This window comes from Pseudoliparis swirei, chromosome 15, assembly GCF_029220125.1.
Source record: "Pseudoliparis swirei isolate HS2019 ecotype Mariana Trench chromosome 15, NWPU_hadal_v1, whole genome shotgun sequence".
In the NCBI taxonomy this organism is placed as follows: domain Eukaryota; kingdom Metazoa; phylum Chordata; class Actinopteri; order Perciformes; family Liparidae; genus Pseudoliparis; species Pseudoliparis swirei.
The window spans coordinates 15,342,110-15,409,263 of record NC_079402.1 but is presented as its reverse complement, the minus strand read 5'-3'; the positions used below and the strand labels follow the sequence as shown (position 1 = coordinate 15,409,263).

At 41.4% G+C, this 67,154-nt stretch overlaps 4 protein-coding genes and 1 long non-coding RNA gene across 9 annotated transcripts in view; 2 read left to right on the top strand and 3 right to left on the bottom strand.

The window, feature by feature from the left end:
- Positions 1 to 5,008, bottom strand: part of lhx3 (LIM homeobox 3) — a 9,913-nt gene extending 4,905 nt beyond the window's left edge. The window contains exons 1-2 of one of the 3 annotated variants that reach the window (XM_056432783.1): positions 4,933 to 5,008; positions 1 to 27 (exon numbers count right to left, since the gene is read on the bottom strand). The exon at positions 1 to 27 is cut by the window's left edge and continues 145 nt beyond it. In XM_056432783.1, coding sequence (XP_056288758.1) covers positions 1 to 27; positions 4,933 to 5,008 — 103 coding nt within the window. Of the gene's footprint in view, positions 28 to 2,132; positions 2,230 to 4,932 lie in introns of those variants that run through there. The other 2 variants (XM_056432784.1, XM_056432782.1) reach the window with 2 other exon arrangements.
- A 1,459-nt stretch (positions 5,009 to 6,467) lies between these two features.
- Positions 6,468 to 9,370, bottom strand: LOC130205590 (uncharacterized). The gene is made up of 4 exons (XR_008833955.1): positions 9,303 to 9,370; positions 8,563 to 8,628; positions 6,708 to 7,539; positions 6,468 to 6,587 (listed from the first exon to the last, which is right to left on the bottom strand). It is a non-coding gene; the product is annotated as an uncharacterized LOC130205590 (long non-coding RNA).
- Positions 9,371 to 11,511: 2,141 nt separating this feature from the next.
- LOC130205700 (N-lysine methyltransferase KMT5A-A-like) lies at positions 11,512 to 14,232 on the bottom strand. The gene is made up of 4 exons (XM_056433197.1): positions 13,748 to 14,232; positions 13,362 to 13,554; positions 12,186 to 12,251; positions 11,512 to 11,586 (listed from the first exon to the last, which is right to left on the bottom strand). The coding sequence occupies exons 1-4, from the start codon at positions 13,780 to 13,782 to the stop codon at positions 11,512 to 11,514; spliced, it is 369 nt and encodes a 122-aa protein (XP_056289172.1). The 5' UTR covers positions 13,783 to 14,232.
- A 20,913-nt stretch (positions 14,233 to 35,145) lies between these two features.
- gpsm1b (G protein signaling modulator 1b) lies at positions 35,146 to 59,071 on the top strand. 3 transcript variants are annotated; one of them, XM_056432652.1, is made up of 14 exons: positions 35,146 to 35,276; positions 44,155 to 44,376; positions 45,665 to 45,800; positions 46,203 to 46,345; positions 47,557 to 47,680; positions 49,305 to 49,420; positions 49,682 to 49,837; positions 49,936 to 50,044; positions 50,170 to 50,284; positions 51,846 to 51,916; positions 52,027 to 52,188; positions 56,574 to 56,736; positions 56,842 to 57,047; positions 57,154 to 59,071. In XM_056432652.1, exons 1-14 carry the CDS (start codon positions 35,215 to 35,217, stop codon positions 57,352 to 57,354), a joined length of 1,986 nt encoding a protein of 661 aa, XP_056288627.1. In that variant the 5' UTR covers positions 35,146 to 35,214; the 3' UTR covers positions 57,355 to 59,071. The 3 variants fall into 3 exon arrangements, with proteins under 3 accessions (XP_056288627.1, XP_056288629.1, XP_056288626.1); XM_056432654.1 differs by lacking the exon at positions 35,146 to 35,276 and adding an exon at positions 41,537 to 41,944; XM_056432651.1 differs by lacking the exon at positions 35,146 to 35,276 and adding an exon at positions 41,537 to 42,302.
- An 866-nt stretch (positions 59,072 to 59,937) lies between these two features.
- Positions 59,938 to 66,580, top strand: ak1 (adenylate kinase 1). Its single transcript, XM_056433331.1, has 7 exons — positions 59,938 to 60,065; positions 64,256 to 64,293; positions 64,770 to 64,805; positions 64,904 to 65,067; positions 65,315 to 65,431; positions 65,542 to 65,733; positions 65,824 to 66,580. Exons 2-7 carry the CDS (start codon positions 64,287 to 64,289, stop codon positions 65,887 to 65,889), a joined length of 582 nt encoding a protein of 193 aa, XP_056289306.1. The 5' UTR covers positions 59,938 to 60,065; positions 64,256 to 64,286; the 3' UTR covers positions 65,890 to 66,580.
- Positions 66,581 to 67,154: the final 574 nt, after the last annotated feature.

Genomic DNA, 67,154 nt, shown 5'->3' with positions numbered 1-67,154 from the left:
GATTGCAGCCGGCACATAACGGGATTTCTGCGAGGGGACAAGATGGAATCAGCAACATATTGTAGTCGACGAGCTGAAATAAAGATCAGCTGCGTGTATGAAATAATAATTATTCACTCTTTTTCCAGTTATTTTTTTGTTTCTACTATTTTAAATAGCCTACTATTAGGTAATATTGAGAAAAAAAATATTTAAAAATAATATGTGTATACTTTTCAGTAGGAGGTAAAATAATATTGATTTGTTATTCATGAATAGAAAGACCACAACGTCATCATCGCTCGTTTTGTCTCAGTGTAAATATTCCCCAAATGCAGTCAAATAACAAATTAACACTATAAACACAATTGCACACACGCGCGCGCACATGCACGTACACACTCAATAAAATAGAGAAATAGTAACAAAAATGACATGCAGAGTTGTATGAACACGTGCACCTACAGGCCTGTTAGTGTAAATTCCCCTCAAGAATTTGGAATACGTAAAAGGATATTAATTTATTTATATTCGGCCTGAAACACGAGAGCATTGTCCAAACTCATGCACCTCATCACCACATGCATGACACATTTGGATATTAAATGAATAGATTTTCGTTTTTGTTTTTTACTGGTATAACAGATATTCCTCCGTGAAGATGGTTAAATATGTTTGAAGTCGACTCGGCACTCTCGTTTATAATGAATACAAATTCACTCTAAACACACGTGTATTTGGCCTCGTGTATCTCACTAACCTACATAACATAAATAACACACAGTTTGAAATGTAAGTGTTGAATTGATAAGACGTGCTTTATAATTATTTGAAATAAATAATTATATCAGACACGTATATATAAACCGACAACTAAACTACTTTTTACACAATAAATGGCCATAGATTATTCTGAATAAAATAAACGACAATTGTTGAAGCTGAATTTTGCAGAATTCTCAAAATGACAATTAAATAAACAAATAGACCATATAAGCTAATGCATGATATTGGTCATTAATAGCTCGACAGTAGAATAGTGGCCACCTGCTTATTATTGTGTCACGTGTAATCAGCTTTAACAAGCAGCAGCAGCACTTATACATATTTCAGACAGACAGGCCGACAGCACGTTTCATCCCCAAACCACATTTCATATATTTTAACAACGTTGAAGCAACAGCGACGGATTAAAACAATAACTTTCTGAGACGTAAACAACAGAAAAATGAATATAGCACAACTGAAAATGCCAAGTAAAACGTCATCGGATCTCTTTATTACTAATTAAAAGAGGTTCAACCACTTCGTATTTCATCCGTGCAATGAATCGCAATCCTATTGTTCTGTTGTGGACAATTCATGAACCATTAATGAACCATTTCTCATGGTATCACCAGCGAAGCCCTGCGCACGTGGTGGTGGTGGGAGAGCCACGTCCAGAACAGGTGTATCAGGTCATCATTAATTCAATGCGCTCTGCACAACTAGCGAGCTGCGGCCTGAAGTCTCACCGACAACCAATAATATGTCCAACAAATTGCTCTCCTTATGGGGCCCATTTGGAATATTGAAAATAAAGACGCTTGCAAATCCCAAATGGAAGTCTCTGTATGGCGTTAATTCACAACTTTGGAGCAGGTCAGGCTCGGTACATCAATCCAACACACTCCTTATACCCATTCATTTGCATTCATTATACAACCAGTCAACACAAGTTAATATAAAACCGTTGTAGTTTACGCCTTAGCACGTGATTGAAACCGTGTTCTTTGGAATCATATAATAAAGTCAGACTCAAAAATATATATTTTTAAGAGTTTCTAAATTAATAGAGCGCGTAACCAAGTTACGTCTGCTTTACCAAAACAGTCCACTAAATATAAAATATAATATATCTACATTTTAAAGACCTTTTTATAGAACTCACTCTGCATGAAGCCTAAAACAACGAATATCGAACATTGAGGACTGCACGTGCACATCCATCCTCCATGACACACACAACTATTCAACAGGGACACACTAACAGACCAATGAAATCCTGTTTAAAGACAGTCAAACACGTGTGTGTGATCACATAATACACAAATGTGTGTAATATCGTCAGTGCAAAAAACCAATACATTGATGATATTGTGGCTTCCGGTTACCTTTCCGTAGCTCCTCACTGTGCGACAGCAGAGCGAGGAGCATCTCCGTGTTATGTGGTGCCTCTTTTGGAGAGTCGCGCTCTCCATGTCCATCCATTGCTCATGCTTTACGCTTACATGTATGCAAATGTTGTTTGTCATCTATCCACACTCACACGCCGGGCACGTGTTGTCTAAATGTGTGTGTGTGTGTGTGTGTGTGTGCGTGTGTGTGTGTGTATGTGTGTGTGTGTGTGCGCGTGTGTGTGCGCGCGTGTGTTTCACTAGGCCCGATGGCGAACACGAGTGTCCGGTGGAGTTCGCTGTTATGCTTGAAGCCTGTGCGGGATTACGCTGCGCCGTTTCCTGGGCGACAGGGAGATAGATTCACATCACCCACCCAGAGGGCCTCTCCCGGGAGAGGAGTAAACAGGAGGTTCAGTGTTGGGTGGTAACGTTACTCAGATATACGCGTTACTAAGCCTATACTGCTCCAAATAACACGAACAGACGATGTATTCACGTCCTCCTTAAAAAGTTCGTTTTCTCCAATTCTAAAATGAATTAATTCCCCAAAGTCTTTTCACTATTATATTGAACGATGTGATGGATTTGTAGTTGTTTTGTTAATTCAAACATAAATGGAAAAAGGGGGGAAAAGGAGGCATACGAATACTTTTGAAAATAAATTATTTTAAAATATTCTGCAAATAATTCTGATTACACTTTTTAATAATGCTATATGGCGAGTGAGTGCGTAATATTTCTTTCAATTGTTTTGAGTCAGGAGCCCATGAATTTAGACAGAACATTATTACATAAACAGTTTGCAGCATGCAGCACACCGAACTGATGCCACGAGTTCCCGAGTTCAACACAACGAACAGATTTACAACCTCTAAAAATATATATCTAAATATATCCAGAAAACTGGAAACCATCATGCTGTTGATGTTTTATGTAAATCGACCAGAGGGTTTTCTATCGGATTCGGATCCATTTTTAATTCAGATTCCAGTACTGCCATGCGTAAAGGACAGATTGGGCCCCGTGGGAGCACATTGTTTAGATTCTTGCCTTTTGGGTAAAACATGTAAATATAGAGGCCCAGCTGTGTTTTTTTAAAACTCTGAAATACTGTAATCGCTTGCTAGGGGAGCAATGTGTACAATATTGATTCTGACCAAAAGTGAAATATGTGTTTTTAAATATCTCTCTCTCTCTCACACACACACACACACACACACCCACACACACACACACACACACACACACACACACACACACACACACACACACACACACACACACACACACACACACACACACACACACACACACACACACACACACACACACACACACACACACACACACACACACACACACACACACACACACACACATGCACACACACTCTCCATCTCATGTGTGTTGAGTGCTCAAAGACAAGTGTTTATTTAGAGGAGATATTGGCTGTTCAATAACATGTTGATCGGGCCAACACCCCAATGAATTATATTGACACTGATCTTTGGCACAAAAGAGCGCCAGGGGAAATCACGGGTAGTGCCACAGCCGCCGGGCCGCTGATGAATCCAAAATCAATGTCCTATTTGCCTGTATTTCAGAAGTATATGAACGCCGTTTTGGAGAAAGGTGTGGGATTCATGGAGGCCCCTCTTGCTTTTTTAGCTTTGTCATATTTTTGTATGTCATATTGATAGCTCACTTTTGAGGGGGTGAGCCCGACAGTAATGTGACAACAAAGCCATAAAATGACCATCAGAATAATGTGAATGGTCAGTCAGTTCTGGAAAGTTGCAAAGACGATCATGTAATAATTAATTTTCGTTGGACTTTTTGTTTGTTTGTTGATGCTTGAATTACAATTTGTATATTTGGGTTAAATGATTAATGTGACCTGAATCAAAATCATATTTTCGCAGTTTTGTTCTTCATAATCCCATGTTTTTATAATACAATGAAAAAGTAGTATTGTGTTGTTAATGCACACGTATACTTTGACAACAACACGAAGCAGGCCTAACCAAATGTGTTTCGACTTCTTTAGAAGCCACTCAATATTTAATCAAGCCACTAATAATTCAGCTTTTACGGGGAGGCTTTGAATAGACCACTATAACAACATCACCTCCATTGGCACCACGCAGGTGTCCCACCTGTCGGGGTATGGAATGGCACCTGTTGCGCATATTGTGTTGGTGGTCTGCGGGTTGCAGGAGCAGCCCCTCTGCGCCTTCTGGCATGAGGCTGCTGTCGCCACAGAGGGGTCCGGCCTCTTCCTTCTCTGCATCGTGCACCCTGTGCACGCTCTCGTTACAACCGCGGGCGGCGGGTGTGAAATGACAGCACGCGCAGAACATCTGTTGGTGCGATTCTCCAACAATGAAGGCTCATTACATATTCATAACGTCTCCCACGCGCACCGCAAGAGAAGCGCCTCTAAACTGTGGACATCAACATGGTTCGATGACTAACAGTAGGGTTTTCTGCAACTGTTCCAGCGTCATATGACGTAATAATGTCCACAGTCCCGTTCGAGCGCATAGGATGAATTTAAAAGTCAGTGTCCTTGCTTTTTCGCATTACAATAAACGCAGTTTAACGAGGCCCATTTCACGCTTGTCAATAGTTCACTCAGCAAAACAAAAGCTTCCTTCTGTCCTGCTGTGCCGATTTGCTGTATTAGCCTCTATTTCACGCGTAATTGTAACTCATTGACTGACCCCAGGACATCACTTCAACCCGGCCACATGATGATGCTCATATATGCGCAGTGAAATAAGTTAAAAGGGGCTCTTACCTTGGCCTGAACTGTACCGGGAGAAATTCCCGGTGTTTTGACAGCTTGACCCCGGGTGTTCAAGCAACATTTTGAAGATTGTCCGCGATGTTCCAACCGGAGAAAGCAACGCCGAAACGCGTGCGGGAAAAAAAAAAAAAAAAAGCCTAACAATATGTATATGGATGATATCAATTCAAACCCGGATGTTCCTGGATATGTTATCCTCTCGAGAGTGAGTTGAGCTCTCTTCGATGGCAGCTGGATTTCTGACACTTGTTCAAAAGGACGCCCGTCGACCTGTCTCCTTTCGTCAGCCACCGAGGACGTGCACTTTGAATATTCATCAAGTTGCTCTTTTGATTCCGCGTTGATGAGCTGGAGATGATGCGGAGGCGAGGGGGCGGTGGCAGTGGACAAGTGTCTGACCATGAGCAGCGTCAGCTGACCTGACTGTGAGCCCGGCAGCCTGCGACTTTACTGAAGTACTCAAGTAGCCAGCGGTCAGCGCTGCCTCTGTCCAGGGTGCTGAAAGGGGAGTTCCTCTGGACTGGAGGAGGCGTGTGTGCTGTTCCTGTCGCCCCAGCCTATCTCTAAGCGCGCTCACACACACACACACACACACACACACACACACACACACACACACACACACACACACGTCTATGTTAACTGAAAGGACACTGCTCCCCAAACACGTTTTTTGCAGCATTAGAAGGACACCCCTTTCCACTTGTGTCACAAAGATGTGTCTAGTATCAAAATTTTTATTTTTAGCCGTACAACACAAATCTCACTTAAAATCTTGAATACACAAAACATAACTAAAAAAACACAACACCTGAAACCTTGCATCATTAGGAGGACAGTCGATAATGAAGTGAATAAGCCCCACCCATGACACACATGTACATAGTCAGGACTAACATTATTTGTCAGGACAGTAGCTATACACACACGTCACTGAGGTGCATTAAAGGGTCAAATGTGATCAAATGGGACATGGCTACACACAAGTGAAGGGTTGTGTATTAAAAGAACACACCTGCTTCAGGAGGACTGTGGATTGACAGACAGTATCTAGAGTATTAGTAGCCTAGTAGTGTGCTTGTCATAGAGTTATTGCCCGTTTCAAGTTTGCAACCTATTTGTCATTTTCATTCAAATGTACAACCTTATTTTAAGACCCTGCACCGAGGGGTTTCCTGTATTGTGATGTCTGTTTTAGTCAATTTGTCCCTTTGCTTACTTGTTCATGTACACACAAGCACATGAATGAGTGATTACACTTCAATGTCCTTTCTTGCAGTACACATGCAGCACTGTTCATTGTAAAAATATAAATTATAGAAAGACCATTTGCTAAAACTGGTGTGTCACTGATATAAAACAGACTATTTTTGTGATAATACTACTTATCTATATCCAGCAAGACCTTGAAAAAGCTGATACATAAAGACAGAACAATGCACAATTGGTGAACAAGAAGTTTAATCTTTTTTTTTTACTGATACATGTCCAGTATAGCTGTACATAATTAAAAAGAAACATTGAACTTTACACTTAAAAGGAAACATAGTGCTGCTATTGACTAGCATCAAAAGAGAATTGATGGTTAAAAACTATTCCCGTCATACCTTTAGATGTGCCTTCTTCGGCGGAGTCAATATCTGGGAAAATAAAACTGTTATTAGGAACACAGTACAAGAAACAGTAACATTGCTTAGCCTAGATGCATCAAACAAACACGCTGTGAGCATGCTAGTGGACAGCTGCATGCTGGGTCTCACCATCTGAGGTGCCTGGAGGTTCCTCAACAGGTCGCCTGCTTCTCTTCATCTCTGCAGAATGTAAAATAAAGCTCAATATAGTTGATGTGACAGATATATACATACATACATATACGTTAACTAAAAGGTTTAGGTAGTCAACAAAATTAAATATTAGTTTCATGAGAGGCAATGTAATGTGTGGTGCACTGTGAAGCATGCAAAGTAGCGCCGTGTATCTTTCCTAGTGATTCAATGTGTAGCTTGATGCATTCTCTGCAATATCATATAACAAGATAGCACTTCTTTGACATGATCCCATTTCATTTAAATTGTTATATCTAGACCATTATGGCTTAATACCATTGGCCATGGTTGTCATTTATTTTTATTAACCTTTAAAACTCAGTCTGCCTCAAATGATGAAGTCATGGAATATTATGAATAAGTGACATGGTGTCCCATGTTGTGAAACCAATAAAAAACATCATCGTTATTATGCATAACAGACAGCATTCTCGATCTACTTGAAAACAGACATAAGTGTGTGCACCCATCTAGCTGCTAAATGGCTGTTCAATGGGACACAAGGTGGTCCAAGAGGGCTTTACACCGACAGACATTTTCATTTTTGACCGATTACCCTCAAAGTTTCAACCAAATTCTGCTTCCAACTAATGCTATTAATATAGGTACGGCGTGATACTTAGTACCATCTTAGTTCTTGGTTTGGATGGGCATTCAAATGGGGAAAAAATGTAATTCAATTGTTGACAACTTGCCTTATTAATGTTGTCTGTGTGACAGTCAGACGTCACAACTGTTATGTCTGTGACGGGAGAATTCATCTCACCTAATGGCGACAAAAAATAATACATACAATAAAATAGAGTTCCAAACACAGAAGAGTTCAAGATAGTTATACATATATAAATATTTTTCAAGTTTGAATAATTTGGGGTCCTATACTGAAAAAACTATCAACACTTCTGATTACAAACCACAGTCCTTCTAGTGTCTCCACCTGTTCAATACAGGTGTACACAGGACCTGTGTATGTATACAACAGTCCTTCTAGTGTCTCCACCTGTTCAATACAGTTTTACACAGGACCTGTGTATCTCTACAACAGTCCTTCTAGTGTCTCTACCTGTTCAATACAGTTTTACACAGGACCTGTGTATCTCTACAACAGTCCTTCTAGTGTCTCCACCTGTTCAATACAGTTTTACACAGGACATGTGTATGTATACAACAGTCCTTCTAGTGTCTCCACCTGTTCAATACAGTTTTACACAGGACCTGTGTATCTCTACAACAGTCCTTCTAGTGTCTCTACCTGTTCAATACAGTTTTACACAGGACATGTGTATGTATACAACAGTCCTTCTAGTGTCTCCACCTGTTCAATACAGTTTTACACAGGACATGTGTTTCTCTACAACAGTCCTTCTAGTGTCTCCACCTGTTCAATACAGTTTTACACAGGACATGTGTATGTATACAACAGTCCTTCTAGTGTCTCTACCTGTTCAATACAGTTTTACACAGGACATGTGTTTCTCTACAACAGTCCTTCTAGTGTCTCCACCTGTTCAATACAGTTTTACACAGGACATGTGTATGTATACAACAGTCCTTCTAGTGTCTCCACCTGTTCAATACAGTTTTACACAGGACCTGTGTATCTCTACAACAGTCCTTCTAGTGTCTCTACCTGTTCAATACAGTTTTACACAGGACATGTGTTTCTCTACAACAGTCCTTCTAGTGTCTCTACCTGTTAAATACAGGTATACACAGGATATGTGTATCTATACTTATCAATATAAACCACAGACTTGTGATTTAAAAAAAACAGTGGTAATTAATGTACCTGCTGGATGTTGTCAAAGGGGGACTCGGATGTCACACCAGCATGAGGATCCGTCTCAGTAGGAATCTAAAAGGGGGAAGATGGACAAAGATGAATCACTAAACATAACATTTTGCACACCAAGGGTGTTCTGGATTAACAAGACATGCATCTATTGAAGGAATGAAAATACAGGTATGATATTGTGAGTGAACAACTTAAGTTTGAGAATTCATCCAAGCATTCAGAAGAGAACAGTAAAACCCAAATAGTATTTACCCAGAGTTAGGGCTGGGAACACCTGTTCAATACAGGTGTTCATAGGATATGTGAATCCATACTTCTGAATGTAAAACAGTCCTAGTGTCTCCAATACAGGTGTACACAGGATATGTGTATCTATACTTATGAATACACAAGAGTCCTTCTAGTGTCTCCACCTGTTCAATACAGGTGTACACAGGATATGTGTATCTATACTTATGAATACACAAGAGTCCTTCTAGTGTCTCCACCTGTTCAATACAGGTGTACACAGGATATGTGTATCTATACTCATGAATACACAAGAGTCCTTCTAGTGTCTCTACCTGTTCAATACAGGTGTACACAGGATATGTGTATCTATACTTATAAATACACAAGAGTCCTTCTAGTGTCTCTACCTGTTCAATACAGGTATACACAGGATATGTGTATCTATACTTATCAATATAAACCACAGACTTGTGATTTTTTAAAAACAGTGGCAATTAATGTACCTGCTGGATGTTGTCAAAGGGGGACTCGGATGTCACACCAGCATGAGGATCCGTCTCAGTAGGAATCTAAAAGGGGGAAGATGGACAAAGATGAATCACTAAACATAACATTTTGCACACCAAGGGTGTTCTGGATTAACAAGACATGCATCTATTGAAGGAATGAAAATACAGGTATGATATTGTGAGTGAACAACTTAAGTTTGAGAATTCATCCAAGCATTCAGAAGAGAACAGTAAAACCCAAATAGTATTTACCCAGAGTTAGGGCTGGGAACACCTGTTCAATACAGGTGTTCATAGGATATGTGAATCCATACTTCTGAATGTAAAACAGTCCTAGTGTCTCCAATACAGGTGTACACAGGATATGTGTATCTGTACTTATGAATACACAAGAGTCCTTCTAGTGTCTCCACCTGTTAAATACAGGTGTACACAGGATATGTGTATCTATACTTATGAATACACAAGAGTCCTTCTAGTGTCTCCACCTGTTAAATACAGGTATACACAGGATATGTGTATCTATACTTATCAATATAAACCACAGACTTGTGATTTTAAAAAAACAGTGGTAATTAATGTACCTGCTGGATGTTGTCAAAGGGGGACTCGGATGTCACACCAGCATGAGGATCCGTCTCAGTAGGAATCTAAAAGGTGGAAGATGGACAAAGATGAATCACTAAACATAACATTTTGCACACCAAGGGTGTTCTGGATTAACAAGACATGCATCTATTGAAGGAATGAAAATACAGGTATGATATTGTGAGTGAACAACTTAAGTTTGAGAATTCATCCAAGCATTCAGAAGAGAACAGTAAAACCCAAATAGTATTTACCCAGAGTTAGCTGGGAACACCTGTTCAATACAGGTGTTCATAGGATATGTGAATCCATACTTCTGAATGTAAAACAGTCCTAGTGTCTCCAATACAGGTGTACACAGGATATGTGTATCTGTACTTATGAATACACAAGAGTCCTTCTAGTGTCTCCACCTGTTCAATACAGGTGTACACAGGATATGTGTATCTATACTTATGAATACACAAGAGTCCTTCTAGTGTCTCCACCTGTTCAATACAGGTGTACACAGGATATGTGTATCTATACTTATGAATACACAACAGTCCTTCTAGTGTCTCTACCTGTTCAATACAGGTATACACAGGATATGTGTATCTATACTTATCAATATAAACCACAGACTTGTGATTTTTTAAAAACAGTGGTAATTAATGTACCTGCTGGATGTTGTCAAAGGGGGACTCGGATGTCACACCAGCATGAGGATCCGTCTCAGTAGGAATCTAAAAGGGGGAAGATGGACAAAGATGAATCACTAAACATAACATTTTGCACACCAAGGGTGTTCTGGATTAACAAGACATGCATCTATTGAAGGAATGAAAATACAGGTATGATATTGTGAGTGAACAACTTAAGTTTGAGAATTCATCCAAGCATTCAGAAGAGAACAGTAAAACCCAAATAGTATTTACCCAGAGTTAGGGCTGGGAACACCTGTTCAATACAGGTGTTCATAGGATATGTGAATCCATACTTCTGAATGTAAAACAGTCCTAGTGTCTCCAATACAGGTGTACACAGGATATGTGTATCTATACTTATGAATACACAAGAGTCCTTCTAGTGTCTCCACCTGTTCAATACAGGTGTACACAGGATATGTGTATCTATACTTATGAATACACAAGAGTCCTTCTAGTGTCTCTACCTGTTCAATACAGGTATACACAGGATATGTGTATCTATACTTATGAATACACAAGAGTCCTTCTAGTGTCTCTACCTGTTCAATACAGGTATACACAGGATATGTGTATCTATACTTATGAATACACAAGAGTCCTTCTAGTGTCTCCACCTGTTAAATACAGGTGTACACAGGATATGTGTATCTATACTTATGAATACACAAGAGTCCTTCTAGTGTCTCCACCTGTTAAATACAGGTGTACACAGGACCTGTGTATCTATACTTATGAATACACAAGAGTCCTTCTAGTGTCTCTACCTGTTAAATACAGGTGTACACAGGATATGTGTATCTATACTTATGAATACACAAGAGTCCTTCTAGTGTCTCTACCTGTTAAATACAGGTATACACAGGATATGTGTATCTATACTTATCAATATAAACCACAGACTTGTGATTTAAAAAAAACAGTGGTAATTAATGTACCTGCTGGATGTTGTCAAAGGGGGACTCGGATGTCACACCAGCATGAGGATCCGTCTCAGTAGGAATCTAAAAGGGGGAAGATGGACAAAGATGAATCACTAAACATAACATTTTGCACACCAAGGGTGTTCTGGATTAACAAGACATGCATCTATTGAAGGAATGAAAATACAGGTATGATATTGTGAGTGAACAACTTAAGTTTGAGAATTCATCCAAGCATTCAGAAGAGAACAGTAAAACCCAAATAGTATTTACCCAGAGTTAGGGCTGGGAACACCTGTTCAATACAGGTGTTCATAGGATATGTGAATCCATACTTCTGAATGTAAAACAGTCCTAGTGTCTCCAATACAGGTGTACACAGGATATGTGTATCTATACTTATGAATACACAAGAGTCCTTCTAGTGTCTCCACCTGTTCAATACAGGTGTACACAGGATATGTGTATCTATACTTATGAATACACAAGAGTCCTTCTAGTGTCTCCACCTGTTCAATACAGGTGTACACAGGATATGTGTATCTATACTCATGAATACACAAGAGTCCTTCTAGTGTCTCTACCTGTTCAATACAGGTATACACAGGATATGTGTATCTATACTTATCAATATAAACCACAGACTTGTGATTTTAAAAAAACAGTGGCAATTAATGTACCTGCTGGATGTTGTCAAAGGGGGACTCGGATGTCACACCAGCATGAGGATCCGTCTCAGTAGGAATCTAAAAGGGGGAAGATGGACAAAGATGAATCACTAAACATAACATTTTGCACACCAAGGGTGTTCTGGATTAACAAGACATGCATCTATTGAAGGAATGAAAATACAGGTATGATATTGTGAGTGAACAACTTAAGTTTGAGAATTCATCCAAGCATTCAGAAGAGAACAGTAAAACCCAAATAGTATTTACCCAGAGTTAGGGCTGGGCACACCTGTTCAATACAGCAGGGCTCTCAAGTTTTGTGAGTGACATATCAATCATCATCATCACCCCCCCCCCCCCCCCCGCAGAATGAAACTTTCGGATATCAGTCGCGCGCAATTCCAGGATGCTTTATTTTCATTGGATGCTGGATTAAATCTTACCCAGATACAAGGTACGTTTTTATTCTGATTGGCTATTGTGGAGCCCATTTCTTTTTCTGATTGGCTGATAAGTGGCTCCTCACAGCAGAACTCCAGGGGAGCGCTTGATTCCTCCACGGTGAGGGCAGCGCGGCCAGCTCATGTTGGCGCTGCACATTAAAACATTAAATAACCAAGAGTTTTTTTCAACGTGAGAAATACGATGTGTGACGAAAGTGCGTGACACTTGAGAGCCCTGATACAGGTATACACAGGACCTGTGTATCTATACTTCTGAATACACAACAGTCCTAGTGTCTCTACCTGTTCAATACAGGTGTACACAGGACCTGTGTATCTATACTTCTGAATATAAAACCCTGTCCTTCTAGTGCAGGGGTCAGTCTTTGACTGCGAGAGCCATAAAGACAAATATTTCTAAATATATTTCATTGAGAGCCACTCTTGTAGGGAAAAGTGACAAAGTTGAATCACTAAACATTCAGTTTGCACACAGAGGCTGTTCTTGAAGGTGATGCAAGATCGTAACAGATCATCATCTAACAATGACCAGTCATTTGGAATAACATGAATTGGTGTTCAGCAACAACAATCGTATTCGTAAGTAATGTGACCAAAAAGGACACGACCATATTGGAAAAACTACTCCACATGGTATTGCTTGACTTTGCTGTGAAAACAGTGTTACACGATATTGTAAAATTACACAGAATAGCAGTGGTGAGGTTGAATTTGTAAATACCTTGCATCTCCATGGCCAATATGAATCTCCATAGTCGTACATTATCTCGTCGCCGGGACTGATGTCTTTTATGGCAAAGAGACAAAGATGTGGTTTTCCATTCACACTCATTGCTTTCATTTTGCAATTTGGGTTTAAATGGTTGTCATTGACAAGTCTCCCAAGGGAGTCGTCCTCTTTGGCAGCATCAACACTGAAATGACAAAGACACAACGGTGATAACAAACTGTAACAGTATTGATACCAAACACTAGCAATTAAGGCATGCGACAGGGATATTAATCTAAGTGTTAACTTCCTACAATAACTATTCCAAACATGTAGTGAGTAAGAAATAGCTGAGTTTCTATCACTAGGTGAATGACAAATTTAGAAAGGACACATACCATAACTGTTGTCCATTATAACGAAAAGAAAACATGAAAACTGCTTCTGCATCATTGTAGACTTTAAGTCTGTTTTCATGTTGATGTTTCGTTATAACTTCCCCTCTGTATTCAATTAGGAAGTCGTCTTTTCGAAATGGTTGGCAGCTGAACACTCCTCGACTTAACAAAGACAAGATGAGTTCGGAAAAGGGATGAAGTTAAAACAATAATTAAAAATAGACCTGTTTTAAAGACAAGTAAACAAATACTTTGGCAACTCACCTTTCAATGCATTAATATGTTTGACATCAAATCCATCCTTATCTAAAGACCAGGAAGAATAATATGCTGCTTCGGCTTTAGGCTTTACCTTGGCCCTCCGGGGCCTCACTGATGCCATAGCCTGCAAAGACCTAATGTTAATGATGTCACTGCACAACATGTTATTTGATCATCTACATCAGGGGTGCTCACACTTCTTCAGCATGCGAGCTGCTTATTATGTGACCAAGTCAAGGCGATCGACCGACGGGGGGGGGGGGGGGGCTAGTGAGAGTCGCGCGAGCCGAGAAGGATTGTTGAGGGGGGAGGGGGGCTAGTGACTTTTTCTTTGGTCCATCCCGATGCGCGCAAGCCGGTGTCGGAGCTCTGTGGCGCACGAGACGGCGGGCAGAGGACTGTTAACGCAACACGTAGAGACAGAAATGACATGCTTCTGCTGTAATGTGGCGCTATAGAGAAAGTGACGGGGGAGCGGGCCCATTTTTTTTAATGTCATGCGATCTACCAATACTACGCCGCGATCGACTGGCAGGTCGCCGCGATCAACCGGTCGATCGCGATCTACGTATTGAGCACCCGTGATCTACATGATGACATTAAAAATGGTTCAGTGTAACTATCAAGGTTTGGGAGACCATTAACCTCTTTGATCAATTTAGTTAGCCAAGCCAGTCATCTAACACTATATTTAACCATTAGGCCTACTCAGTCAGGCAACTGTAAACAACAACATCTAGTTCAAGCTTTCACAAGCTTCTTCTCAGTCTCAACCAGTCAAAACCCCTCCACCAAAGAGACACTGTAACTTTGCTAATAAATCCTAACATTCTTTTAATTTAGATTTACCGACCAAATCAATGCTGATGCGTCTCTAAACTAAGCTTGCATTAGCGCCACGTGCTTAACATCAAGCCAAGTTAGGCGTGTCACATCTGGTTTAATACACTTTCAACAAGCTGATAATATTATTATAATATATTTTTTAAAGAAATAGCATAGTCTAATAAATAGCCTCTTACCTTGACTTTCTCCTCAATCCGGAAAATTAAATGCCAGCCACATTCATAGGCCTGTAGAAAGGATTTTAGGACCGTACCAAAGTTAGAAAAAATGAGGGTGTCGGGGGAATGGTCTTTTACTTTTTGCTGATGGAAGGATTGCCATATTGTTGAACGAAACGGGATGGTAATGTTTTATTTATATATATATATAAATACAATTTCAAAATAAATAGTTGCATTGAAAAAAGAAAAAAAAACTTTATTTGAAGCAAAACTCAAATGGTAGTGGCCACATGCAAAAGAAAACCCCAAGTGAATCAGGCTTTTAACTGTCCTGTCACTTCCAGATAATATCTATTGTTGTATTTTGATTATATATGAAAATGTAGTCAAAATGCACAAACTAATGCAAGCATAAGAAAACATGTTCAAGTTTGTTTTTGTTAATGTCAATGGCATTCTTAGATCTCAGGCTCCCTTGCACCTAGGAATATCAATTACAATATACTACTGATTGTGAGTTAGATGAGATGCACCTTTATTGATCCCCAGAGGGGAAACTCAGGTGTTAAAGCAGTACAAGACATACTGTTTGAATAAATATAATAAGAGGTATATGCAACTATAACAATGGAAACTATATGATCATTAAATATGCAAGAGCCATTAAAGACAGCGTTAAGAGAGACAAGTTATGTAACAATGTTACAAGGTATAGTAAGAGCAGTAGGTCTAGTATACATAGATGAAAACTGTCTGGTGCGGTGGGGTGAAAGCTCAGGCGCAGATGAACCAAGCAGGACCGAGCTCAGGTGGAGGGGGCTCTGGGTGATCGACACATGAGGAGGGTGCTCTGGGGGACCGGGCTCAGGACAAGGTGGCTCTGGGGGACCGGGCTCAGGACAAGGTGGCTCTGGGGGACCGGGCACAGGACAAGGTGGCAGTGGGGGACCGGGCTCAGGACAAGGTGGCTCTGGGGGACCGGCTCAGGACAAGGTGGCTCTGGGGACCGGGCTCAGGACAAGGTGGCTCTGGGGGACCGGGCTCAGGACAAGGTGGCTCTGGGGGACCGGGCACAGGACAAGGTGGCTCTGGGGGACCGGGCACAGGACAAGGTGGCTCAGGGGGACCGGGCACAGGACAAGGTGGCTCTGGGGGACCAGGCTCAGGACAAGGTGGCTCTGGGGGACCAGGCTCAGGACAAGGTGGCTCTGGGGACCGGGCACAGGACAAGGTGGCTCTGGGGGACCGGGCTCAGGACAAGGTGGCTCTGGGGGACCGGGCTCAGGACAAGGTGGCTCTGGGGGACCGGGCACAGGACAAGGTGGCTCTGGGGGACCGGGCTCAGGACAAGGTGGCTCTGGGGGACCGGGCACAGGACAAGGTGGCTCTGGGGGCACCAGGCTCAGGACAAGGTGGCTCTGGGGACCGGGCTCAGGACAAGGTGGCTCTGGGGGACCGGGCTCAGGACAAGGTGGCTCTGGGGGACCGGGCTCAGGACAAGGTGGCTCTGGGGGACCGGACTCAGGAAGAGGGGGCTCTGGGGGACCGGACTCAGGAAGAGGGGGCTCTGGGGGACCGGACTCAGGAAGAGGGGCTCTGGGGACCGGACTCAGGAAGAGGGGCTCTGGGGACCGGACTCAGGAAGAGGGCTCTGGGGGACCGGACTCAGGAAGAGGGGGCTCTGGGGGACCGGACTCAGGAAGAGGGGGCTCTGGGGTCGGCCGGGACGGGATCTGAAGCCCGCCGGGACGGGGAACTGGGACCGGCCGGGATGGAGACGGGGCAGGGGTAACTGGCGCCGCCGACGGGTCACGGGCAACAGGGGTCGTCGGCAGCGGCGACGGGTCCTGGGGATCGGGGGTCGGCAGCACGCCGATCAAGTCACATCCGGGTATTTTGACCGTGCTTTGCGAGAAGCGAACTTCGAATTGGAACATGTACTCGGGCTACAACTGATGACGTTTAACGAGTCACGAAAACACAAGAACAGAAAAGTACACACAAGAACGCTGATTGAGAAACAGCCTGCAAAATGTGTCTCACCTGCGCACTCACCCACTTCATCAGCTTATTCTGTTCACCTGTTAGACACAACCATCTCGTCAGCTCTATCACTCACCTGCTCTTTTAGTGAAAGGCTTGTTATGTTCAGGTGCTCTTCAGAAAGATTCAGGTATTTTACATTTGAATTGAAATTGTCATTGGCTGTTTATATTGATGATTCAGATTATCGTGTGACAATGATGACAAGGTTGGTGGTTGTACTGAGACTGGTGGTAATCTATGTGTTATAAATAAGTGCCTTTTGATGCTATTTACTAGCAGAGAGAGAGAGAGACAGAAAGAGGGAGACAGAAAGAGGGAGAGACAGAGAGAGAGACAGTGTAGCAGCTCTCGCACCGTTACCCGTTGGTTTCCCCCAAAAGCTCCAAGGATCAGCCATGAACGACGAGACTAAGGTTCTGTTCGTGAACATATTTATTACCAACACAGCAGACCACAACACTGCGCCGCTGCTCACTCTCGTGCTGCACTCTCAACTGAGAGCTTTTATGAGCGCAGCCTCGGCTGCTGACTGATTGCTATCACCAGCAGCCGAGGCCAAATTGGAGACAGCTGCCACAGACAGAAAGAGAGAGAGAGAGACAGAAAGGTAGAGACAGAGAGACAGACTGAGAGAGACAGACAGAGGGAGCATGACAGAGAGACAGAGAGAGAGACAGACAGACAGAGAGAGAGAGAGACAGAGACAGACAGAGAGACAGAGAGAGAGACAGAGAGACAGACAAACAGAGAGAGAGAGAGACAGAGACAGCAGAGAGAGAGACAGAGGGAGAAACAGAGAGAGAGAGAGAAACAGAGACAGACAGAGGGAGAAACAGAGAGAGACAGAGAAACAGAGACAGACAGAGAGAGACAGACAGACAGAGGGAGAAACAGAGAGAGAGACAGAGAGAGAGAGAAACAGAGACAGACAGAGGGAGAGACAGACAGAGGGAGAAACAGAGAGAGAGAAACAGAGACAGACAGAGGGAGAGAGAGAGACAGACAGACAGAGGGAGAAACAGAGAGAGAGAGAGAAACAGAGGGAGAGAGAGACAGAGACAGCAGAGAGACAGACATATGGAGAGACGGACAGAGAGAGAGAGAGCAGGCCCATGCAAAATCATACACAACATTCTTGAAAAAAACCTGAACTATCAGGACATCTGACCGCCAGCCAATCAGAAGCTTCGAAATCATACACTGTGTGAATTATTCATGAGCGGGTGCAGTACCGCAAAACAGCAGCAGGAATTATGCTGATACACAAATTATACACAAAGTATGGTAATTGTGAATAAAATGACTTTTGAGATTTTGGTATTTGACCTCTATACCCATAGAAACACTTCTGCGTTGTTAGAATTAAAAAGATTTAGCAGGACACCAACCATGTCCTGCTAATACCAAATGTCCTGCTTATGTTGGTGTGTAGTCATACCCAAAGTCAGGCTAAATCACAAAAGCACACACACACACACACACACACACACACACACACACACACACACACACACACACACACACACACACACACACACACACACACACACACACACACACACACACACACACACACACACACACACACACACACACACACACGCCCACACACACACACACACACACACACACACACACACACACACACACACACACACACACACACACATCATTCTCCTTAGCTATGTTGCGGTGCACGTGTCTGTCTTTCAAGGCGCACAATGGGACACTGCTCGGGACATTGTTGTCATGCTGTTCGGTCGCCGTGTCTCTCTTTTGTTGGTTACAAATAGACCGCGTCGCATTAATGATACAAGAGGACGGATAGTGCCGTTAGGTTAGTTTATAGAGTTACAGATGGGTTGTATCCAAAATAAGAGAAATTGGGTGCACATCGTTATACTGCTTGGATTAGCTCAAAAATGATTGACACGTAAGCTTTGAATTAAACTCTATTTTTGAAATATGATCACAGTACAGAAACGAGTTTGAATTTTAAAATGCACAGAGGTTATAGTTCAATATAGTAACACGTTTCTTTATTTTCTTTATTTCTTTCAAGGTTCCTTAAAACAAATGAGTGTCTCTAATGTATGCTTTCCATGTAAAATGTCAATTCCGTGCGCTTGCGCATAAGCTGCGAGTCTATTTGGCTCAGTGCCATGCTTCATTCCTTTGACGCTGTGTCAATTACCACCACAACTCACAGGACTACTCTGACGTAGTCCTACAGCGTTGATTCAATTTTGCTCGCCTGCAGCACGCGAGCCCACAAGTGGTGTGAACCAATTAGATGCTGTTCGTTAGTCCACTCGGGGCAATTAGCCTCCAAAACAACCACCTTTTCTTCTTCTTTCTTCTTTCTCCCTCACTAACCTTACACCCTCTATCAATCCAGCAATTTCACTACATTCACATAATGTCGGGTTTAAACAAAAGAACAAATCTGAATGTTGGTTTTCATGGACATTTTTGGGGTGTTTTCAAGGGCAGTAATCTCTGGTCAACAAGTCGGTGTGGATCTTAACGCAAATTAAGTGAGAAGTGTTTGTAAATCTAAAAGGAGCTGTGCAAAGCCAATGCGGCATCAAAGGAGCTTAGACAACCAGCACAACAACAGGACTGCTTTGCTCTTCCTTTCATCTGTGTGTCGAGAGAGTATTTGCTTTTCTATTTGTAACACACTTGGTGGACAAGTGTGACCCAAGCATGTTTAAAACCTTTTAAATTAGGATCTCAAAGAATGCAAGATACATTCATAAGCTATAGGGTATTCATAATGTTACTCAATTAATTATTTTTGGTAAACTATAACATCACCAAGTTGTGTAAAAGAAGGAATTCGAGGAATAAACTGAGAAAAAAAACACACAATTGAAATTAGTTTAGATGACGCAACTCTTTTAAAGCCAACATAAACATTTTGTTTTCTGGCGTCCTCGGCTCGCTCACATGAATATCACGAAGAGCCGAACCCGGAAACGTGCCGTGGCTTTTATTCTGTTTTGCTTGCCAACTGCGAAACCTAAAGCATCATCACAGAAAATTGGTAAGATTGTTAACACACCTGGGTCCTACTCGAGATAGCAGCTGCAATCAGCCATTAAGGGTCCTCCATTTAGACGCTGCCTTTTGCTTCAATAGACCTTGATCTTGATGTTGATATGAGCAGGTTCAACAGACTCACAAGTGGAGGAGACAAGCCTCGGTCCTCAAGGATGACTTGAAAAGAACAAAAGGCGATGCTGCACATGGAATCTCTGTTCAAGTGAGGGCACTTACCCCAAAAGAGAATGCAATAGTTTTTTGAATAGAACTCTTTACGAAGATCTGTTGTGTTTCATATAATAGAAAAATGATCTAAGCTTATATTTGATTTTTTTGCACACAAATTAATTTAATTGTATCAAAGGTACCAAACCACATTTTTTTCTTTGCAGTAACAAAAACAAAACCTTAGGGGGAACTTCGTGTCCACTATGCTATACTAAGAAGAATAGAATAATGGTGACAATAAACACCTGATGGGCACAGTTTGGCTTCAACAATCTATAAAATAAGTCTTGCCAAATTCTGTCTTCTGAAAGTGTTGGATTGTGTTTCAAAATAGGAAATGTTATCATTGACTGAAAAAAAATCCAAAAATTGAAAGCTTTCAAGCGCAGTATTTTGGCTAAATCAGCAAAACATTAACAATATATATGAGCAGTTTAGAAAAAAATATATGGTGAGGCCTAAACTTATTGACAAAAATATGGGTGGAATAATGAAACGTTTTCAGAATAAGCTCAGAATCGAAGAGAGATATTATTAGAATTATTTTTGAAATGATGTCATCTTACAAAGTGCTGTCTTTCATCCATATGCATGCACACATTGAAGCACGTGGTCTTGCTTGTTTTGTACCTCTCATTTGACGTGCTTGCACATGTCCACAAGAGCCTCTGTGAGCTGTGCCGTCCCGAATTGTGCACATCTACATGCCGTGTATGTTTGTAACTACTTTTGCACAGCTGAGCTGGGTGACTGAGTGTTACCGCGGGGGGTCCATGTGCACCATGCCACCCCTCTGACACCAGGCTGCCATTGTGCTGCCGTCATGATCAATCATGTCCTCCAAAGACTGGCCTTGTTCAAGAGGGAGGGGACCAATCACACGCCTCATTACCCAGGCTTGGTTACTCCTAAGCGGAGTGGTCCCAGGACACCTCAGCCTGTTGCTGTCTGGAGAGAAAGAGGAAGAGAGCAAGTGTGTGAAAGAGTGTGAGAGAGAGAGAGAGACAATGACCTGGAGAGAGAAATAGTTCGAAAGATGGTGTCAAAGACGGCAGGAGAATGACTTCTGAATTTGGAAACCAAGCCCGAACGTGCAAAATAGTAGAGGACTAAGAAAAAGTTGTTCACCTTAGATTGTCAGATGTAGTTCTGATTCAGCGGCTGCAAGACAAATAAGTCAAGAGGTATTAGAACAGAACAAACCTTAAAGAATTAAGCTGCTGACCCCAAGAATGTTTGTATATATTTCAATCCCAACCACAAGTTATAGATACTGTAGATAAAGGCCCTCCCTCTTGCCCCCTAAGCAACCAGCCTCTAGTTTTTAACCAAAGGAGCTCTCATTGTTTTAAAATGGCTCCATCTGGCAAGGTTTCACTGACCAGGCCAGCCGTGGCTCACTCCCCCAGCAGCTGGCTAAACTGCCCAACCGCTTTTCCGCTTGGCCCTCGGAGTAACCGACACTCTCTGGTGGCTTTGCCCCTCCAACACACTCCAACACACACAATAACACACGAGGTTAACTGTCCCCCGGCCTGTCAGTCTAAGGGTCAGATGGCTTGAGTCGAGGAAGGGGAGGGATGGTTTGGTGGGTTGGAATGGGTGAAACCATTTAGCCCTTTGTTATTCACCCGAGACAACTGGACAAGTGGTTCAAAACATTGCCATGTGTACTGCGAGAGATTTGAAATGATCCTTGGAAATGATAAGGAAAAAAAAGACAAAAAATGGTCGAAATCTTACCAGCTGTGATTTAAAAAAATCAGCTCTATAATTCATCACGCATCTTCTTATTATAGGCTTAACTCAACAGCTGGCCTTGGAGAGTCTAATGCAGGTTTCATTATTTGTGCATGAGGGTCTACTCTAGGCTAAAAAGGCTGCCACCTCTGCCTCGCATCAGACCCTTTGAATATTGATATGCTAATGATGAACAACACAGGGAACAAAGCCTGACTGCTACCACTGGAAACCAATACAATGGCCCCTCAGACAGGCCGTGACACTTTTACCACCCAACATGTGTCCCTGGTTTCATGCTCAGACAATAAAGGCCAACAACATGCCCATCCATTTATATGGGGGGTGCTGTTACTCAGTCCAGACGCACTGTCATGGGCCCCGGTTGGTTACGTTGCGGTTCTACCATCTTTGTCCTGGGTGGGAAATATCAGCTTTTTAGAGCATTGATAAGCCACCGCAGAGGCAGACATAAGGCCTGCAAGGTCAGAGTTCAAACCTTTCAGGCAGAGCTGAGGCTTGACTTAGCTTGTCATTACAGATGTTGGCCGACTGTGGGGTCTATCTGGATTGCAGGTGCTATATTTTGGTATAAATACGTAATACAGAAAATAAATTATTTTTTAAGAGCTGACCGGGGATATGAGCTTTACATCATTATGGAGTTGCAGAGTGGAATGTTTTGATCAAAAAGAGGCAACTCCATGGTCAAGGATGCATGGCCAAGAGTTTGAGCTAGACTATTTAACAGAATCAAATTTTACACCAATTAAAATTCCCAAATATTGAATTAGTTGTCTTAAAGCTATCAGGGACAATGAGCTAAATCCTCTGTAATTTCTATGTGAATTTGGGTTTTTATTCTACAGTAAAAGGACAAAATAGACCATTTGTCTTCAGTATTTTCCCTTGTGAATTCTAATCCTGTCCAGTATGGATCGGTCACGTAGTCTTTGAATTGTAACAGGTACATTAAATTAATAAAACATGACTAAACTAAATAATAACAAATGTTCACCAATTGTATTTCTAAAGTACTATAGTTACAGTACTAGTGCTAGTTACAGTTAACCCATTAACGTATCCCTTTTTCTTCCGCCATCACGAGGTGGAAAGTCGAGAGACGGACGCTGATTAGGGACTGTACAAGGAAACAGTCACTTCCAATGATGGATGTAGTCATACTGTTGCAAAATGAATGTATTTATTATTAGTAATTTATTTGCAGATTAATCATACTCCATGTCAGAGCATAGCAGACACCCCGCCTGCCATTAGTATCACAGGGTCCGTTTAAAAGCGAACATTTATCATGGTCCTGCTATTAGATTCCATTATTGCTGAGCTGGTTGGAATCCAGTGAATTAGAAAACAGTTTATTGGGAAACTGTACCGATCATCCTGGGGTGACATGCCAATGTTTTTCTTCTGTTTGTTTACATTTACAAGCGTTATTGTTGTGAATGTGTTTTTCCATGACTTTTAGGAAGTAGAGCACTCCATTAGCGACGGCCGTGCTGCGTTGAGAGTCAATTGTCTCAGACTAACAGGCTGATGGCTAAAGATGGATGTTTGTGTACCAGGGGCTGGTGGACGACATGTGTTTTTTTCCCCCTTTCTTTTCCATTGAAGGGAGGGGGTGTGGGTGGGGGGTCTAAACATTACAGATAAGAGGCGGCCCGGCACACGCCTGCCTGACTGTCGTTAATCCCACAGTCTCAGACTCATGACCCACTTTCTTGGAGGAGCGTGATGGAGCAGCGGCTTCTTACCCTGGAGGAGCCTCCAGACGCAGGGTGGAGGGGTCGAGGGACCCCCCACCTACCCTGTCAAGACAAAGGAAAAGACAGACCCCTCTGGAAGCCAAATAAGAGGTTCAGGAACACTAATACCTCAACCTGATGCTCTTATCAATCTAATAAATAATTCAGAGGGCGTGCCGATTTGCTCTCAGTCATGTTAGTTCTTTTATTGCTGATTGCACCTGTTGATATTTTTAAGATTTACGAATACTACACTATTTGAGCAAACCTTTGAATAACAACACTGTCATTTTATGCAGATGATTTCACTATAATATTCCAAATAGAGTCAGTGAAACACATTGGCAAATATGCCTACTTTCTAAGCTTGACCTTCGTGTCAGATGGACTTTGATTCTTCTTGTTTCTCAACATTGGATGCTCCTGTCAAATTCATGGACTTTGCTTTTGTTTCCTGAATCAGCAAACTGAGAAACCAATGATATGAGGCAAAGACTTGAGCCATTTCCTAACTAAACCACTGAATTAAGCAGAGAGCATCCTTGAATACAAAGGAAATTAAAAGAACAGCTTCTTTACTATTGTGTCTTATCCCTTGAGAACATACGGAGTGACATCACGGCACGAGCCACTGGCAAATAGGTCAACAAACGATGCCTTGATGTCTCGGATCATATCACCATCATACATCTTATTCATTTATTAATCACTGCCCCTCCTCTTCCATTTTTTGTTGTTGAAAACATCTCCCCACGCAACACAACGTACGCCGCTCTTACTTCTCTCTTTATCTTAATCCCTAGCAGACTTTAAGTGTCTGGCATTGGGTCAAAATCCCAAACTGGAGAGGAGCGTGGTTGGAGACCTAATCCCCTTACCCATGGACTCGAGTTGCCCTAAATTCACCTCTCCCAAAGTAGGCCAAGAACAAGGAGCCACAACAGAGAGGCAAGCGGCTTCACGATGGCTCCGCGTTGTCACGCTGCCAGACAGACAGTCGAGAGCGACACACACACGCTGGACAGATGACATATAAGCCGGTCTACCAGGAGAGTACACACAAGCTGACACACACAGACACACACAGATGCTAACCTGGAAATGACACACACACACACACACACACACACACACACACACACACACAAACACACTTGCTTCCATGTTTCTTCTCTTGCATCTTCACAGAGTAGCACACAGTCTCATGCAGTTCTCGTCTTCAGCCACAGCCTCCTTTCCTATTCGTCTGCGGTCAGCTTCCGGTGTTCCACTTGACCCCTGGAAGGGAGAACAGAGCCGCTCTGCTCCTGTGTGTGTATTCCCTGTTTCTCCTGGTTAGATGGGAACTTTCTTTTCTTCATGCAGCGGCTTAAGGGAAGATAATGCCCTGTGTGTGTTTAGTGACAGGAGGGGCTGCTGAGTGTAAGCCGTGAACACAAATCAATAGTTTTCTAAATCACGTGCCCAATATGCTGTTTTCATCAACCTGTAAGCTTGTGCAGAAAATACCCGTGGTCGTAAATCTGAGGAGAAACAAAACTTTAAAATGCGCAGAGGTTGCCATGATGACATGGGTGTCAGCCTCAGTCATGTGTGATCTAAACATCTGCATTGTGGTTCCCACATTTATAGAAACGTCCCACTGAAAGTAATCCTCCCCTTGAAATCAGGTGGTTAGTTAAGTGAAGTCGGTCATGAAGAAAAAAGGCTGACAACTTTTTAAACATGTCAAAAATTCTGATGATTCCTTGTCAGTAAATCTATCAGATATAAATATTTGTATATTGACACATATGGCAACTTTATTCCAATTTCAGACCAACGGTTTAGCACGCGAAGAGCATCGACTGAAAGTGTCTTGTGTAAACCGTATTTTATTGTTATATTAAATATACACTACCGTTCAAAAGTTTGGGATCACCCAGAAAATTGTGTGTCTTCCATGAAAAATCACACTTTTATTTATCAAATGAATATAAAATATAGTCAAGACATTGACAAGGTTAGAAATAATGATTAATATTTGAAGTATTAATTTTGTTCTACAAACTTCAAGCTCAAAGGAAGGCCAGTTGTATAGCTTATATCACCAGCATAACTGTTTTCAGCTGTGCTAACATAATTGCACAAGGGTTTTCTAATCAGATATTAGTCTTCTAAGGCAGAGGTCCCCAACCTTTTTTGAGCCACGGACCGGTTCCGTGTCAGGAATTATTTTCACGGACCGGCAATATAAATGACGTAATAAATATGACGTCATACAATTATACGAAGGGCATAAAGTGCCAAAACTACAACTCATCATGACGCCGAATTAGTGTGAGCCGTGCGCTTGTTTACCTGCAACGAGCCGCTGATGGAGACGGCGACACAGACGTGTGTTTGGTCCGCTGCTCCTAACCGAGTTCTGGTCGCTGTCATTAGAACACCGGCAGAGTTGTTGTGTGAAATGTCCCCACCGTCATTTGCATCTCGAACACATTTTTTTCTAGCTCGGACGGGCTCGATTCACCGGGTGGGTTTGTTTACAAATGGGTTGCAGGTCTATTCTTTTGCAGTCGGGTCTTTTGTGGTTGGAGTACCGCTCAAACTCTTTTAAAAGCCTCTTCCACCCGGTCAACGTCTGAAACATGTAGAATATTCCGCTGTTCACTCGCCCACACAGCAGCGACTTTATCGGCCAACTTGAAAACAGTTGTCATTTCCCTGAAGTGACAGAATTCATTGAGCAGTTTGAATATGTTTTAAGATTCTTTGTCACTGAAATGTGCCGCCAGCAGAGGGTTCGGCGCGTGAGACTCGCCTGCAGCGATAAACCCAAACTTTAAGACTCCTGAACGCGGCTCAGACGTACACACGGGTGTATCCGGTCTTTTTTCAAAATAATAGATTTTTCCGACTGATTAAAAAAAAAAAACATTAAAACTGTATTTAGTCACTTTTTTTCCGCGGTCCGGTTCCAACCAAGCCGCGGCCCGGGGGTTGGGGACCCCTGTTCTAAGGCGATGAGCAAACACAATGTACCAGAACACTGGAGTGATAGTTGCTGTAAATGGGCCTCTATACACCTATGGAGATATTTCATTAGAAACCAGACGTTTCCACCTAGAATAGTCATTTACCACATTAACAATGTAGAGAGTGTATTTCTGATTAATTTAATGTTATCTTTATTGAAAAAACAGTGCTTTTCTTTGAAAAATAAAGTCATTTCTAAGTGATCCCAAACTTTTGAACGGTAGTGTAGTTACATACATTTGCATCTGACCCACTCTTTGTCATTAAGGAGCAGTGGGCTGCTGTGAAGCGCCCGGGGAGCAACAGGGGGTTCAGTGTCTTGCTCAAGGACACTTCGACATGCAACTATGGGGGGAGCGGGGATTGAACCAGGGACCTTGTACCTCCACCCATGAGCTACAGCCACAGCTCTTCAAACCTGTCACTTGTACACTTGTCCATACTGTGCCATGAAGTGATTGCACAGTAAGTCCTGCAGGGGGACACGATTCCCATCACATGGTCAGTGTCAAATTACATTAATCAGTAAAAAATAACAAATATATAAGGTTTAAGCACTGAGTCAGACCAATAGTTGGTATCTTCCAAAGTTACAGCCTTTTGAAGACAATAATTTCTTCAGATATACAGTCAAAAAAGAAATTTCACAATACAGAGAAAGCAGATTATGTCCATAATCAATGACATGATAATCATGTAATAATTGTGTTTCTTCCGACCAATAAGAGCAGGAAGAAGAGTTTTTAAGCATTGTTTAAAGATTTAATGATTAACAATTTAATTTCTCGACTTTTCTTACTGTCTGTGTGCGGTTTATGTACTTTATAATCTTCAATTTAAAAACTGTTAATGCCAGAGGAAAATAGACACCAGTGCCCCCTGTTGGTCACTAGAGAACATTTACCCATGCATGTGGAGTTTAGGTTTGCTCAAATAAAGTCCCACACGTCTGCATCACATTTTGGAAAAATGAGACCAACCTGAAATCTATATGCTCCTATGAGTGGATTGTTGGAGGCCAAAGTATTGTCTTGGGGATTGCGGTAAAATAACGGGAATTCAAAGAGGGTTAAGGATTGACTTGAGCTCCAGTTGGTTTCTCAGATGTGGGCTCATCCACTGCGTTCCTCCTTCTCTTCATCGTGTCTCCAAGCTCTCATGCAGTAGTTCCGGAGTAGATTAGGTCTGATTTTTCCATTATGCAAATTATTTTTTCCTCCCCCCCCCCCCTCCTGTCATCACTTAGTATTATTGAGAGATTGCTTTATCATTAGTACCAAGCTGCACATAAAATAGCCAGGTTTTAGTGAAGTGTATTGTAATGAGCCACACAGGCTTGTTGTCCATGCTTTCATAAATTAGAAAGCCCAGATGTTGGATAATTTTACTGGCAAGAGAAACAACACTGTAAGAAAAAATATGTCATCGTAATGGATTTATCAGGTGGTCACTGGGTAACATTGCACTTAGAATATGTGTTGCATATCTGTATGTTTTGTCCAAAAGAATATGAAGCATAAGCCAATTTTCATTGATGTCCTTACCTGCAAGAATTCATAGATTTCCATGACCTTCCACACCTGTCTGTAGTAAATGCTGATGATTTATATATGTTTGTTGTCTTAAAAACTTGACTTGTCTGCCTCTATTTATCTTTTTTTTAAACATTTATGTTCACCTTAATTCCATTTGAAAATAATTTTTTTCAAAGTATGCAAGCATTTTTTGTTTGCCTCACTTTGGACCTTCAATTAATTCTAGCATAAACTGTGAAAAACCTTCTATTTCATGAGCACAAAGCCAATCATGTTGGATTGGCAAGCCACCAGTAATTAACCATAACTTGTGTAACATAGTGCAGCAAGTGGCATACAGATGATACACACTTGAGCTTTTGCTACTCAGGAATGCTTCCCTATCCCTCTGAAATGACATTCAGCGGAGAGGTCAGAATCAATGGAGAACTGGTGTCTTTTCCCTTTATTCATGGGATCCCACACTATCATCTGGCCATAATCATGCCAATCATCTAGTATCAGTTTTTTTAGGATTAATTTAATACTCTCAGAAATAATCTACCAATAGCTTTCTGCTATATCTGGCTTAATTCAAACAAAAGCCCTTTAAAAGATTCCATTGCTTCAGCAGAATCCTTTAAAAAAATGGTTGGAAACTACTTGTTCCCAGAAGATTGTGTTCCTATATTCTCTCTCTTCTTTGTGACTGATAATATAAGCATTCTAAATAGGAAAGGGACATTTCTCCACTGGTTGGTGCACCTGTTTCTGGTAAAATGCTATCTTTACCTTCGCATTGAAAATGCGGAAGGTTATGTTTTGATCGCAGTGTATTTATTTATTTATTTATTTGTATGCGTGTTACTCGCATAACACAAAAAGTATTAAACCGAATCGCATGAAATTTAGTGGGATGATTGGTTATTATCCGGGGACCATTTGATTAGATTTTGGGATCGATCGGGTCAAAGGTCAAGGTCAATGTCATGAAAAGGTCAACATATTCTTGAATCGCATGACATTAGGTGGGATGATTGGTTATTATCCGGGGACCATTTGATTAGATTTTGGGATCAATCAGGTCAAAGGTCAAGGTCATGGTCATGGAAAGGTCAACATCTTCTTTTTACCATAGCACGGTCAATTTCTATCCAATTGCCATGCAACTAATGCCACAATGTTCATAATTCAATGCCCAATCTTGTGATATACGAAGGTATGCGCTCTACCGAGTGCCCGTTCTAGTTAATATCTTGTTTAGGGTGTTCAGGCCATGATCAACTACAGCAGCACCTACAACCCACTTGTTTGTCCTCCTGGTTGTGTTGGTGCAGTGCTACTGGTATAATTAGTGCTCGTGCAGTTACAGCTGATTAGGATGTCTCCACCTCTGGATTATCAGCACCAACACAGTGAGGACTGACCACTTGCTCAATGACAGAAAGTAGGAGTGTGTCAGAAAAGAAGAACAAGATGAATCCCCAGCTGCTGAAGACCACCTATGGCTCCTAATGTAACAATCACACATTAGAAATAGGAAAAATATGTATAACTCATTTTTGATGTTTTTGAAAGGTGGGAATCTGGATGCTAAGAAAGCCAAGGCTCCAATCACTGTTTAAGGTGCTTTGGAAATAATGTTCTCAACATCAAAGTGTGTCAATATGGTTAAAAAAAATATCAAAACGAATACAAATGTGACCATTGTGACACATTAAGTCATTGATGTCACATTAGGTCAATTATGTTCTTAAATCTTCACGTGTTTGGCGTTAAACAACATTAATAAAACAATACTATAGTGTATTTTAGAGTAACGTATAGATGAAGTAAGGCCCCCTTTCGTATCCGTACTGACTATATACGATAACCCTGTAAAAAACAAAACAACATTTTCAAGAGTACCTAATAGATGCAGGCAGATGGTTTTGTTTTTGTCAAATGGGTAGCATCACAAATGAGAAAAAAAATTTGAGTTGCTCAGTTTAAATCTGAAATCAGTTTACCTCAATCTCATTTTGCTTTTGTTGCTCCTTGCTGCCGTCACAAGATTCAACAGAGAAATGCGGCGGGAAGATTAAGGCAGAAACACAACAAAGCGTACAGGAAGAGAACCAAAACACTTTAATTTTTTAGGGACAACAAGATGAATGTAGCTGATTTGATGAGCTTATTATGTAAAATGTACAAGTAGGGTTTCATTAAAATAAGTGGTTTCTATTGCAATAATGTAAAAGCACTAAAAACAAATACAGTAAAAACATACCGTACTCTGAAGATTAGTGGCTGGTCGTTTGTGCTCACGGAACAGTTGTTCTTATAATCCTTAGTTTGTCAAAGCACAAGCTCTGAATAATAAATAATTTTACTAAAATATGACATTGACATTACAGTCATTTAGATAATATGTATACAACAGGATGAGTTCGATAATACTATTATTTTTTTAATGTATAGTTTATGCCAGTGATGTGATGGGAAGGATGGACAACATATAATAATGCCGAAAAATGATAATAGCAAATATATTCATAACAGATGAATGTGTGTGACTACAAATTTATATATGTATATATGCATATATGTATATATTTAGAATAACAATAATAATAATAATAATAATACGTCGAATTTATACAGCGCTTTTATAGACGCTTAATATTATAGAATACAATATTTATATTTGTAATTAAATAATTATTTAATTAAAAATATATCTATTTTTTAATAATGAATAAAATATGAACGTGCTTATTATTATGCATGAAGCCTTTTGTGCCAACACTGGTATGTGCATATGGGTAACTACTATTGCACATTCAGATAAGCAGACAGATGATGTAGAAGTGTTATACAATATAGAAAATAATATATACATGTATATAATTATTTTATTTATATTATAAAATAAAGAAAATCATAATATATAGATATATATATATATATATATAGGATTGCAAAGATTGTATTGTTGCATGGCCATCGCATTATTTACTATTTTACTGATGAGTCCATGTTGTTATATCCACTCTGTTTCCTTCCTGTCATGAACTCGTGTCTCTCTGAGACGCCACAGCGCGGACAGCTGTGTGCACACTACTGCAATACTGACCTCTGCAGGTGAACCTTAGGTACTGCAGAGACCACTTCATCATGAGATAATAAGCCTTTATTGAAACAGGAACAGTCTACTTAATGTTATGTAATACGTACATTTAGCATTTGATGTGTGGGTAAGTAACTCCACATGAAAATGTTTTTAAAATATATCATAATAAAGGGATAATCCTCTATTCCTATTAAATTAACTATAAGAGAACCAGAGAAGATGCGTACAAGGAGTCTCCACCCTCCACGTCTGGCCTCAGCTTCTCCACAAAGAAGAGGGAGGTCCAGAGGTTTCTCAATACCAATTATGGACTTGTGTGCTTTGGAGTTTGGACTTGGGAGTCCAGACTCTCAGGGGCGGGAGGACGCAGTGCAGTCATTCTGCAATTGGAATAGCAGCTTAATTGATGACATCGCCACCTCAGCTGTACTTGTGATTGTGTTTACTCTGGTTCTTCACTGTGAAGTATTTTCAAAGATTATTTTCAGGTAGATTCTGATTTACTGATTTCAGGTAACATGTAGCCGTGTTAATAGAGAGGCCTGGGTCAGATTACTTTGAAATGTGATACTTGCGTATACTTAGATATGTTCACTGCCTATAACCTACAAATGAATTCTACACATACAAAACACTATTTCTCTGCCCACATGTGAGTCAATGTGCAGTAGAGCTCAGTTTATCTGAGTGGCAGTGACGAGTGACGAGTGACGAGTGCAGCGTGCAAATAAGACGAAGTCTTGCACATATAGTCTCGTCTGTAAAATATTGCACCTTGGCATTGTGGGTTTTCTAATTGGACCGGGCAGATTCTCATGAGACAATAAGCATCCAACAAAGACTATCTCGGTTTCTATGGCAACCACAGAAACAGGTCAGAGGTCAGGGGTAAACCGCAAAACATCCGGTGTACAGTCTCATGCAACAGCTAAGAAAAGGTTACATGTGCCAATTTATCAATACGAATGCCTGTCAAACTTCCACATTATTCAACTCATTCAAAGTGAGAGTAAATGGACCCTCACACATGTATCATGGGTGTCAGACTGTTGGATGCTCAATGTGCTTTATTTCAATAATGCAAGTCAAATGCAGAGGAAGTCAAGAAACAGGATCACACAAGTCATATTAATGTAAACAGCAACCGGTCATTATCCATTAAATATTACAATACATGAATTGCACTGATTAATAGCCATGTGTACAATACTGATTGATTTTAAAGCACAATATTAGCTATGTACATATGAGCCCACCACACCCTATTTATCTACTAGCACTGTGGTAATGATGTGCTTTTGAGCTGGGCTTTAGCAGTGTCAACGGACACTCTGGACATGCTTCAGAGAGGTGTTACATCTGTAATGAGGGGGACAACCTCCCTCTCTACATGGTTCAAATGAAATGAGTGGAATATGGAAGTGAAACCTCTGGAAATCAACACGCTGCAATGGTTCCACACTGTACCTTTGTCCCTGAACAACCCTTGTTTAATGTGTTTTGCAGAGTACAGTTATTGCTTAAGCCCATAAACCACACAAGTCATCATAACAAGAATGAAATCGTAAAGATTGCACCGCCAAGTTGATGTGAGTGAACACCAGGCGTGGATTATTATTTTGGCATTAACTCATGAGTTTTGGCAGTATTTCTATATGCACTATTGCATATTCAACTTGTACATTTAAACAGATGTACGTACTTTCACAATTTGGCCTAAACATGTTACTCAACAATTAGATTATCAAAGCACTGTGTCTATGGATGGGTGCGTTGTGATGATTGTTTTAGAGTCAGTTAACATTCCCTCGGTTGTTGTGAGGTCAAATCCATTGTTTAAAAAGGCACCAAGTATTAGGGAAAGAGTTGCAAATACTATTTCAACAAGCAATGTTTCAGAAGAGCCCCATTATTTTGATAATGAAGACATGTATGTCATAGTCCTTCACTATTTACTGTGATCTTGCAAAATAATAACAAAGAAGAATCACAAAAACATCACATTTCCCATTGTCATCAATTAATGTGTGAATGTATTACAGTGCGCATGAATTCAAATTAACATTGTGATTTTCAGAATGTTTTATACCATGCTGGTACATGCAAATTCACTGTACTGAGGCCCACATTAGAGTAAAAGTACCTCCACATGTTTGTCCAAAGCTCCGTAAAGCTGATACCGGAGATGTCTGTCGTAGATCTAGTAAAGTGGTGTAACGCATGAAGCACGTCTGAGAGGTGGAGCACTTTGTCCTCATACGCTCCTTCCTCCTTGGAAACTATTTCAAAATGAGTTGGACATAGCCTTATAGTCACCATTACTGTCAATCCAATGTTATTAAACCACATCCACACAGCCGTGATAAAGAACATGAGCTGAGTTTAAGAAGTCTTAAGATAAAAAATAATAATACTGATTAAAGATGTAGAATTCATAACTATCATTGTTCCCTCTTTTAGTCATGAGTAATAATTGTCAGGAAAATATTTAATAATGGAAACTAGGTCTTTCGGATCTTTAATAAGAATGACACAATCATGAGTCCCAGGTAACGAGCACAGACAGACTTTAACCCAAAGGCACCTCAATACAGGTGATACATCTCAACAGATTCACCGATCCCAGAAACAGGCAGGAATGTATACGCAGGCGGGTTCAGACAGGAAGAATGAACAAGGATGGAAAGCATGCAGGCCGGGCACAGACAATCTGGAGGATCCCTGATGGAAATTAACCTACAGTGGGCTGATTAGGGGAAATGGGAAGCAAGTGAGTAATTGGGTGGGGAAGATCGGGTGGTGATAACCACAGGAAAGGGGTCACTGAAGGAAAGGAGTGGCAGGATCTGGAACGACATGACATGTAGTAACAGAGCAATACACAGAATTAATGTTATGATCCGACTGGAGTCTTGACAGGTATTTCTGGAAACCCAAAGGTATTAGCAACCTAAGGAGCTATTATTGAATGAATTGAAGACTCCATTTAGAAATATCTGGTTATTAGGCAACACATTAGATAAGTAATTCATTTTATGGTTGTGTGAAGAAATCTTTGAAACCAAAACATGTTGGGATATTTTAATGTTCGTGGATATTCTGCATGCCTGGCTGTAAATAAAGCCATGTTAACAACTCCTGATATTGTTGTTTATGTGGCTTAACTTTCCACCTTGCTGTGATGCTGAGCAGCTGAGCCTACAGGTACAACTTCTGACCACACCCACCCGCGGCATCTGCTCGCTGATTCATTGGACACATTTCAATGAAGAGGCAGCAACAAAAGGCAAACAAACATTGAGACACATTTTTACTGTTTTATGTGTTTGTGCACGAAATGTGTCTTGACCTGTGAAACAACACACGCATAGTTTGCCCCTTCTCTCACGCAAAAGAAACCCCCCCGGCCTATGACGTAATTTCGGGGGCGGGGCCGAGCGTTTTTATGGTTTATTTGCTCAATAGCTCTCTTCCTCGGCAGCTTCCATTGCTGTGGTGGATGTGGGAAGAGGGGAGGGGAGAAAGAAACTGTGTTGAAGACCGAGCGTAAAAAAAGAAGAAGAAGAAGAAGAAGAGGGGGAGGGGGGAGGGGGGCGGAGTGGAGGGAGTGACAGAAACGGAAGGGCAGAAAGAAGAAAGGGGCTGCTGTCTCTGGAGGAAGTTATTGAGAGGGGCCTCATAGCGGGGAGGAAGCAAGCTAGGAGGAGGCGGGCAGGCTAGCAGCGGTTCTATGGCTCAGTCGGCTGCTAGCGGTGTGGACCAGGACCTGGCCAGCAAGAGGCTGCACTCACGGTAGGAGCCCGGTGGGGGGGGGGGCGCCGGCGCACATGGGTGGGGTGAATGGCTGTCAGGAGGAAGAGGGAGGGAGCGGCGGAAGGGACAGCAAACTGGGAGAATAATATAGGCTGCTTCCAAGCCTCATTCCTGGCTGGGGTCACTGAGCTGCTGTGGCTGGAATGTACAGACTGAAAGGAGCCTGATCAGACGTGGACGTTAGAGGAGTGAGTGTGTGTGTGTGTGTGTGGGTTTAAACGTGCCATGTGGATGCAGGACCGTACCATATGTACACAGTCAGGAGATGATCCCATGGACCGGGTGCACATAGAGGTATTGTGTGGGGAGGTGGATTCGTGTAGGGAATGTGTCACTTTAACCCTTATTTGCATATTTGGTGTTTATGTCATAACCATGTTCATTTGCAAAGTTTCTTTTAACTTCTAACTGTCTTTTGATGGCAGTCCCAATAAAGAAGTATCAATAGTATTTTTTAAAATTATATATTCTTGTTGAATTGATTGATGTCATACAATAGTGTTGGAGGCCCATTATGACATTCAAAAGCATCAAATCCTTACTTGTGAGAAGTGGAAAGCAAATAGATTAGCTATTTCTGCTTGGGGAAGAAAACAAATTGCAAATTATTGACAGATTGTAATCATCCCGACTTGTCAGAATGTTTTTTGACAGTTGCACCAACTAGCTCATGGGCCAGTTGATCTGTTTGCCTTTCTGTTAAGTCATCTCTTGACACCACCGATCAGATATTGGTAAAACTTGTCAGAGTTATGCATCTTTGTTTTATATGTTGACGTTTGGGAAATTACTAATCGCCACAACACTGGTTACATTTTCTTAGTGTTTCTTGATGTATTTGTTAAGTCAGTCAACTCGGATAATTCAGTAACACCCACGGATTATGCAAACAATTGTAGGGAAATGATCCATCTAATAATAACTGCATGGTAACATTTTCCAAAGGAATGTTTGGTGGGGAGGTCTGTGAGTCAAATCGAGGTAATATGTGTGTAACTGTGTAACATACTTTGAGCAAGCACATTTTCTGCACTCAGAACTTTATTAACAAAGTAACCAAAGTAACCAACATATAATGCTAACAGAACAGATTACATCCTTTTTTAATTTGAAGCCTACTGTCTGTGGACTGCTGGGAATAAGTGTTGACATTTTTGACGTGACTTTCATAAAACCTTCAAGATTGTCCATGACTCACACACACACACACACACACACAACCACACACAACCACACACACGACAAATACTGAGTCACAGTGCTGGTCATGTTCATATTGCCAGGTCTACCCTCGGTGAATGCCTTTTCTCTATTTTACAAACCGATGGAGTCAATAGACGACCTTTCTGAAATGAGGGTTGGGTGTGTGTGTGTGTGTGTCTGTGTGTGTGTGTTTTGTCTGTAGCTGCTAAGGAAACGCAGACAATACACAAAAGGATATTTTTTGCGTGGCCTTTGTAAACAAACAGTCCTTTGGTTCCGGACAATAATTCAGTTAATTGGATATTGCCATAAAACAGTACCATGCTATGATCAGTTGAAACTCTGAAGTATTCTGAAGCATCAGATCTGATTCTGTAAACTAAATGTCGATCTGTGGACTGAAACTTTGGACTTGCTGCTTCATATAACCTTTATCCTGGCCAAGAAGCGCACTGCAGCTTTATGTCCTTATTTACATATACAAATACGTCTTAAATCAGCTAAAGAATTGGCAAAATAATCACGAGAAGGTATGATGACGTCACCTCATTGGAAAAAGGATAAATGCCCGACGCTGAGGTTGTCATTAGATCTTTGTCATGTTCTTCACAGAGACCAAGGATCATGACAATTGTTGCTTCCGAGATGAAATTATAATTGTTTGTCCCGAAATGTCGTTTTATGTTCGCCTGAATGTTTTCTGTCGTTCAGACCATATTACATGATTTTTCGATGTTAATATTGGTCCAGACAAAACGGGGTTATGAGAAACTGAATCACAAAAATGAAATAAAATGCAGTTTTACAAGCAAATCAGACAGAAGAAGAAAGTAGGAGACATCTCTGCTGTTAATGAAAGATTCATGCGCTGCAAGAGGAACAAACATTCCTCGAGAGTTTCTCTTTGGTTTCCCTGACAACTGTCTGTGGCACTCTGTAATTATGGCTGGATCACGACTCTGAGCACAGAGCTTCTTAGCAAAGCCAAGAAGTGTTGAACCCTGAATACATATGGAATAAGGATAACAACAACAAAGAGCTCCAAGAAATACATGTAAATCCAAAATGGGCTTATTTTTCAGAAGAAATTAATGTAATCAACATTTTATGATCCAGAATTTATTGGGACATATTTCATATTCAGGTTGTGGCTGCATATTGAAACTTTTCAAAATCGTACTATTTATTTGAATTAATATTCCTCTGATTCATAAAGAATATAATGGATGAGTGTACAGTAGCAGGTGTATATTGCAGCATTTCAATCACTGGGTCATTTAAATTGTACTATATAAGTATATCGAGGGCTGCAACTCAAGGTCATTTTCATGATCAACTAATCTGCTTTTTAACGATTATTATTTTGTAACTACTTTTTCAACTACTTCCGATAGCTTAAATGCTAGTTTAAAATGTATTGTTTTGTTTGACTAACAGTCTAAACCAAATACATTCCACTTACAATGATGCAAAGCACAATAGGGCTGCAACTCAATAATGTTTATGACAGATAAGCGGCTCAATAATATCGTTGTGTATTCATGGTATTGACCGGTAAACTTTACAGCCCACGGTGATGTACTGTATTTTGCTGGTTCAATCAACAATAAAAACACCAGAGGAATTCTGTTGGCGATACAACAGAAAGCCGAGCGGCTTCACAGTGTCAGGACAAACCTCAGCCCGTCACAGTTCAGCTCACACAACCCAAACCTGTCCAATGTCCTCTGTGCTGTTATGGGAACAACACTGGGATACTGTCTTTTTTAGACCACAGGCAGGCTATTATGGGATGGATGTCTTCCAAACAGACCAATTAGAGTGGTAATCAGAGGAGGAAATGGTAGCCTGCACTGCACTGATCCATTCTCACTCCAACCTCAAAGATGACAAGAATTATAGTCACTGTGAAAATCCTCTCTTGGAGAATAATCCTTGTTTTGGTTCTTCACATGATGACCATGAATATCTTTCTCTCGATGTTTATCTCTTTCTTCTCCTTTTCTTTCCGTCTACCAGTTAGCTCTCATACTAACCCTAACGCAGTACTTTAAGTTGACTGAATTTGATCGAGATGAGTGATGAGCTTTTGGCCTTTTCAACTGCACGACTCGTGTTTTTTTAACAATGTCGCCTGGCGCTCTGAAGGCTCTCCACCCTTTTCCCACAATCTGTTTTAAAGTTCAGGGTTTTACAATGTGGTCGTGGTTTACAGAGGCCCCTGCACCATCTGCTGCTGGACTCAGTGCCCCCCCCCCCCCCCCCCACACACACCTATTGGTCTTTCCTTTGCAGCAGCACCTCTGTAATTACCTGCTTCAACTTCATTCCTTATCACTGTCGCGCTCTCATGAGTACACCGACTGCACCGCGCAACCACCTTGAGTGGATAGATGTCTGGCTGCTCTGCCTTTCTTTGTCAGAAACATTTTAATCGTATCTGAAGCAAAGGGGATAAAGGAAAGAAATACCTCCCTGGCCCTCACATTCTGTGAGCCCCTCGAGGACTCGTGCTGAAACCCAGTGAGCAGCATCCGAAACGATTGAGGCTTGTTGCCATAACACTCGGGCAAGTTGAAGGGACAGAGTATTTCAGCTGATTGGTGAAAGGCATTTGACGTCTTCTACATCTTAGATAAGATTGATCAATCATAAACGTGTTTCCTCTGTGATCTTGTCATTTCATTGACCTTGTACCTTTCATCCCCCTGGCTAGGGCGGTTATCGACATTTCTATCCATTTTCCCCACTAAGCAATTTCAAAGTCGGAGGGTTTCCCTCACGCAGCTAAGGGTACGGCCTTGCACATTTGAAGGACTGTGGTACTAGTTCCATCCACTTTTTATCGTCATTTACTTCTTTCTATCTGTTATGGCCAGACAACTGTAAAGAAGTTCTGAAACTGGGCACTTCGCAGATGATGGAAAACAGGCTTCCGGACGCGCGTGAATTAAGTTATCAACATTTAATGGCAGGAAGTGTAGAACAAACATTCAAGGCTCACGTAAATCGATTCCCGGCTCCTCCGCCCCCTCAGCCTTCCGGCCTCGGGGATACCTGTAGAAGAGACCCGATTTCTCTAATCTACGGAGTTTTATACTCAATGTCACTGGCCCCGGTCAAAACGTCACTTCCGGTCAAGTCGCTAAACAAGTATTTTCACAATAAGAGTCCCGTCTTGTTATTGTCCGCATTAAAGTCACTTTCACAATAAAAGTCCCTTGTTATTGTAAGTCACTTCACGGAATTCAACCGGCCTCGTCAATCTATAATACTAACATACAGTCACTCTCATGCAACATACATTAATTCTTGCCATTTACATTTGCATAGAGTAAACATTACCCCTATGCTTCATAATACATTATTAACAATATCAATAGTCTCCCTAATATTTTCTATTATAATATCTTTCTATATGTATTAATTTAAAACATAAGACCTCTGCAGATGTTATCAAAATAAACTATTACAACCTAACACAACCTAAAAGATGTTTAGAGTACTTAAAGTACCAGATGAAATGGCTCTCATGGACAAAATATGTAGTATTGCCCTTAAAAAAATGCCCACTTGTTCGAACGCATTTGCTCGAGAGACAGAGCAAATTCATATATTTGTAATGTTTGTTTTTGCTATTTGTTACATAAATCCTTGCTGTCTAAATCCAGACTGTTTTTGGTTTTAAATATGAGACGGACGGTCTACTGGGAGATGATATACATTTGTCCAGCATCAGAGATTTCACCCTGCCTTTATATGTCTTGATATCTATGCTTCTGATATCTGTGGCTGGCTGTAGAAGGCCATTCTAGACATTGTATGTTGCAATTTATTAGCCAGGACAGCTTTATGTCAATAATGTATTTGTATATGATTTTCGCATCAATGTAAGTTTTAAGTATTAAATTCCCGGTATGAACCAACACACATTGTAGTCTGGTTACGACACTAGATAGAAAGTGATATAAGTAACGAGGGAACAATATGCAGAAAAACACCACCTGGGGGACACTGCCAAGGTCAAACACATTGTCTTAGTTATCAGATCAAAGAGGATAAGCTTCTTTCCAGCTATGATCTCAGCAGCTGTTTCAGAGAGCTCAGGACATAAGCCTTTGTTTCACTAAAGACACCGTAATGTGTCCCAGTAACGAAGGCACAGGTGTGAATAATACAATGATTGACGACTGAATTCCATGTTGCTGCTTCGGTCATGGGCTCCTGCTATTGTGCTTTTGTGTAATTAGTAACACCTGTGAGCGATCACAGGAGAAGCCCAGCTGTGGTGTTGAGGCGCCGTGTAACTGGCAAAAAAGGGAGGCAAAATAGTGGGTTTACCTAAAAGGTAAAACTGGTGCAGTAAATATAATGATGAATGGCTTGAGGTGTAGAGGGGACTTTGTTGTTGTTGGAAGGATTTGTTTATTGTGCCTAGTGTCACGACTTACTGACACACCTGAATGTAATATCGTTAGTGTTATTAGTTACAACTCTGGCGCGTGTCGTCTCAACGGCTCCACAGAGCAGGAGGAGGAGCATAAGATGCGTTCAGGTACAGTTACCACGTTCTGGCAGCGTTAAGTGCTTATAGCGTGTTTCTAAAGTTACCCATTTCCTCCATGAAGAATCCGGATTAAATACATTTATATTATTTATTTTAAGAACTTCCAAGTGTCTTGTAGTAGTTGCTACATTATTTGTCCCTAGACCATAGATAAATGAACATGGACATAAAGTCTAAGTCATACATTAGTTATACATCCTAGTGATGATAATTCAAATGAATTATGCACTTATTCTTGATAGTTATAGGCAAATAACCTCATCACTCACATTCTTATTTGTGCTGGTTGGTGAGCTAATAATGTTTCTGCCAGTGTCAGCAGATAGTTGGATTAGACCAATTAGTTCATAAATTGTCCCGACCAAGCAGGTGCAGATCCCTGGATTAGCTATTGTCTCTCTCTCTCTCTCATCCATCCTCTCATTGGAGCAACGGTCAAGCTTACACGTATTGCCCGGGCTTTGTCGTTGCCTGACTGTCGTCCTGCTCTCACCTCGTCCCCCTCAGAACACACTCCCTGCTTCAAAGCGTGACTCGTCAGAACAATGGATCTCGCTGTCACAGCTGAGGACGGGTTGACGAGGATGACCAGGCCGGAACTAGTTCTGTTGGGCATTGTGTGAACATTACAACAACGGACAACTTCCTGATTACACTCGGCTGTGTTCGTGAAACAAGCCCGATGTTGTTAAATCAACTCGCTAATCAATACAACTGTGACTGGAACTGCTCTTTCGAGGAATATTCTACAATTGCCTCTCGACTGGGATTAGAGGGTTCATCTTTTGAGATTTTGCAACGTTCTGGAAGACTTGAAAAGCAGATGTGATTTATTTTATTACGTTTTTGGGCTGGTGCGGGACTGTCTCTAAACTTGGTTAGTGTCCAGTTTTGCTGCAACATTGCCGACATTTTTCAATTTCTCTGAAGTTATTCGGTGAACGACATGGACTTTCCAACAGAACAATTCCATCTGAGCTCGCTATATCAGCTGCTATCACTTCACGTCTCAGCACAGCAGCATCTGCTTGAATGGCCCGCAGCTCCCTTTTTTGACCACCGCTTGTCTCGTTAACCTTTGCCCTCATGGCATTGGAGCCGTGTCCTCTGACCGCAGCAGAGACAGCGATGTGTAGACTGGTCCACTCTGGACCCCGACCTCAAGCTACGCTGAGGCCGTTAACCTTGGAGCTGCAGGTGTATGTGGACAAAACACGCACCAAGCAAAAACACAGGTACTGCTTGAGCACAGGAACAGTCCTGTGGGGATTTGTTGTTGCTTGGCAAGCAAGGTTTTTGCAAACCAAATGATCTTGGTGCACACTGATTCTAGAACAGGACAACTGGAGACGATTTGACCAGATGATCATGTCGGTAATGTAAATGACTTGAGTACCTGTTTCAATAAATCCTTTTTGGAATTACCGTCATGGGTTTGTCAAACAGCCTCAGGAGACGTTCGTATTTCCATTTTCCTTTGACTACCAAAGGGCTACAACATGCACATGTGCTTCTACTGAGTGCATTTGGGGTTGTAATATATTTAAGATGAACAACATTACAAGGATTCCCAATATGTCGTCAATATTCCAGTGATCCTTTACATAATCATGTGTGATGGCAAGGTGGCAATATAAAGAAAAAGGGAACCGGTATCAAATATATGGATTTAAAAATAAATAAATAAGATGGGTTCATATCAGTTTAAATGGAGAATCAGAGTCAGAGTTGTATACTTAATGGGAGAGCAGGAGTGTAAAGAGGTGTTTTCTTCAATGCACCGATGAAACAAACGCTCTTTAGTGTCTGCTCAAGCTGCAGATGAAACTACATATAGACCGCAGTGTCTTTATACGCTATACCTTTTCAATGGAGTCATTTGTGGAACAGATTAGATTTGAGGATAATCCTTGCTTCACTCTCAATTCTAGTACAGTATCTGGAATTTAGTGCTACAGCTAAATCGTAAGGCCATTATTCTGGATTATACAAAGAATCTGGGGTGTATACTTTCTGAATCCAACCCACTGACAGGTGTGTGTGCGTGTGTGTGTGTGTGTATGTGTGTTTGTAAATTATTTCAAAGGAATGCATGCTAGTACACACTACATTTCCTATGGTCACACACACACGTTTGGCTTGATACATCAATATTTTGGTACATCCTTTTTTTGCCTCCTAATATTCCTCTCGCATAACACCTGCTTTTTGATTTATTATGAACAAACACGTCAAATATTGTATGTTTGTTCTTTTTGTGCTCAGCATCTTTTTAGCCTTAACTCTATTATGCTTACCTTTCATACTATTGAAATAGTGTCCATCAAATACTTTAGTCAAAAATGTACTTTACATTTAGTCAGCGTCATTGAGCCAGCAGTTGCCATGGTGACAAAGACATTGAAGCGGTGTCTGGAAGATTCCATCTCGACTCGGCCTTTGATTTCTGGATACGTGTTTCTTTGATTATATTTCAGCTTCACAATGTAGGAGAGCAGAGATACACTTGGATGGACATGTTTTCGAACGGGAGTTAATCATCTTTTGTCCTGGTCACTTGTATGATGAACAATATTAGTTAATGAATTACTCTGATATATTTTCATAGAAATAATTACTATTCACAACATTCAAGATCTCTCTTAATCTCTTTTGGGAATCAGCTTGATGTAATCAGCTGATGATGCAAATCAACTTTTGTTTGAACAAAATCTGACAAACAAACTCATGTGAGCAGTAATGAGTGAAAAGTGCACCTTTTTTCAAGGTGCTCATCCCTCAGCCTCAACTGAGTTGCTAAGGCAACAGTCCATAGTTTTGCCGACAGACTTTGTTGTCATGGTGATACTGTTACACAATAAGTGTCAATATTGCTCTGCAACTCTTATTCATTTTATGTATTTATTTAGGCTGCTTACAATCCAGATGATAACAACTGAGGTGCGAGTCAGGAGGGGTCCAGAAGTCGTGGGTTTTTACAACGGGCCGACCCACAGCCCGGGGAGGGAAACCAAAGAGAGACATTGTTCTATCTCAATAGTGCTCAAATGTTGAGGTGTTCTGTCTTTCCCTCTGTGTGTGTGTTAGGATGGAGGCCTCTTGCTTGGAGTTGGCCTTGGAAGGAGAGCGGCTGTGCAAGGCGGGCGACTTTAAAGGAGGGACTGCTTTCTTTGAGGCAGCCGTGCAGGTCGGCACAGAAGACCTGAAGACCCTCAGTGCCATCTACAGCCAGCTGGGCAACGCCTACTTCTACCTCAAAGAGTACGGCAAAGCCCTGGAATACCACAAGCATGACCTAACTCTGGCCAGGTGAGCGCTGCCCCTTTTCAAGAGCTGCTACCTCCTGCATCGGACGGGTGGTTGAGTTGCCACTACTTGTTTTGAGCTGGTGAAATTAGTTAGTCATTTGTGCAAATAATGTAATACAAATGACTAATTTAGCCTGTAATATGCACCATGTATTAAGGCATGAGTCTTCTCTTTCACCTTTGACTGTTGATCTATTTTGATGTTAACTGCTTCATTGTTAAAACAATGTCTTTTTAATAGGGCCTTGATTATTGCCCTGTGGGATGAGATATTATTATGGACCTACCTGCTTTACATTTATGGAGTGGTACACATTCATTTATGAACTGGTACACATAATCTCCAAATCCCAGGGAGTTGGATTTGGAGATTATTGTGGCAATAGGTTACTGTAAAGTTATTTCACTAAAGGAGGACGTGATTTGTTTCCTTCCTACTGTGTTAACGTTAACCGTTGCAGACTTCAAACGGCTCTCTGCTCCCCCGCTGGCAAAAGTCCACCAAACATTATTTACCTGCACATTTCACCCACATTGCAACGCTGTAATGCCGGTGGAATATCTGCAAAGTTTCCCTTTGAATTTGAAAGCGGTATTTTCATCCAGTCAGCTATGAGGTTATTAGGTGTTTGACGCTTTGCCTCAATTGACAGGATCAACAGTAAACATCCGTATTTTGTTTTTACAAATGACTCTCTCCAGGCCTGGAGAAAAGCCGATACACGCTTATCCCAGCATTCAAACCCCATGACACCCAAACAAAAATTGAAGTTCATGAGCCACTGAGTGCGTTGATGTGTTGGTGCTTGTTTGCTTTGGTGGCTTAAGGCACTAAAACAGAGTGGCCACCTCTGTAGCTTGATTTCAATTAGAAAACATGATAATAGCTTCAGGATTTTGTCGAACAAAGACAACTTTGAAGCTGGGTTCTAGTTATTCACATCCCGATTTGGCTCATTTATACAGAGGAATTATTTAATAATGATTCCGCAGTTAGACAATGACAATTCCAAGAAAAAGAGAATTTCTAATAGCAACAGTCGACAAAACCAGCTGGATATTTAGCTTTCGTGAGCAGTGTGGTCCCCTGCAGTGAGTGCAGCTGGTTCTTCAGCAGGGAGCCGATCAGAGACCCCAGGAGGATTTACTTACATTACAGTCTCATCACGACTTGGAAGTAAGCAACCAATTGGACAGCATCTCCTCATTATGTCTTCTCACAAAACCTCAAGGGATATTGTTTCACTAAGTCACATTTACATGAAACAAAACACTTGTTGTTTTCTCAGAACAATAGGAGACCGCATTGGAGAAGGAAAGGCCAGCGGCAACCTTGGTAACACATTAAAAGTGTTGGCGCGCTTCGATGAGGCTGTGGTGTGCTGTCAAAGACACCTGGATATTTCTCAAGAGCAGGGAGACAAGGTAACACGCACGTTTGTTTTTAATTTCTAGAGTCTTGTTAAAAGTCTACATACGTCACATTTAGTTTGCTGCCTGTATTTGTTTATGTGTTCATTAGATCAAAACCAATAATTGAGACTTTTTTTGTACATGCAGTCATTTTGATACTTTAAAAAAAGTTTAAACGTTTCTAAGCATCACGAAAGATGGTATTTATCATCGATACTAATAATGTTAAAATGCTTAAGCATGCACAATTATCTTGAAGCAAAAAGAAGTGAATACATATGGGGGGGGGGGGAAATGACCCAGAAAGACACGCAGATCATCTTTAATATCTAAAGCTCGATCTTTAAGCAGCCTGTTTCAGTTTGTTTCTCCTTTCTCTTTTGTTGTTGTGTTGTCTGTGTTGTCTGATTGCAGGTTGGAGAGGCCAGAGCTCTGTATAACATCGGCAACGTGTTTCATGCGAAGGGCAAACAGCAGTTATGGGGCTGCCCCCAGGAGCCAGGGGACCTGCCTCTGGATGTCAGAGACACTCTGCAAAGGGCGACTGGCTTCTATGAGTATGTGTTGTTGAGTAGGGAACTCGTACAAAAGCACAGTGGTAGCTCTGACGGGTGAGCTTAACAGCATTGTGTGGTGTCAACATGGATTTAGAGTATAACTCCACAATGTTGATGCATTTAGAATATTTAGCTTTTTCAAGAAACCCTTACAGAAATGTTTCCCTTAATGTTTGATTCCGACTCGCCTCTGGCAGTTATTATCACGTACAATCACGTTCCTGCATAGCACATCTTGACATGTTTTTTTTATTTCACAATTTTTGTCCTGAAGAAGCAGTCCTGACTTGATTGGGCTGTGTAGCCTGTGTTTTTAATCAAAGCTACCTCTCCTGAGATCTTGCTCGCTTGTCTACAGAATAACATTTACTTGAATTTGGATTCATTGTTCCATTTATTGTCACAATCGGTTGACAACAGCCTTTTAAAAAGTTTTATTTTCATCCTTAAGGCTTAAAGAATATACTATACACACCTCTTATCTCCAAACCATTATCTGAATTAGTTATTTGCATTTCCTTGCAGAGTTTCCAATCTGAGATGCAGGTTTATCTCGATATTCTAAATGTCTCTAATTCATCGGCTTCCAGTGTTTTGGATCCCAGGTATCTCTGTGACATTTAAAGGACATTAAATGCAGGGAGTGTCATCTTGGAGTGCAGCTGCAGGGAGGGAATACCAAACCCAATAAATAAAAATGATGGCCGTAAATAAAAGCAACACATACAATGCCCTTTAATTTTGTGGATCGTGTGGTGATTAGTGTTGAGATGCAACACATTTTCTTTTAAAGCTGCAAGATTCAGAAAGCGAGTGCTAAATACATTATGATAGTTCACGAGAAAAATCAAAATCCATAAAAAACTGCCATAAATCGCTCCAGAAATGGGAAGCAGGACGGTTCTTAATAACAAATGACACATTTGGCATTGCCTAGATAAATGAAACATCATAAACCCATAATATCATATCCCACCGGCCCTATTAAAGACATTTACTAACAGTAACGTGGTTCATATTACAGGCACATTTTTAAACAGCGTTTATTGTGTTTAATAACTATCATAATAAGCATATCATTGTTTATCAATATTTTAAATGTTATTATGTGCTTATATCTTTATATTTTGTAATGGTGACACTCATAGCAACACTTTACTTTAATATAATGTACATACTGCTGCTAAATTGGTGTGTACTTTTGTCTGTAGGATGAACTTGTGTTTGGTGAAAGAACTCGGAGACCGAGCTGCTCAGGGGAGGGCCTACGGGAACCTGGGCAACACCCACTACCTGCTGGGAAACTTTGTCGAAGCTATCAAGTTCCACCGTCAGGTGAGACATGCAACATGTTGACCAGCATCATATTAATACCGCGAGATAGGCGCTATCCACCAGAACAGAGCGGTGACTTTACGTCGCCATGTCAACAGCCTTACATACAAGGTCGTCCACCGTACGGCTGTTCAGGAACTTTGTGGCTTGTTGTGATTTTGTGTTGGATTGCACGAAATGGAAGTAGAAATACAGATTATGAGACACAGTGCAGTTTTGTTTAAAAAAAAAGAGAGAATATTCTTTCATGGCCCCTTTTATTTATATATAGATATACTGTATATACTGTATATATATATACATATATATATATATATAAATAAAAGGGGCCATGAAAGAATATTCCCTCTTTTATATATATATATATAAATAAATAAACAATATATATTTTTATATAATATATTTTCAAATAATATATAATAGATTTTTTTTAACAAAACTGCACTGTGTCTCTTAATCTGTATTTCTATTTCTATATTATATATATATATAAATAAAAGGAGCGATGAAAAAATATTCTCTTTATATATATTTATATATATATAAATATATATATATAATAGGGTTTTACAAATACTGTGAACACGAACACAGCTTCCTGGTTGGTTTGCTTTTTCCAAACCGTGAACACACAGTAAAATGTGGTTTGCTGGTGCTCATACTGTGTGGCTATGACATGCAGGCCAGGGATTGTCCTCCCTGCAGCGACAGTTCCACTTGGCAGACTTCGGTCACGATCGTGTTCGACCCCTTGCGTGTGCTTCTTACGTGCAGCCCAGAAGCAAACCAGTGGTTACTTCCCTACTGAATAAGCAGGCTATTGTGCATTTGCCTCTTGTTGATAATAGATCTTACCTAGTTTACTTTGCACAGACTTCAGTTTTTTTTGCACATGCAAAATAGCCGACTCTCCAATTCACAGCCAGTTTGAAAGGATTTGCTTGCCCCTATTACCTTCTGAATTAGTACAAATAGCAGAGTTGTGGAGATTGCATGGGTGGCAGTGAGTGCAAGGACAGAGATAGAGGTGGGAGACAATATCGTGTCTCATTCAAACCGGTGTAATTGTCCTGTTGGATGCTAGCTAGGACCAGTAAATAAAACCGTGGTGAGCTTTTCAGTGGATCACGATCCACCTCACCCTGCAGCAACACCGTGTGACATCTCATTGAAAGAAAATGGATGAAATTGGTTTCTTGGAGGATCGGTCACATCCATGGCTTCATGCTCCCCATGTTTTCTGTCACTCTTCATTGTAAAGCGCTTTACTTTCCTGATGGGAGAAGCCGGCCTCTCCTCTCTTCCCCATTACAGATCTATCAGTGTGCCATAGAGGAGAGCACACTTCCCTTAAAGGGTTTGTGGAGAAGCTGATTGGATGCACCACCACCCCCCTGCTGTAGCAGCACATCTTTTCATGGAATCGTGTTCCCAACCGAGCTTCCAACATGAACTTGTGTAATTGCCTCTGCTTGTACCTTGAGTAAAAAAAACAAAACATAGGGCAAAAGTAAGGTGAAATAACTTGAGTTATAGCAGCTAACGTTTACAAATTAGCTGCTATAATTACAAGGCATGTTGAAGGTGTTGATTTGGTTTGACCTCTCTGCTCTGTCATTCACAGCGATTATCCATAGCCAAAGAATTTGGGGACAAAGCGGCAGAACGACGAGCCTACAGTAACCTCGGCAATGCCCTGATATTCCTGAGCCAGTTCAACACCGCCACTGAATACTATGGGTGAGGAAAGAGGAGAGTCTGACACCTAGTGGAGGGAAGGTGAAGTGAAATCTCCGCAAAAGTACAAACTATGACTGAAACATTCTGAAACATGACAAGAGAACTCTGAAAAACAAAAACAAAACCGTTCCGTGAGACTATATTTTAATGTTTTCTTCCTTTTCTTCTTCCAAACTCTCTCACTCATTTGTCAACTGACTTACCTTCGACATCTTCAATGTTTCCTTCACTCAATTTACTCCTCTGTTTGTCTTTCGAAAGGAAAACGTTGCAGCTGTCCAGGCAGCTGAGGGACCAGGTGATGGAGGCTCAGGCCTGTTACAGCCTGGGAAACACCTACACTCTGTTGCAGCAGTATGAGAGGGCCATCGACTACCACCTGAAACACCTGTACATAGCCCAGGAGCTCACTGATAGGTAGAATGAGCAACAGCTCTATATATGCATGCACACAGACATGCATGAGCAGAGGAATATCTTTCTTCACGCTTCTCTGCATGTTTATGTCTCATCAGAGTCGGTGAGGGCCGTGCCTGCTGGAGTCTGGGAAACGCATACGTGTCTTTACAGAACCACAAACAAGCTCTCCACTATGCCCGGAAGCATCTGGACATTTCTAAAGAAGTGAGACTTGCTGCAGTAATTCTTAAAAAGATCTTTGGTAAAGCCAAGCCTCCTTGCGTTCAACTTAATTTGACTCATCTGGCTCCGTTTGTCTCGCCTTCCCTGTCTCTTAACTTCTTCCTCAGATTGGAGACAGAAATGGGGAACTGACAGCCAGAATGAATGTAGAGCAGCTGATGGAGGCTCTCGGGGTCAATGAGAGCGACCTTTCACCTTCCAGTTCAGAGTTTGAGATGCAAGGTAACAGAACAACTTATTTTAAAGCTTTTTATTCAACATATAATGTGTTAAACAGTGAGCTTTAGATGTGCTGGTCGGCAGATTGTGTTCCCTTCAAAACAGAGTCTCGCTAGCTTTATCCCCCCGCTTCCAGTCTTTATGCTAAGCTACGCTAACTAGCTGCAGCTCCATATTTAGCAGACACTCATGAGTGCTATCAATCCCTCAAGGCAAGAAAGCAAATAAGTGTGTTCCTGATAAAGAAAAGTGTGCACACATAAAGAGTGGGAGAGTCGGGTTTCAGAGAACACAGAAAGTACTGTTTGTTTTTCTTATGCTCTCTATTGAATAGAGGAATGGAATTATACTTGAAAACATTACATTAGCTCTGTCTCCACTAATTCTAGATTATCTGACAATGTGACGGGCAGAGAGGCAAAGTATGTTTGGTTTTAACAAACCAGATTTATAGTCGTATAAAAACAATTCACAACACATACGCTCGTGTCAAAGGTCCACTGCTTTTAGATTGACTGTAAATTGAATGAAGTAATGAAATTAATTTGTGCATCTCCCTTTAGGATTTATTCTTTTATGGATTTTGTATGATCAAGAATATTTAAATTAATATCCAACTATATGTTTGGTAAAACAAAAAGGAAATCAATCTTAAAGGATATAATGGCAACTCAATGAACTAAAGACTGTATTTCACTTTGGGCCGCCAGTGGTTTATGTGCACTTATTTCTTTGACACAGTGGAAAGGTACACAGCTTCCTGAGTCAAGGAGATTAAACACCTGTGTGTGTGTGTGTGCGCTTGTACCAGTGTTTGTGTGTTTGAATTTTTATGTAAAAGTCTATTTGCATTCTGCAAACTGTGGTTAGGGGAAGCTGTACTTCCTCCCATCTCACAGAAATAGACAAACAATATCCTTCAAGCTCAAGAACATTGTTTACAGTTGGAATTTATAATGTCAGGTTGAGCATTAATAAATCCCACCAGAACTGCAGCTAGGAGGCTCTAAAAATTATTGACCAATAGTTTTTAGTTTCTGCACTTTTAACTATGTTTAACAAAAATAACGTGTTGGCTTGAGCAAGCTAACCGGAATAATGTAAATCCGACTTAATTTGTCTTCAAATACTAAAATGTATTATTATTATTATTATTATTATTATTATTATCATTATAGACTCCCACCAACTAACAGGGAGCAGCTGATATACAATGAAGCATGTAGGAACTGTTTAGTCTTTATGTGTACAGTCAGCCTGGCTTTTGTGTTATGTTCCCCCCCCCCTTCCGCCCTCCGGGCAGAAGTTTACACCCATGTCCTACATTTCACTCTCGGGTGCGGAGCTGGCGAACAGACTCCTATTCAGAAGTTTGGTTGTCGACCTACACCGCACCGGACATCATGGAGCCAATGCTGACCCAAGAATGAACAAAGGGCACCTCGCACGCTCGTTTTAATCTCAAACTGAACTATTTGAAGGATTCTTCCGTTGTGATATAAGTTGTTTCAACTTTATCTAATACTCTTTTTTTAAATTTTTTATTTTTATTTTTTTACTGTAGGAGCGAGACCCAAGTTCACCAAGCGAAACAGCATGGACAGTGTAGAACTGTGGAAGTACTCCTCAGACAAGGTGAATACCTCCCTCACACTGGGACATGCGGGCCTGTGGATGTGGCCCCACACGGCTCTCTCCTCGAAGGATTATCGACAGCGCTCTCACAACATGTTCCTCTTCTGCAGAACGGAGTGAACCAAGACTTGGAACGGAGATCCAAGAGTCAGCTGTCACAGCCGGGCAAAAGGAAAGGCTATCCGGACAGCCAGTCGTCAGATGAAAGGCCGTGGTTGGACTCTCCTGTCGACACCGATGACATCACTGTGCAAGTCCCACCCCCAGTGCCAGTGAGTAGCTTCAGTTCATTGTATTACTCGCTTCTTACTATGAGCAAAGTTTGCTCGTTCAGCGGTGCCAGAGAGAAGCTTCTTTCCTCCGGACAGAGCCCGGCCAGCTGTTTCCTGTCTTTATGATACCTAACCGACTGCATATCAACCATGTCACCCAATCAAAGAGTCACATCTTTGTTTTGGCTTCAGCTTTATAGTCTTTTCCACTTCCGTCCCCAGAAGTTTTTCATATTGACCTATTCAGATTTTTTTAAAATCAATTTCTTTTAATGATTTGGAACTGAAGCTGTGATAAATAAAATGTAAGTGTTGCACTTTTTAAACAACACACATCGCTGCACTCCCTAACAGTGTGAAGTTTCCAGAATGTATACAATAAAAGTACTCCTCCGTCTTTTAATTCAATCACTAAGAGCCCAAGAGAAGATGAATTCAATCTCGCTCCTAGAAAGCATCGAGGGGACTGACTGCTGAATTCATCCCACTCCATTTGTCTCCCTTCTTGTCTGTCAGCTGTCCAAAATGTCTTCAGGGCTTCTGCTTTGAGGGAAAAAAAAAGAGAGAAATTACAGAGATTTAAATTGGGAACACTTCCCATGATTTCCCACAAGGTTCTACAGTATTATGTAAGAAGTCAGACGCAGTGCAAAAGGTGTCTTCGTATTAAATGCCAACGGTGCTCCATTTGCCGTGAACTAGATTCTTCATGAATATGCCGCTTCACAGCCGTTGTATCTCTTCAATTCTGAGCCCCCACAGCACCGAATCACGCCTTGCTTCTGTGTCGATGCTAATTGTCGTAATCGGCAAGCTGACGTGCTCGAAAAGAGTGGAAATCACTGGGATGCGTAATGATAGCTCATCACGAGGGACTAGAAAGCCAAATGTTGGTGATCCCGATGACTTTGATGCGTTCCCTCTTCAATCTGTTGGAGCCATCTGTGTCTCTGTGAACTCGCTTTCCTCCAGTGACAATTGGGATAAAAACAAACAAATTGTTTTAGGGAAGTTCACATTCAAGCATTGTTATGTCTTAAGAACTAGTTATAGATCGGTGCCGCATTTCAGTTAGTAATTCATTCTGCTTTGTGTCAAGGGGCTGTAAGGGCTCACAGTGCGTGGTTGACAACACATTCTCAAGGTCAAACAACTCCCTTCGTTTCTAGATGTCAAACATGTCCCATGGTCTTCATCAGCAGTTCATTTCCATTTGAAACGTCTTCTCATGTTGGCCTGAAACTTGATAAAACGATCGACGACTTACTCGCTCAACCTGGAGCTTCCTGCCTCATCACATGGTCTCCATTAAGGACTGAACGTTTTCCTTTTATCCTTCCTGTGGAGTGAATACAGATATTTACACAATAGGTTAGAAATCACAATGTTGATATAGTCTAGTAAGAACTGCATCTTTTATTCCCCTCCTTTTTATTCTTCCCTTTCACACATCTTCATTTCCCTCTGACTCTCACTCGTGTGCTACCTTTACTTCCTCTCTCTCTCTCTCGCTCTCTCTCGTTCTCCTCACATGTTTCATCCTCTCTGGTTCTGTCCCTTTGGACGACTTGATTAATGAACCATTACAGAGAGGGAAGTGAAGAGACGCACGCAGAGATCACGAGGACAGAAACTGCCATAAGTCACAGCGGATTTGTGTGCAAAAAGCAAGTAAATAACAACAACACGAGAGATTTTAAGGGCATATCAGAAGATTTCCATTTTTTATGAACGGTATATTATCGAACTTATAGTTTTTTGAAAGACATCATTGGTTCTCGTCATCTGATCAGATGATCTCTGCTGGCTGCCACTGGTGGCATGCAATTTACCCATGACTGTACCCGTGCACCCATCTTTTAACCCCCCCCCTTCTCCCCTCCTCCCATTTGTTCCCAGCTCACCCCTCTGCTGATAATGTGACCTTGATCACAGAGCTGCTAGGGTCACCTCCCCCCACCCTGCTTTCCATAATGAGTTGTTTTCCCACAGTGGATGAACAGGATAGAAATGGCCTGCAGGAGAACCACACAGAGAGAGAGGGAGGGAGAGAGAGAGGGTGGGGAGGGGAGAGACACATTGGATGGTTGAGATTAAAGGAAGGTTAGAACAGAGGGATAAAACAGGAGAGGGCATTTTGGGGGAGGTAGTCTAGTAGAGCAAGGGAGCAAAGAGAGAGAGGGAAGTGGTGGGTGAAAGTAGGGGAGACAGAGGTGTGAGGACAGAGCGAGAGGGAAGGAGAGCTCAGAGGAACAAGAGAGAGAGAGGAAGAAAAAGTGCTGCTGGTAAGATATTTAATTGATGTTTTCCAGCTTGAACAAGGACACCAGAGGTTGTTACCGTCGTTCTTTCTTTTAGATCTTTAGCACATGGGACTGTGTATGTAGTTGTGTGTATATATGTATGCATTTGTGTGTGTGTATATATATATTAGTCTCTTTCAGGGAGTTGATAAAGTGTAAGTGAAAAGCCTTTTCTGCTAAGCAGTAAAAGATCAGTTTAGTTTGAAGAATAGTTTGATTCCCAATTTTAAAAAAGAGTTCTAGGGGAGAAAAGAGAAAAGAGATGAGTGAGATCGGCCGCCTGCTGACCTACTTCACATCTCGCTGCGAGGCAAAGAGATGTTAACTTCCTCCGCTAGTTAGTGTTACAAATGTTACATCTTTTTTCTGTCTCGTGGTTTATTGTTAAACTTGTAAATGGTGGTAATGGCAGCAGTTTGTCTCTAATATAAAAGCTTTTTGACTTGATTCTCAATCTGTGACTTTTTACCTCGTCTCCCTGTTTTGGCATCACTAACCGCTTCTGCAATGTTGTGTGTGTCTGTGTGTAGTTGTGTCTGTGTGTGTGTGTGTTTTCTTGTCAAGTATTAATCGTTACATTGAGTCCTCATCCATCGTTAGTTTAGTCGTTTCTGCTGTGAACTGACCTCAATAATGTAGTTTAGTATTTAGTTGTTCTTCAATAATGACTACTTTAAGTCTTGCATATTATTTTTTCATTGTATTTATTATATATATTAATATTTTATATGGAATATAGAGTCACTTTTGATGCTTGAATAATATTCCTTTATCTCAGTTTTATTTTATGAGTGACATCACTTTTGAGAGTTTATTGGTTCATTTAAAAGTTTTGCTCACAATTGCGATGCACGGCGTGGAGAACAACTCCAAAAAGAAGTTAGTTAGCAATTATTTAATCTTAGCTCTGCTGAGTAACAACTGAACATGTCTCTCTTGATCTTTGGGCTCATCCATATTTCTTTAGTGACCCTCTTCTTGGATCCGGTCCCAGGCATTTTAAATTCTGAGCGATTCAGCCTATTGTCGCACTTTTAGTTGAACTAGTTTCTTTTAATATATTTACTTATATTTTTTTATATTTGTGATTATATTGTTTTTGCTTTCTCTGAACATTTTAATGAAATTGTTGGCAGTTTAATATTTTCTCAGACTTTTTGGTTGGACAGCAGCTTATTCATTTATTAAATTTGTTTTAATTTGAGCTCAGAGTTCCAACTCAACATCATTTATTGCCGATGTCCTCATTTGGAATCATAACGGATTGTCAGAATATTTCCGCGCTGGTTAAACGGAACACATTCAGCATCTGCTTTGCCGGCTCAGCGTATTTGAAGCGAAACCATGTTTCGTGCGTCTGCTGTTGCGAAGCTTGAACGCATTAGCTCGACTGACACTGGATCGGGGCGATTGAGTACGACGGCACAGAGCGGGACCGCCACAGGCTGACTGAGGATACGACACACTAATCGCATTTAATCAGTTACGGATTGAATTATTGATCGGCCGATCATTGATTTGACCCATTTGCTCATTTCCATCCCCAGTTGTATTTATTTGGTATAACACATGCACTGCTTTAGTGTCACATTTTAAAACAATTTACATTTTTAATTACTTTTATATTATTCAGTCAATCAAATAAATAAATCCCAAAATGTAAAAATAAATTTAAAAAACCTACAACTATTACAACGCGGTGCTACGTACATACATCTTGTGTTACAATCAAGTTATTACTAATCAACATCTGTTGATATTTCCATCTGCTTTCGCAGGGTGCCACTATGTGGGCCATTCTCCACGAATACAAAAGGCGTGTTTATTTTGACATAACATGTTATGATACTTTACCACCTTCAGTATCCAGGCCAAGGGCAGCCCACGTGAGTTAATCAGATAATTCTTCTCGTCCACATGCTGGCCAACTTAAAAATCCCCATCGTCTTCATGCAGATCTGCAGATCATATTTCTTGTTTCTAGCAACAACATAACTAGGTAGTCCCGTAGGATGTGAGACTCGCTCTGAAACGTGATGTCCCCGTTCAGAGTGTCTTACCAACCTGTCCTTTGTCTTTCAGAAGCTGGGCCGGGACCCGTCCGATGAAGACTGCTTCTTTGACCTCCTTAGTAAGTTCCAGAGCAGCCGCATGGATGACCAGCGCTGCCATCTTGATGAGCCCGAGGACGGAGACAACGGGGAAGGTGCCGAGAACTCCGTGTCGTCCCTGAACGAAATAATCGGTCGGTTGAGAAGAGTATTCCCACACCTATAAGATCCGTTTCATCGGCTATTTTAAGGACACGTGAACTCCTTTTTGATCACTGGACTCCTCTCCTTTCTCCTAGATCCGGCCACTTCCACTTCCCCCCAGACTGAAGAGCTGTTTGATTTGATCGTGAGCTCCCAGAGCCGTCGTCTCGACGACCAGAGGGTTAATGTCGGTAACCTCCCAGGACTGAGGATCACTCATAACAATCTGGGACACTTGGTGGGTGAAGGAGATCATCAAGAACCCAGCGATGACTTCTTCAACATGGTTATCAAGTGCCAGGTGAGGCGACATTGTTAGTATTAGAATTGAGGTCGACGTGTCCCCGGGAACACGATGGCCGCGGTGTTGTCTCACGCCTTCTTCTCCACCGTCTCTCTGACTGCAGTCCTCTAGGATTGATGATCAGCGCTGCTCCCCGCCAGAAGCCGGCCCCCACGCCCCCACAGTGCCCGACGAAGACTTCTTCAGCCTAATCCAGAGGGTGCAGGCCAAGCGTATGGACGAGCAGCGCGTCCAGCTGCCCTCGGACGACCAGGACGAGCCGGACTCCCCCGACCCCGAGCCGCCCGGTGGTTTCTCCAGCTAGGACTCGGTGAATAATGCGGCGGGATTTCACGACAAAAGAAAAATGCAAGCGGAGGAAATTGAAGAGGGATGAGCCAACATTTAAAGACGGCACTGAAGGGTGAACTAACAAGATTTTTTTGTTGTAATAACAAGACAAATTCCATGTGCAATAGGTGGTGCCCTGTCAAATGTTGCTCGATGTGATGTGTTCTCAATGTGTGTTAATTTAGGAGGAAAACAAAGCATAGGAAAGAAGGAAATACATTTGGGATAACATGAAATATAGTACTCCATCTAATGCCTTCATCAGCATTTATTTTTTCAGACTGAAGATTGTACTCCCTGCCGTCAGATGTGTTCTGCAGAGGCACATGATGACCATAAAGTGTACGATGTAGGATTAATAAGCAGAGCGACAGCACGAGTCGTGGGGAACACAAAGATAGGATGATAGTAACTGTGTTGATGAACAACATCAGAGAAATGACAGATTTGCACTCAAATCTTAACCAGTTTTATACAGATATGAAATATAATGTATATAGCAGCTGTTCTTATCAAACGAGTCGAGCTCTGATCAATGGTGCTTCATCACTAAATGCTCGTGGTTCCCACGGCTCTGAGACAACTGGTGTTCGTTGTGCAGGAACAGTATTCGGGATCATCGTCCAGTGAAACTACTTTGGTCAGTTTAAACTTTTCCACTGATTAATAACTTTTAGCTTTTGACAAAGTAATATGATTCCTTTTTATATTGACACAGTAAACTATGATTTCCCACATACATGTTATTCATGTGCATTCCTGCATTTATATAAGTGCTTTTCCTCAGACAGTATGCTGTCGCCACGGTTACCGGGCAAACGACATGAACTGGCTGCTTCTTTTATCGATCCAAGAATAAAGTTGTCGCGAGGATTAAAGCTCCAGTTCTGTGTCCCTGCTTAGCTTTCAGAGGAACGCAACCTGCTGCCCATAATGTTCCCACCATCTGATAACAGATGACTGCTTACTGCCATTATTAGCATCCCTTAACATAGACATAGAAACAGATGGATAAGATGAATATGTGATATTTAACTAATACCATGAACAATATTGAAGCACTACTAGTGTGCTGCCTCCCTGTGGTCAGAACCTTGTATTACCTCTAAGAAATACAGAGTACAGCGTATTGGGGGTTAAAGGCAACGCCTAGGACAACATTATAATAATAATAATAATACAGGTATGACGATTCGGATAACTTTCCTCTGGTTCCAGTAAGGGTGTATCCTTTCAGTTCAGTGTATATTTTTATATATTCTTTTCCATAAAAGTTCCCAAAATCAGCAGGAGAGGTACATTTGAATCGGCTAAGAGTTTGAAACCTCTTGCCGTGAAGAGCATCTTTATAACGGTACTGTAAACAAACAAGGGTGTCGTGCATACCTCATTGTTGTACCTCAAAGCTCATGAACTGAGATGTTGAGTTCTGAACCAGAATGGATCGTGTACCAAGTTCACGTGGTTGTGTTCGATTCATCCATCTTTGATAAACAACACATTGGGAGCTAAAGTAAACATTTTTATTTTCCAGTTTTTTTTGTGAATTAACATTTTTTTAGAAAGTTCTTGGTACGCTTCAATTGTGTCTTTTGCCATAATTTGTACATATAAATATATTTTGTATTTATGTTCCATATGAGGACATGAATATGTCCCTTCATGCTTTTAATAAAATGTTTCTGATGTTTTTTGGGGTTCTATTCTTTTTTTTCTTTGTATAGTTTTAGCAACATGATGAATCGTGTCATCACGGCATCGTTACACATCAATTCATCTGTTAAGTTTCGGATTGACCCAAACTCTAATAGTAGAACAAAACTCAAGTTTTGTTGCATCACCATGATTCAATAATATATTAAAAGACAAAGACATTAATTCATTGTTATATTGAACCATTCCTTTTTCTGCCTGACGATGCTGTGCCTTTTTATTTCATTTAGCTGACGCTTTTATCCAAAGCGACTTCCAATCTTATTACATTCATACACTGTAGACGCAGCTACAGGGAACAATTCAGGGTGAAGTGTCTTACTCAAGGACACATCGACTAGGGCGGGGATTGAACCTCCAACCCCCTGATTAATAGACGGACCTGCTACCCACTGACCGATAGACCCAAGTCATGTCTAATTTATCTCAATTCTTTCTAAATTGTAATAATAAACTATTCAATCGCAGTCACAAATGACTCTTGGGACAATAATGACAATAAAAATTGTGCCACAACATAATATTTTCCCTTTCTAATAGTCTGCTCTTCTAAGTGCTGCATGAATTTTATCAATTTATAACAATGTGCACTGAATGACCTGAACTAATAACTTACAGTGGTGGTACATTCTGCGACAACCCCTTGTTTTCTCTCTCTCTCTCATGCCTCCGCCCTCCTCCGCCCCCCCCATCTTTTCTCTCCCTCCCTTCCTCTTTCACATCCATGGTCATACTCTCCTTATGTTTGTGCTTCCTCCCTCTTACCCAGAATGCAACACTAGCTGAGCAGGCTCAGTTGTGCTATAAAAAGGCATAGCAAGGGGGAGGGTGGGCTGCCGTGCAGTAGGAACTGTGCACAAACACACACACACACACATAAATACACACACTCACTCACACACACACACACGCGGGGATCCAGGGACGGCAGCCCCCTTGCACTGGGATCTAGAGCCACAGCGCGAAAGAGAGGTCAGTACAGAGGACAAAGGCTCCATAGAGAAAGCATGCAATGCCAGGGAGTGAGTCTGAGAGGGAGTGACACACACAGAGATGTCAGAGAGAAAGAGAGCGGGCACGTCGGCTTGATGGGAAAGTGAGATATCAGAGTGGAATGGTTCCTGTCATGTGGTTTCTCCAGAGTCTTTGGCTCGCCATGCTGTTTAAAATGGTGGACATTACCAGAGGATAAGGCATGTGTGCAGAGTGCAAAGGCATGGCACTCTCCACAGATGACACTCAATGAATGACATCATTATTTTTCGCTGACATCATTGATTATTGTGTGTTTTTTCCTCTTGATGATGCTTTGCCTTCACTCCAATACAATGTGCTCATTATCCTCCACCTCCACCCATTAGAGGCTGTTTCCATGCAGCCAGCCTTCTAAGTCTAATTCCTCTGCCAATGTTCTTGCCCGGTAACAGTCGTTAACAACGGAGTACTATTGGTTCTTGTCAGTAGATGGCACAAAGTGAACCAACATCCACTACCGCCACAGCTCACACAGACATTATCTGGCTCCATCCTTTCACACACATAATGGAATATCTCCCACCGCACTGACGTCAAAGGGTCCCCTGTTCTCCCTTAAAGGAACAGTACGCTCTATTAACTTGCAGAATGCCTTGGTATCGGTACACAGCGAGAATGTACGAACAGATCATGTGCTCAGTGCTTCGTTTGCTTTCCTGTTGCATCTCCGGGGCAGTCGCTGAAAGCTTTATTCCCATGTGCTTTTTGAGAACGGTTGACACGCTATCCCTTAACAGCTGAGTCTTTTTTTAGCAGGGCCAAATGTTAAAAAACGGTAATAAGACATGAGGGTGTGACGGGTGACTAACATTGGGAGGTTGGGGGTTGTGGGGTTGAATTACAGAAATTGCATGTTCAAATCAAATGCATCTCCATGTTTCAGGTATTATTCTGTCTTAACAGCACACTCGGTCACACAATATCATATTATCTATGCAGTAAGACATTCATAAATGTCAAGGGGAACAATGTGGATGAAATCCTACAGCACATCCACAGGGCCTTGTCCAGTCCCCACGGCTTCCCACATCGATCTCCAGTACCGATACTGACCCAGTGAAGCCTCGGTTGCGATATGTATAAGCACTATTACGCTCAAACAATTACATGTAACATTTCGCTGCTACAATTTCATGCAGTATTGAGTGCGATCCTCACACTGACACGCCCCGAGAGCCCCCTCTTAGAACCAGAGCACCTCTCAAATGCCAAAGAAGCACGGGACCACATGACGGGACCATAATAGGCCAGGGAGGGATTCCCAAACCGGCTCCCTGCTGACTCAGACGCCGGCCTCCGAGTGACATTTACACAGACGGCAGGGTTAAAAGGTCTCGGGCATAAAACTGGACACCTGAGAAGCAGCAGCAGCAGCAGCGGTGCTGAGGAGGGTTGCATGCGAGAATCAGAAAACAAGCTGGTAGCATTTAGTGTATTACTTTCCTGAAATATAGCAATGTGATATAACTATATTATTCCTCCGCTGCAGTCTAGCTGCAGTGAAATAAGTCGCCTTTGTAATACCGTACATAACTTAAAGCTTGTCGGGCAGTCGATAACATGTTTGTTTAAACAGCAGGCTTTGAGGGAGTGAGAACACATTATCACCAGGTCAAATTCAAGTCTTGAATCTAATCTAATGTCACACTGCCCTGTTTTTATTTCTTAGGGATTTCGTAGGGCTTAGCAAATATGCAGGGTGTAGACTAACCCGCCAAGACTTAGGGATAAGTCTAAAATCCCACAATTATACTCAAAACGTTTAATACGGCACCTCTGAAGATATTTGTAATTCTAACTGTGTGCAGGATGTTCTTTCCTTTCTGATAACCACGCCAAAATACTTCAATCCAAACCGGACCACGTAACCTAAGAAGACATTTCTTTTACATCTAGTGTCACAAATCTGGTTTCACAAAACTCCGTCCAGCAACTCCTCAGGTTACATGATAAACAAGTTTATATTTAATTAACCGGTTAGCAAAACTGGAATGTGTATACGGAAAGGTGAATATCATATTAGTAAACTAATAATAGATACAGATAATATAGCTAGGCCTTGTATATAACCCATACACATATACTTCAAATTCACACGAGGCACACGTTGACATTCTGACTCCTAATGTCAGACGGAAGTCGCTCTGTTGAAGAAACATATGTTTTTAATAAATGCAAAATTGAGAGCAGAATCCATCATCAGGTTTGGCCTAGACAACTTCTTAATAGTGAGTGCAGACAGAGGCGACACTTGTTTGCTTATTTTAGCATACGGGCACCTGTTTAGTTATTTAAAGGCACTTCTTTCAAACACACTCATTATCAACCCGGGGCACATGACACAGATAGCATTTAGTGATGGTATCTATTTACACATGCCAGAACCAGTGACTCCCTCCGTCTTCTCCTTCATCATTCTTCCCTTTAAGTAAGTACGCAGAGAAGTGTGAACAGGAAACCACACAGCTGTTGTTTTCTTTAGCTATATATACATATATATATATATGTGTATATATTAGGGCTGTGAAACGATTAAAATTTTTAATCGGGTTTATCACAGGTTTTTGTGGATTAATCATGATTAATCACATATTACCGATATTCTCGGTATATTTTGTGAGAACATAGAGATTTATGACAAAAGACGGATATATACATTTATACATTCTTCTATACAATGGTGCTGCAACTCAGCAGTTATTTAGCAGTTTTCTTCCATATGGAACATTAATACATCTTCATCCTAAACAGAATGTTTTACCCTCCTGTTACCTTTCGGGTCAATTTGACCCCATTCAATGTTTAATGTCGGTGTTCTTTGGGGTTAATTTGACCCCAGGCTGTTTTTCACTGTGTCAAACATATCAGAAATATCAACTTTTTTATTTATTTAAAGGGCTATTTAGGTAGTCAACAAACAAACATAAAGTACCTCACACTTAAACTTGGGAAACAATATTAATTCTAATAATTTTCTGGAGGTTTTAATTGCTGGGGTCAAATTGACCCCGAGGGTAAAATATGTTAGTAAATGTAAAGGTAACAGGAGGGTTAAACAGAGCATTTTCTCTTGTTTGTCAACCATTAACTCCACCATGATACAATCTAAAGGTGGACAGATTGACAAGTGACTTTTTTTGCTCGGTCCCGATGCGCGCGCACGGAGCTCTGTGGCGCGCCAGACGGAGATCGATAAGTGTTAACGCAACGCGTAGAGACAGAGATGACATGCTGCTGTGGAGATACGATCAACAACAGACGTTTAGTTTAATAAAAGAACAAAGACGTGCTCTAGAGAACATGTCAGGGGGCGGGCCAATCTCTTTAATGTCATGCGATCTACCGACACTACGCCGCGATCGACTGGCAGGTCGCGATCGACGTGTTGAGACCCTGATCTACAGGAAGTAAAAGTCGTAACAAGGTTTCCGTAGGTGAACCTGCGGAAGGATCATTAAACCACTCGAAATCCAGACTGTTTGGTGTCCTGGCTCCTCAGTGGTGGAACGAGCTCCCCACTGACATCAGGACAGCAGAAAGTCTCTACATCTTCCGCCGGAGACTGAAAACACACCTTTTCCGACTATATCTGGATTAAAACACAGATTTGCACTTCAGTGGCACTTAAATAGCACTTACTTATGGTACTTTTGTCGTTCGACTATGTTGAGGAAATGTTACTTCCTGTATTCTTGTTCTTAGTTTGTACTCTAGGTTGAAATGCACTTATTGTTAGTCGCGTTGGATAAAAGCGTCTGCTAAATGACATGTAATGTAATGTAAAAATGTGTTTGTAAGAAGATCAGTGAGACATGAACGTGTGTCTTGTGTGTGTGTGTTTTAGTATTAAATGGTTTTACGAGATTTACAACCGGAAGCAATTTAGAGAGTCCATGGTTGATATTTGATGAAGTATCGGATGATAAAAAACGTAATAAACAAGGTTTAAATGGCCTTTTCTGCCTTTGTGACACAGACCCAGAGCTTTTTTACAAATTATAGAATGTTATTAAATGCCGACATGAATAGACTCTGGATAAAATGAACATTTTATAAGATCGTCTGACTTTAAACAAATATCTGCTGCTTTGACCTCATTTGCTCTTCTTTGTCCTTTTTCTGTTTAGTTGGAGGAAAATATTCATCTAACGCAACAAAATGGCAGGTAATAAAAATATCATGCAGAAGATTGATTGATGATGATTAATGATGAGTTAAAATAAAACAGAAGCAGACTCGTTATGCTCTCTTGGACTCTACTGCCCTCTTACGGTGGGCTTTGAGATTACAGTAGAGGTCTTGCATTTAATTAATAACACACATGGTATAATTATAATGATTATATACTTAATAGCATTATCACAGGACAACAGTTGCCATAGCAACACTGTTTAAATAATGTGCACAAACCTACACTAGCTCACAACAAGCTAGTGGACCAGCACACACGGTGTAGCTATTCAACATGGAAAGTGTGCGTACCGCTGATTTAAAGGAAGGCCTTTCCTCCACCTTTGACTGTCGAGATGGTTTGTTCCAACAATATTTTATTCATGAATTTAGTTTGTAAATGATTAATTTTAGTCAGCCATCTCACATGTATGAACTCATAATTGTGTTTTTTTATGTGCTCATTTTCAGACAAAATTAAAGATGCAAAGATCATCTTTGTTGTGGGTGAGTACATCAAAGCGGCATTTTGTCTCATACTGCTAAAAATAAAACGCTCTCCTTTGTGCTATATATACCAAATGCTTTGTGTCTGTCTTCTTCAGGTGGGCCGGGCTCTGGAAAGGGCACCCAGTGTGAGAAGGTAGTGGCGAAGTACGGCTACACCCACCTGTCCTCCGGGGATCTGCTCCGCGCTGAGGTGGCTTCTGGCTCTGAGAGGGGCAAGCAGCTCCAGGCCATCATGCAGAAGGGAGAGCTGGTGCCCCTGGTCAGACATCTTCACACCGTTTATTAACTTTAAAAAGTTGTATAATGTTCAGTCTTCTCGATTTAGAATCACCTTGGAGGATGTAGTTTGCTGTGTAGTTGTATAATACAGATAGGTGCTTTTGTTATTTAGCCGACCCTCATTGATATTAATGGGGAGACAGAATCTGGCAGTATAATAAACTAGCAACTTCTTCTATCGGTAGAGCCTTATTATTGCAACGGTCGATCATAATGTCTCTTTTCAGGACACGGTCTTGGACATGATTAAGGATGCCATGATCGCCAAGGCTGATGTGTCCAAGGGTTACCTTATTGATGGCTACCCCCGTGAGGTGAAGCAGGGCGAGGAGTTCGAGAAGAAGGTGGGCCGGGGAGAGGGCATGAGTTTTTTTGTTGTATAGCTAATCCCCGCAGAACAATGACAAATTTAAAAAAAACACTTGAAGGAGCAGACTATCTTTTCATCCTGCAGATCGGCAAACCCTGCCTGCTGCTGTACGTGGATGCCAAAGGAGAGACGATGGTCAAGAGGCTGATGAAGCGCGGCGAGACCAGCGGCCGTTCTGATGACAACGAGGAGACCATCAAGAAGCGCCTGGACTTGTACTACAAAGCAACGGAGCCGGTCATCACCTTCTACGAGAGCCGCGGCATCGTCAGGAAGGTGCGTATGGCCGCTGAATGACAGCGGAAATTAAGAAAAAAATGTGATGTGATTTTTTTGTGATATCTAACATGTATTTTTATCCAATAGGTTGACTCTGAGCTGCCAGTGGATGAGGTCTTCAACCAAGTGTCCAAGGCCATTGATGCACTCTAGTAAAGCAACATAACTATGAGTTTGATTGTTGTTTTATTTTATCAGGAGAAATTTCACAAGGACATAACATGCACATGAATACCATACCCTCATCACTTCTTCCTGGAAAAAAAGAAAGAGAGAATAAAACTGAAGGTCGTTAAAGATCAACATGCCTTAACTGGGCTCCGACTCTAGCAGGAGGACTCTACACATTGTAGGAATTGATCTGCCTGAAGCAGCATCGGGAAATCCATTTGTGTCTTTCTATAAGTATTGATAAGTATTGATTCTGTTCTGTGCTAAACGCGTACGTGGATGCATCCAAGTGACATGTATACAGGAGGTGTCGGCCATCTCTTCACCTTCGACCATCTCCTCATCTCGCTCTGGGGAAAACCTGCACTCTTATTTCCCACTTTAACCCTATAGGAGATATAGATAAACAATACAGCCCTTTATAATTGTGCCATTCAACATTAGTAGAGATCCCCCACTGTGGTCAAACTGTATACATGTACATTCACACAACTTTCAAATGACTCATCAAAATCATACATCATTTTCTATTAATTCATTTATAACTATATTTAAAGCACAGAAATATATATATTTTTTCCATCAAGATGCACTCATGAAACATGGTGGTGTATAAAGTGGTGTATGTAAAAAAAGTAAAAAAGAAAATTAAAGTATATGGAAAAAACTGGTATTTTAATTGAAGTTTATGAGCTTCAACTGTCTTTTTCCAAGATGCAGTTTCCAATGACATGTAATTTATATCACTGAACTATTTGACTGCAGGCCGACTGACGAGTAAGTATATCCTGGACAAACACGTACACAAACACAGACACGTCACGGCTGAAGTGGAACAAGCGTTGCTATGCAGACAATATGGTCACGGTGCTGGAGCATGTAGACACAACAGGATGCAGGACACGCTGCTGCAGCCACAGTGCACTCCTGTTATTATAACCTTTCCTTTGAGCCTGAGATGACCAACATGTCTTCCTTTACCTATCACCTTCCTCTCACACACACACACACACACACACGCTTCCAGCTAGTCAAGCAAACACCGCAACAGGTATCCGGAGAACCCTCCAAGGAGAGCTCTGAGCATGGCTGCGCTGTGGGGATGAGGAAGAGGAAGACAGCTTCTGAAGGGGGGACAGGATGTGTCCATCGGAAAGTCAATCAAGAAAAGGCGTCTGTGAGCACTTTCATGAAGCCGTTGAGGATCCTGTTTGAATGCTAGGAATGCAGCTTTTACCTAATAAAGG

What these genes read in the sequence shown, in the direction of transcription:
- LOC130205700 (XM_056433197.1), bottom strand. Translation starts at nt 13,782, where the DNA reads ATGTTTTCTTTTCGTTATAATGGACAACAGTTATG. An exon ending in ATTGGCCATGGAGATGCAAG is followed by an intron (nt 12,252 to 13,361) that starts GTATTTACAAAT and finishes TCCCCCTTTTAG; the next exon opens with ATTCCTACTGAGACGGATCC. An exon ending in CCTTTGACAACATCCAGCAG is followed by an intron (nt 11,587 to 12,185) that starts GTACATTAATTG and finishes TCCCCCTTTTAG; the next exon opens with ATTCCTACTGAGACGGATCC.
- gpsm1b (XM_056432651.1), top strand. Translation starts at nt 42,154, where the DNA reads ATGGCATTGGAGCCGTGTCCTCTGACCGCAGCAGAGACAGCGATGTGT. An exon ending in CTCAAGAGCAGGGAGACAAG is followed by an intron (nt 45,801 to 46,202) that starts GTAACACGCACG and finishes GTCTGATTGCAG; the next exon opens with GTTGGAGAGGCCAGAGCTCT. An exon ending in CTATCAAGTTCCACCGTCAG is followed by an intron (nt 47,681 to 49,304) that starts GTGAGACATGCA and finishes TGTCATTCACAG; the next exon opens with CGATTATCCATAGCCAAAGA.
- ak1 (XM_056433331.1), top strand. An exon ending in AGGGAGAGCTGGTGCCCCTG is followed by an intron (nt 65,068 to 65,314) that starts GTCAGACATCTT and finishes GTCTCTTTTCAG; the next exon opens with GACACGGTCTTGGACATGAT. An exon ending in GCCGCGGCATCGTCAGGAAG is followed by an intron (nt 65,734 to 65,823) that starts GTGCGTATGGCC and finishes TTTATCCAATAG; the next exon opens with GTTGACTCTGAGCTGCCAGT.